General features: G+C 45.2%; 1 protein-coding gene across 6 annotated transcripts; it reads right to left on the bottom strand.

The window, feature by feature from the left end:
- Positions 1-22,120: 22,120 nt before the first annotated feature.
- Positions 22,121-49,002, bottom strand: LOC100933568 (protein FAM49A). 6 transcript variants are annotated; one of them, XM_031962235.1, is made up of 13 exons: positions 45,518-45,558; positions 45,132-45,269; positions 41,150-41,238; positions 35,918-35,998; positions 31,134-31,255; positions 30,840-30,945; positions 27,584-27,720; positions 26,732-26,809; positions 26,164-26,280; positions 25,405-25,484; positions 24,233-24,359; positions 24,005-24,075; positions 22,726-22,892 (listed from the first exon to the last, which is right to left on the bottom strand). In XM_031962235.1, exons 4-13 carry the CDS (start codon positions 35,985-35,987, stop codon positions 22,829-22,831), a joined length of 972 nt encoding a protein of 323 aa, XP_031818095.1. In that variant the 5' UTR covers positions 35,988-35,998; positions 41,150-41,238; positions 45,132-45,269; positions 45,518-45,558; the 3' UTR covers positions 22,726-22,828. The 6 variants fall into 6 exon arrangements, with proteins under 6 accessions (XP_031818092.1, XP_031818095.1, XP_031818094.1 ...); XM_031962234.1 differs by lacking the exons at positions 45,132-45,269; positions 45,518-45,558 and adding an exon at positions 48,844-49,002; XM_031962233.1 differs by having other exon boundaries at positions 45,132-45,604.
- Between the last annotated feature and the right edge of the window lie 5,167 nt (positions 49,003-54,169).

Raw genomic sequence — 54,169 nt, 5'->3', positions numbered from 1 at the left:
TAGTGGAAGAACTGGAAAGACTAGTTTTAATAATACTCTCTCAAAGCCAAACCCTCCCAGCTTTGGGCCTGAAAAACCTTTAGCAGCAGTTTATCAGTTCAGTGTCAGCTTTCTCAGGGAGGTGGGAGAGAGATCCTAGACTAGACGCTGGATTCAGGTTTGCATTGTTGATAGAATTGTGTGACTGTGGCTAAAACATACCATATTTTAGAAGGACTGCGATGGAGTTCAGACTGGGGTTTGATGTAGAGGGCCTACTTCAAACACAGCTCTACCACTTAGTGCTGACCCTTGGGCTTTGGTTTGCTCATTTGTCAAATGAAGGGGTCTGACTCGAGGACCTTTGGGGTCTTTCCCATCTCTAAATGTCAGCTTATGGTTTCTGGTGAAGGGGGACCCTAATCCATTCCACTTGGAATAGTTCTCACTGTTACATCCAGCCAATGTTGGCCTCTTCAACTCTCTTCCCCCTCTCCCCCTTTATTACTCATTTTGCCCTCTAGCTCCAAGCAAAGCAAGGTTAATTTTTCAACTTGCGTTTCAGATATTTAAATAAAGATCTTGTGTTCCCTCTCCTCTGATCCCCAACCCCCAAATCTTCCTGAGCAAATATTTCCCACTGTAATGCTTAGCCTCAAATAGGGGAAGTCACTTGTCTTCAAAGTCACTCAAGCTTGTAGAAGGCTGCTTCTACTATATCAAGCTCATTTATTAAGATGAAGCTTTGAGAGCAGTGTCTTTGCCTCAGATTCCCAGGATCAATCTTGCTTTCTAGAAAATCCCTTTTTAGCACTATGTTTCCTCCCTACCTAATTTGCTGGCTCCAGAAGCCACAGGGAAAGGAAGCAGTTTCACCAAATGAGAACAAAGTTGTTAGGAGTCAAAAACATAACATTTCCAAACTGGGAAAGACCTTAAGATAGCAGCTTTGGCCTGTTCCTGCAGAGTGGAATGAAGACGAAGAATGCTATTTAATACCATCTGTCTGTGAATCCCCAGACAAATGTAGCTCTTCCATCTGGGCTGCTAGAGTCTATGTGCCTATCATACCAGTCACTTTATCTAAATGGCTTTGGCCAAGAAGAAGGTCACTAATTACAATGGAATTAGAAAACCTTATGAGTACAGCTCTGTGCATGTCTCCATCAATTACAATCCCAAACACTCTGCCTGCCTTCCAAGTGGAGACAGCCTGCTTTGTTTAAACATGTAGCAGATACTTTGGCTCTGGAAAGAAAGCCCGGCTCCCTCCTTTTGTAACAATTTAATTGAGCTTCAGGGGTGGTATGTGGGAGAGCAGAGCTCCCAGTGTGTTAGGGCACTTGGGTTGACCCCGGGGAACCTTGGAATAATCACTTATGCTCCCGAAACTCAGTCCAAATGAAAAGGGAAGGGTGGGGAGTATGGAGGTTGAGAAATTTATCAGCCTTAAAACTGGAAAAAACTTTAGTGATTGTCTTAAATGTTTTTCAGAAAAGGAAACTGAGGCCAGAAAAGGGGAAGGGATTTGAGAGTACATGACAAATGGCAGAATTGACATATGAACCCAGCTCTTGGGATTTCAGATTTCCGACCCTTTCCCTATCTCATCTTTATCTTAGAAACATTCAAGTCCTGACTTTAAAATAACTCCTTGGACAAGAGGAAAAGAATACTCGTAAGGCAAGTAGTAAAGAAATGTAGTTTTCTTTTTTTGGGAGGGTATTATTGGGGAAGAACAGTCTTTGGGAGCTGGGGAGGTAGTGCATGGGAGGGGAATCTGTTCAGTAGTTGCTCCTATCCCTTTGGAATAACATTGGGTTGAGGGGGAAATGTGAATATCAGAAATGCAGCTGTCTTACCCCTTTCAGTTCAGTTTAACAGCTGGCTCATGGTACTGCTATCCTTAAGCTTCTACCTAAGAGAAAGATTCCCAAGCCAGAAGGTGAGAGTTCATCTAGTTTAGCCACCCTGAATGAAGCAGGCAGCAAGCTGGGATAGCATGTCAACGAGTGATGGGTACATGTGTGAAGACACATGGCAGCTGCAAGATACAAACCCAAAGTTACTCTGGATTAGTGTCAGGGAGCTGAAACCTTACTATTTGGTCTGGAGATTGGATTTGGCCTTTGGAAGCTGAGGTGGGGCCAGTGTCGTGCTGGGAGCCCTCCCATAGCGTCAGAATTTCATTAAGAAGCCTCAGCTGTTCTATGTCTGAGAATGAGAGGAAAGGGGGTGGGGCACTTGGAGCCTTTTCTCCCTTAGCCGTACTTAACTGGTTTTCACCGACATCCTCCTAGGCCTCATGATGGTGTGGCTGAGTCCCTGGGTACTCAAAGATTATACCAGGCTGAGAGAAATTAAAGCACAGGCGTGTTGATAGACTGGATAGCTTGTTTTTGAAGAGAAGACTCATTTTAAGAGAGCTTCATCACTAGGCATAAACCACCAGGGAATGAATTTTTTCTGGCCAATCAAAAAACTTAATAGGTGGGAAAGGGGGGGGGGGGGATGTCTGTGACCTGCCTCAGTGGAGGGAGTGGCCAAGTTGATAAAAATCTCCTTGAAGTGTTGAAGAACACAGCTGTTGGCCCTTTTAATGACTGAGTTCCCGGAAGCTTGTTGTAAAATTACCAATAATAATCTTAATGAAGATGACCTAAGGATGGTGAGAGCGGTGCAGGAAGCTATTGGAAGCTTGGGGAATGGGAAAGTTTAAAGCTTCAGGACCTTTCATCTGCTGCTCCCTGGGGCATGGATGGGAAAAGCAAAGTGGGTCCTGACAGGTGGGGGACAGCGCCCCCTCGGGAATGCTTAATTGTCTGAAGAAGTCCATCAGGAAACAAGATACAGATTTTCAGTGACCTGAAAGAGAGAATTCAGCCTGAGTGAGATCAGAATGCCTCCCTCATACATCATCCAGGCTCTTGCTGCTCCCGTTTTGTGATTGGCAGAACACTGCCTTGGGACAATCTTGCCAGGGTGTTACTCTCCCTCATACCCATTCCCCTCCCTTTTCCCTCTTTCCTCTTCCCCCTGAAGTTATGATTTCATTCGTACAGAAAAGACCTTTCAAGGAAACCACTGATGCAGATCAGCTACCTTAGTGCAAACTATTATCTTAGCTGCCTGGCATTACACTAAAAAGTCGTTTGCCCAGCTTTACAGCCAGCATGTCACACAGGACTTGAACCCAAGTCTTTGAAGTTAGCTGCTTATCCTATCCCCTGTTTTATAAGTAAAGAAATAGACAGAGAAAGAAGTATGATGTCATGGAAAGCACATTGGATTGGTCATCAGGAAGACCAAGTTTCAGTTTGAGCTTATTTCTTGGGTGAGCTTGTCCTATAATAATTCCTCTTATTTCTTATGCCCCTTACAATCTATAAAGCAGTTTGCTCGTGACAATCCTATGAAAAAGTTTGTTTTCGGGGCAGCTAGGTGGTGAAGCGGATAGAGTACCAGCCCTGGAGTCAGGAGGACCCGAGTTCAAATCTGGCTTCAGATATTTAACACTTCCTAACTGTGTGATCCTGGCAAGTCACTTTACCCCAATTGCCTTAGCAAAAAAAGAAATAAAGAAATCCTATATTCTCTATTCTGAGTTCAGTACTGGGTCCCTGAGGCCTCCGTTCACTCCTGCATGAGAGGCTTGGACTATTAGCTCTAAGACCCCTTCCTGCCCTAAAGTTTTATGGCTGATTTCAGATCATAAAATGTAAAGCTGGACTAGACTTGCCCACTGTCACCTAGCTAGTAACCAGACAAGTATTTATTAAGCACATGGGGTACAAATACGGCACATGATGAAACAATCAGTCCATTTGGTAAGCGGCAGAGCAAAGGCTTCAAACTCCGGTCTCCTGGTGCCCTGGGAAGTCCTTCAGAAAGTTTGTTTGAAGCCCAACTTGATGATAGCTAATTCTTCAAATTTCTGTTTTGCTTTATGATTTCCAGCCTGATCACTCAAGAAAGCACATTTCTAACATCTTTTTCTCTTTTCCTAAATACAGTAAAGTGGCTTAAACTTTGGTTTGAAAGGCATTCTGCCAAAGGAAGCCACCTCTCTGTCTAGCTTTTCACTAGATCTTATTGGAAAACTCATAGAAGAGTCCCTGGAGGTGGGAGAGTTGCCTCAGTGTCCTCTTGAGCAAGATTCTTATCTTTCAGGGCAAAAATGAACAAGTACTATTTCTTCTGTGAAGCTTTCCTCGATTTCCTCCACCTTTCCTGTTAACTGAGTTATACTTCAGTGTGAAAAAGATTATTTGAGGGCACAAGATCCTAAAGGCTGGAAAGACAGGAAGTGGAATGGAATGGAATGGTTGTAAGTGTGGGTTGATTCTGAGATTGCCTACGGTACATTGGACTTAAAAAACCACATTGGTCCTCCTTCACCTCTCTATGAATTTGAGTTTGTTTCCTAATCTAAAATGAGAATAATCATTGTTTTATTACCTACTTCACAGGATTGTTATGAGGAACTTGATCTGTAAATTCAAAGAATAGAGAGATGATGTTAATAACAATCCACAAAGTTCTGTATTGGTACTTCATTGCACTATGGAGGCGACTTCTTAAAAGTTGTCAGCTTAGCCCAAGTTCTATTGTGCTAAAAAAAAAAGGCTTTGAATATGATTCTGATAACAGTTGTTTTAAGCAGAAAGAGACTACCTATAGTAGGCTGACCGTGGTTACCCAAAAAACAAAGAAATACAAAATGGCCCTCAATCATGTAATATCTTATAATTAGGGTTAGGAGGTGCTAAGAATCATGCAGTTTTTAGACAGTTTATAAACATTAATTTACTGTTGCTTCTCTCAACATGAGATCCTTATCTAGTGGCCACTGGCTAGACATTCCCACAGAGGAAATGATTTTAATCAATCTTGACTTTGTTATATATAAGTAAAACTAGAAGACACAAGGGACTTACACCTGCCTTGAAGGGTGGCAAATAAAGGAGGTGATAGACCTGATTTTTATTATGAACGGAAAGCCAAGAAGAAGCAACATTGGAATACTTGGCCATCTCATACAATAAGTGCTTATGATGAGCATTTGATTTTCAAAAAAGCCACCATGAAGGTAATTGCCATTGTGCCATTAGGTGCCACTATCTAGTACAGAGGATGAAGAGAGAAAAATTTTCTAAAGAGCTTGAAAGATCTCCCAAATTAAATAAATGTCCAACTTTAACTTTCAATAACTTTAATGCAAAAATGAGCATGAGGATGCCAACAAAATGATTTTTGGAAAGATGGTTTGGGAATAAAAAATAAAGAGGTGGCAGCATATATATGTTATAGAATCCACATAGCTATGTTACATTCTTTAAGAAGAGAATGGGGAGGTACTAGACATAGTAAATGCCAAATAGCTTTTTAAAAATGGAATTTATAACATTTTTACAAACAGGAAATGATGGCTTACTATTTCTGAATCAATGGCTTTTGTTCACTCCTTGTGGTAGAATACTGATTAATATAAATAGCAAATTAAACAAAAATATCAAAGACAGCATTCAATTGAAGCCACTGCAATCTGACTTACTGGTTAAACTGCTGATGCCAGAAAATGGGAAATGGATAAGAATAAATATTGATATAGACCCCAGTTTCTTAAAACTGTGGGTTGCATCTTGTAGCAATGGGGAGATGCAAAATTATGATTTGTTATCAGTAAATTTTTGATTTGTATATTTTATATACTTGAAGTCACATCAAAATTTCTTGGGTAAAAAGGGGTCATGAGTAGAAAAACTATTGAAGCCACACTGAAAAGTACTAAACTTCCCATCCATGACAGTGAAGCCATTACATTTGAACATCACAGTCTTCACTGTGCCAATGGAGAAATAGAAATGTTCCTAAAAAAAACAAGACATTGTTGGTGAATGTGTGAGAAGAGAACAGGCTGTCTTTAGCAAGTGATAACTATCTCTATGGTCACAGAGTTAATGGTTCAGAAAATAATCCCCCCCTCCCTGAGGCAATTGGGATTAAGTGATTTGCCCAGGGTCACACAGCTAGGAACTGTTAAGTGTCAGGGTACAAATTTGAACTTGGTCCTCCTGACTTAGGGCTGGTGCTCTATCCACTGTGCCACCTAGCTGTCCCAAAATAATCTTTTTTTGTATTTTTGACTATAACAAAGGTTTTGATTCAGTAGTACAAAAAGCCAACTTTCTGGAAGATAAAGCTCTCTTAAGCAAGGTGTCTCTATGCATGTTAAAGTCATGCACTATTTCTTTAAACATGTTAGAGCAGAGAAAAAGGCTATTTGCTACTGTTGTGGATGATACCTAGTGTAGAGTTCAGATGAAAGAAAGATTTCCTATAGATGGTGAAGTCCTTCAAGCTTTCCTGTTTGCAGATGACTTTGTGCTAATTTCATCTAGCCCCAGAACATTGCAGAGCTTCCTGAATGAGGTCTGTAGTCACTTAAAAGTGACTTGGCCTAACCATTCATATAGAAAAACCAAGTTAATGAAGAACATTTATTGTCCAGACTAGAAATGCATTTGGAGGAACAGGCCATAAAGCTAGTCCAATAGTTCACGTGTTCTGGTGTAGTCATAGACGGACAATAGAATCGAGAAAAAGGTGAACTAACTGAAAAAGAAGTTTCCCCAAATTTGCCTTTGAAAAATCATGTGGTACTTTTAATGACCTCAAGCTTTTTCCCCAAATAAAGTTCCCTCTTAAGATCAGTATTATTCCATTGTTGAGGTATGGCAATGAATTCATGGGATGCTAAAGTGTTTATTTAAAGAAGTTGTTGCCCAAAAGGCAATGGAAGAGGCAAAGTTTATGTAAAACCTATCAACAGAAGATACATGGCCAGAAAAAGGTGGACAGATCATGGAGTGGGAGCAAGGGCTAACTAGTGGCCAGCCCATAAGCAACATCGGGAGAGAGGAAGGCGTCCCCTACATGGATAGAATAAACTGGAGGATTTATGGGAGGACAAGCACAGGTGGCGTCACACAGGATGAAAAAACATTACGCCCACAGGAATAAAATCACAAGTGTTAAAGCATAATAAAAAAAACTTTGGGGGAGTAGGGAATGATCACTCACTGTCTTCAAAAATCTCAAGTACTGTCTTGTGACAGTAGGCATAGGCTTGTCCTGTATAGCTTCAGAAAGCATGATGGGGCCTAAATGGTGTTGTTGGAAGAACACTGGTTTTTGGAGTCAGCTGGAACCTGCTATGAGTGCTATAAGTCGAACAGGTTTAATCAGGTAAACTACTTCCTCTAAATCCTATGGTCCCAAGTTTCTGAAAGGCAGGTTTTGACTCAATGTCAAAGGATTTTCAACAATCGCCTTTCTGAGAATGGGAAGGCCTTCCTCTGAAGACCATTCCTGGAGGTCTAAACTGGAATCAACTGTCTGCATATGAGGAAATGGACCCAGAGAGAAGAAGTACCTTCCCTAAAGTCCCAGGTAATAAGGAGATTCAGAATTCAACCCCAGCTCATATGACTGCAAATCTAGTGCTCTTTCCTCTTTATCAGAAGAGAATCAGAGTAGGTAGGAAGCAGCAAAGAAAGGGACCCACAGATTTCTTGTTTTAACAGTTTGGGTTGGTGGAGGAAGAAAAGGAGGTAGAGGCAAGGCCTCTGGGGGGAGACTTAACAGTCAGTGGGGACCGAGGCCAAAAAATGTAGCAGGTGAGGATTTAGTCCAGCTGTTGGGAGGGGTTTTCTGAGACATTTCCAGGTACAGAACCCAGCCCCAGCTCTCTCTGCTCAGACTTGCCTACCGGTGGGACTCAGCCAGTAGGGGAGGAAACTGAATCTGCAGGTGCTGGTAAACAGGCAAATTTCATCTTCCAGCCCTATCTGTGACTTCCTTTAGGTGGCAGTAAGATGCACGATAGGGCCTCCGCAAAAGGGCACTCCTTTTGGATACTGTTTGCCAGCCCCACCAGGGTAAACATACATTATACACTGACCTCAAGCGCTCTGCTCCCACACCTGAGATAGGGCATGGACTCAGGAACCCATATGCTTCAGAGCCACAGGACTTTGGATTGGTGACCAAATTTGGGAAACAGGTGGCGCTTTCTTTGCTCTTGCATCCTTGTCCTAACAGATTTGACAGTCATAGAATCATGAGATTTAAGCTAGAAGGAAGTCTTAGGAATTACCTAGTTAAGTGTTCTTCCCCTCCCCCCCAAGAGAAAAAAAGATTAGGTAAGGGCTTAAGCCATAGTTACATAGCTAGTAAGTGATCGAGCTGGAATTCCCAGCTAGATACTTGTACAGTAAATTTTCAGGTAGCATATTCCTCTAACTCCTTCCACCTAAAGAATCCTTGCTCCCTTTCCTTCCAGATCCCTGCCTCTCACCTCCTTCCATGTGATAGTTGTGATTAGTTGAAATCCTATGTGTCAGCCTCACAATTCAGTGCAATAGCAGTATGAATCTGCTGTGTGCTGAACATTGTGCAATTCCCAGAAAAGAGAAGGTTTAAAAGGAGAGCAAGACTCATGTTATTCATAGGATTCTGGGGTCAGATTTGGATTCAAGTTCCAGCTCTGCAATCCTTGCATGACCTCAGACAAATGACTGGACCAACTTGGACCTCAGTTTCCTCCTTGTAGAATGGGATAACTTTGGAGGTCAGTTCTAAGGCTGTGCTAATAACAATGCATCTGAGCTGAGACTGGAGGGACTGATAAGTAGGGAGGAAGGGAGAGGACCAAGGAAGGCTTCGGGGAAGAGAAGCTAATTCTGATTTGCAAACACTTTCACCATTATATGATCCTCTCAACAGCCAGCTGAGGGCAATAGTTGTCTCCATTTTTCCCCAGAGAAAGCTTCCAAAGGGCATCGGGTCCTCCAATGGTCTACCATAGAGTGAGTGGCAGGGCTCAAGATGCAAACCTGGAGTCCCTGGCGCCCATCCTAGTCTTCCCTCCAGTAGGGGATTATTTACTCTCCCCTGAAGCCTGAGAATTCATCTAATCCGACCCTTAGTTGTATAGATAGGGAAATAGGCTCTGAACCGACTCGCCCAAGCAAGCTGCCAAACTCGAGTCTGGTGGTCTTTCACCCACCATGATCCTAGAGCAGGTCTGCCAGTCTGGCATTAGAGCTTGACATCAAGTTGAACCCTAGCTGGCCTTTGGAGAGCCCCCTGGCAGCCTCCCACCACTGGCGGGCTTAGAGGAGGAAGCGCGGGAACTAGCCCTGGCCAGGGCGTGAGGTCAGAGGGCTTGGCGGCAAGCCGGGAGCCTCCCATTCAGGGGCTGGCTCAGTGCAGCTTGCTTTAGCCCCTCCCCAGCGGGTGCCTGGCTCCGGGCCCGGCCCACAACAACAAAGAGCTGCTTGGCCTCCCTCTGCCCCCTCCTCACCTCCCCGGGGGCTCCTCTGCCCGAGCGATGATGGGGCCCCACTCTGCTGCTAAGATGGGGCTGAGCCTGCCGGGAGGGTATAGGAACAAGCCCAATTTCACTCCCTTGGCAGCAACCCTGCGAGGAAGGGGAGACAAGGATCATTCCCACTTGGCAGGTGGAGGCAGGTGCAGCAGGAGAGTGCCTGCCTGTGGTCACCTAGCCGGACTGCATAGCATCGCAGGATCATGGGGTTTGGGGGACTTCGGGAGCCCTCTGAGCTCACCCCAATATTTTAATGATGGAGGATGAGATGAGGAAACAGACCCAGAGTCCAAGATCACAGCTGGTCAGTGTCTGAGTTAGGATTCCATTGGAATATAGATTTTTGAGCTGAAAGAACCCTAAGAGGTCATTTAGCCCAAATTTCTCATTTTTGCAAATCAGGAAACTGAGACCCAAAGAGCTTGAATGATTTGTCCACATCAGTCCACAACAAATATTAAGTCCCTGCTATGCCTGAGGTTGTGCTAGGCATTGGATATAGACACCTGTATAGGAATCTAGATGTTCTTTACTGAGTATCTAACCACCTTTCTTTTCTTAAAGCCTAGCTCTATGTGAATGGGGAAAGGTTCTGGGCCAAGAACTTTCCTTAGGATTGTAGCCAATCCCAGGGTCCAGCATCTTCTGAGGTACTACCAACAGCTGACCTTTCAACTCAGAAGATGCCTTTACTAGATGTGTATGTGATTGAGAAAGTCATTCGTCTGTTTTCTCACCTGTGAAGGAGGGTGGTTCTCACCAAGTGGACAGTTCTCTGGATGGGTACCTTATAGGCTATCTATTAGGCGGCCATCTGCAGAAAGGAGCTCCACTTTGTTCCCTCAAATCAGTTCCACAGTCTTTCAACCATAAGTCCCTATGATCTCCTCTCAGTTCTTGCCCTCTTTAATCTCTTAGGAGCCTTTGACCTTGTGGATCACCTGCTTGTCCTTGAAACTCCTCTCTCCTAGTTCTACTGACTATTCCTGGACACAAGTCTCCCACTGGGATTTCAGCCAGATCCTGCTAGTTAGCTATGGGTGCCCAGTGGAGGTACCTTGAGCCTTCTCTCAGACTCCCTTTATACCATTTCACTTGGTAATATCAGCTCCTATGAATTCAGTGATCATAGCTGTGCTGATGATTCTCAGATCCACTTATCCAGCCCTGACTTCTCCAGCTTACATCTCCAGCTACCTGTTGGATGACTGAAGCTTGATGTAGTGTACATATATTAAACTCATCTTGTCCAAAAGTAAACCAATCTTTGCCCTTCTCTCTCCAAATCTTCCCAGGGTTCCACCATCCTGCTCACCTGGGCTCTCAATCTGGATATCTTCCTCAGCTGAAACTTTCTCACTACTACCCATCCTCTCCCCTCTACCCATCCTCTCCCCCAATCCAATTTTTTGCCAAGGTCATTTTAAAAATGTAGATCTGGCCCATAATCTCCAGCATGAAATAGAAAGTTCCCTTAAATTTAAAGCCCTTCATAATTTAGTTCCTTCATGCCTCCTCCTTACACACACACCATTGACACCAATGTCCTTTTTGTTTCTTGAACATTTTCAACTCCAGAAAATACACTTGCTGTCCCCATGCCTAGAATGCAGTTCCTAGTCATGTTTCTTTCTGGTTTGTTTCCGGTCACAGCTAAGATTCCACCTTCTAAAGGAAACCTTTCCCAAGCCCCATTTATTTTAGTGTCTTCCCTCTATTGATTATATCTCATTTATCCAGTACATAGCTTTTTTTTTTTTTTCTTTTTTTGTGCATACTTGTGTTTGAATGTTGTCTCCAGCTTTAGACTGTTTTCCGAGGATAGAAACAGCCTGACCTTTGCTTTTGGGCACACATAGAAGAGGTACTTAATAAATGTTTCTTGATTGATCATCTATGTTGGAAGGAACCTCTAGCAAGGATTCTTAATCTGGAATCTGAGAACTTAATTTTTTTTTTTCCAAATAACCATTTCAGTATGATTTTGTGATCCTATGTAGTCTATGCAGTTAATTGTACGTATGACTCTGAGGGGAGGTTCTTAGCTTTCACATGAAGGCTCAGGAGTTCTTGATACAAAAATGGTTAAGAACTCTTTATGTCACTTGTGGAATAAATGGCTTTCTAGTCTCTGAATTGGGTTCAGAGGGTAGCTCCTAGTTGGGCAGCTGATAGGAATCAAGGCCTTAAAACTCAAAACAAGAAGAGGCATGAGTTACCTGAAGGCTAACCCCAACAGCTGCTTTTTATCTAAAAGGAGAAAGTCTCCTTTATGCAACTCCTAATCCAAGTTGATACACATTGGGTGTGGTTTTTCTGTACATGCTAAGTATACACATGGTGGAATAAAGGGAAAAGCCTTAGATTCAGAAAACCTGCATCTGAATCTTAGATCAACTTGTCTTTTGTCCAGGTTGTGATTTTGGACAAGCCATTTTCCTTCTCTGAGGCCATTTCCCCATCTGGGAAAAGAAAATAACATTACTTCTCTGGTCTCCTTCAGAGAGTGGTTGTAAACTATACTTGATCTTGGAATCAAGAGACTTGGGTTCACCAGTAGCCCAGACTCTTATTTTGTGACTTTGGCCAAGTGTGACCTCTCTAGTCCCTGCTCCCTCATCTATAAAATGGGGATAATGCTACTTGCTTTCCTTACTTTGTGCACTTTATGTGAGGAAATCCTCTGTAAACCTATCACATATACAATTCCTTCCTGCCCCCCAAAATCCATAAGCAGGGGTCTTTGAGAGAGCTGATTCAGGAGGTAGGAGTAGGGAATCAAAGGCCCTCAGACAAGAGATGCTTTGGTTTCATATGCAATCCCTAGCTTTTAGTTGTAAGACTCGGGAAATTTCCTGTTGTGACAACCGTTGATCTCACTTGTCCCAGTCTTCCCAGGGGCCTGAGGGCATCTCCAAGGTCAGCCCCTTACAGCAGGTCAGCTACCGCTTTACCTTGACTTGGCTATCTTCTTCTGTTGGAAGCAGGTAAGAACTGGCATTTCTGGGTCCTAATGGGCTCCTGTGGTGGCCCCTAAACCATAGAGCAGTAAACATTTGTTAAGTATGCTAAAGCTAGAGGTGCCCAAAAAAGAGCAAAAAGATAGGCCCCTACCCATAATTTAAGACATATCTAAACCAGGATATACAAATAAACTATGCATCTTAAGTAAATTGGAAATAATAAAGGGAAGATACTAGCATTAAGAGGGGTTTGGAAGAAGGCAGGTTTTTAGCTGGGAAAGCAGATATAGAGCTAGAGCATTCCACCTTTGGGGCAAAGTCAGCAAAGATGTCTAGAACCCTAAGTCTTCATCTGGAGTGTGTGTGCCTGCCCCGTCCAGGTGTGAGCTGGCCATTGGAGCAAATGGCTCTCTGATCCTCAAGAGAAGGATGATGGTCTTGATCTTTGGAATAGAAAATCAGGCTCCAGATACCAGTGAGTGAAAAGTTTTATTTCTGTATTTAAATGCATATGTAAACAGTAGCGGAATTGTTCTGGATTTGATAACCCTGTGATTTATAAGATTTTTCCTCCCTACTGCCCTGTGAAGCAGGAGTGCGAGGAAGGGGCTTATATATCCCCATCTCACAGGTGAAATAGGCGCAGAGATATAAGGGAACTGGCCATGGGTCACATAGCTGGGAGATCCACACACTGTAAATCCAAGACTGTTTCCACTAGCCCTTAGGGCTGCCAGCTCTTCTTTTGAGGGAGACAATGGGTTTTGAATCAGGAAGAGATTTGAGATGAACTGCTTTGAAGACTGGAGCCAGTCTTCCTGCCATTTTGTGTAGGATGCCACTGGTGGTTTGGGGAGGCAATTGGAGTTAAGTGACTTGTCCAAGGTCATATGTCTACAAAGTATCTGAGGCCAGATTTGAACTCAGCAGGTCTTCCTGACTCCAATGGCTGATGTTCTGTCAGTTGTGCCATCTAGCTGCTCCAAGTCTAAGGTCTTTATGTTCTTAAATACAAACAAACCAATTAGATTGAAAAATGCTTTTAAAAATGCCCTTTTCCTGAAATCTATCCATGGACCCTAGAGGGAGGAGACCATTGTGGGAGCCCCTATTCTCTGTGTGGCCAAAGCAAGTTGGAGCTGCTTAATGACTAGACAGCTACTGGGAAAGGGATGGAACTCTCCTTCTGAGGCTGAGCTCTGGACTCACTCAGCTCCTCCTCCACCCCTGGGCAAAGAGGTGGTGCTCCCCACCCTTCCCCACCCAATTTCGTTATCTTTTGTGGGGCTGGGGAAGCTGCTAGAGACCTGGGTTATATAATCCCAGTCTTGTATGATGCCCAGTGCCTCCAGCACAGCTCCTCACTGAGCCTCAAGTTTCCTAATCTGTAAAATTGGCCTAAAGGAATCCCCAGGTCCCAAAGGAAGGGACCTGGCAACTAGGTGGGGCAATGGATAGAGTGGCCAGCCTAGTTAGGAAGATCTAAGTTCAAGTCCAGCCTCAGACACTGACCATCTGGGTGACCCTAACCCTGTTTATCTCAGTTTCCTCATTTGTAAAATGAGTAGGGGAAGGAAATGGAAAATCACTGCCATATCTCTGCCAAGAAAACCCCAGTGAGGTCATAAAGAGTCAGACAATTGAAAAACGATTTACAAATAGGAGCGGTCTTAATTTTTTTCCTTTCTGGAGTCAAAGGATCTAGATTCATTTGCTACTACCCTGGCAAAAGTGTTTACATCTCTGGTCTTCAGTTTCTTCATTTGTAAAAGGAAGGAGTTGTTTGGGTGTGCCTCACACGACCCCGGTTTGGGGTTTTCTTGCCAAAGATATTGGAGTTGTCTATTTCCTTCTTCAGCGCATTTGACAGATGAGGAAACTGAACCAAGTTTAGGTAACTTGCCCAAGCTCATACAGCTAGGAAGTATCTGAGGCTGGATTTGAACTCAGGAAGCTGAGTTTTCCTGATTCAGGGACCCTCACCCTTCTAATTCACTCCCTAGCTATTACAGATCTCTGACCTCAAGAAATGGAGAGGGAGAATGAGCAATAGAAGTAGAATCACCAGCTGTGTGATTGGGCAAATCACTCCTGCTCTCTGGGTCTCAGTTTGTTCATCTGTAAAATGGTGTTGGACAAAGAAAAGTCCCTGCCAACGCTGAAACTCCTTTGAGGGTGGGTGGGGAGGCTCAGCTACAAAACTTTCCATACAAAGCTCTCGGCAGGGAGAAGAACCCGGATTTGACTCTGGGGCTCTCTCCCTCTCATCTCCCTTTTGCCCCTTGCTTCTCCATCTCTGAATGCTATGAAGCATCTGGACTGGCTTCCCTCAGTGGTCCGGGGCTAGCTCAGCTGTGTGGCTGGAGGGCTTGTGCCCCTGGGCTCCGGACAAAGCTCTCCAAAGGGAAATGGTTTCTGCAAGGGGAGCTTGAGTGCCACAGGCTCACTCTGCCCCCTGGTGGTCCCGAGCCACCTGTGCAGGTAGCACTCGGTCAACAATTCGCTCAGCTGTCCTAGGACCCCTTCCCACCGTCCACTCCGCACTTCTCCAGTCAGCTTCCCCTGCCCCCAATGGGAGGAACAAGTCAGTTTATTTAACCGGGGATTGGAATCAAAGAACTCAGGGTGTGAAAGCCGGAGGGCCCTTAAATGTCCAAACTGGGAAGGCCCTTAGAACCCAGGATGTCAGAGCTGGGAGGGCCCTTAGAACATGGGATGTCAGAGCTGGGAGGGCCCTTAGAACCCAGGATGTCAGAGCTGGGAGGGCCCTTAGAATACAGGATGTAAGGGATGGGAGGGTCCTTAGAAGGATGTCAGAGCTGGGAGAGCCCTTAGAACCCAGGATGTCAGAGCTGGGAGGGACCTTAGAACCCAGGATGTCAGAGCTGGGAGGGCCCTTAGAATACAGGATGTAAGGGATGGGAGGGCCCTTAGAAGGATGTCAGAGCTGGAAAGGTCAGAACCAGGAGGTCAGAGCTGGGAGGGCCCTTAGAGCCCAGGAGGTCAGAGCTGGGAGGGACCTTAGAACCCAGGATGTCAGAGCTGGGAGGGCCCTTAGAACCTTATCAAATTTGAATTAAAAAAAGAATAATAAATAATAAATTTGAATAATAAAAAGAGAAATGTCAGAAGTGGGAGGACTAGCAGGAAGGTATCTACAAATGCTTCTTGTGATTCTCATAATGGGGAGGAAAGTGCTGTTCTTATCCCCATTTTAGAGTTGAGGAAATAGAACAAGATGAAGTTACTTGTTCAAGATCAAACAGTTAGTGTCTGAGGATGGATTTAAATTTGAATCTATCTGTGCCAGTGCTCTACATACTGCACCACCAGGCTGCCTGTTTTTAGCACGAGGCTTTTGATTTAATCCCTTGGCTTTTAAAACCTTTCATAACTTGCCCACTTCCTACCCTAACAACCTTGTAATTTGTTCATGCTGGGTGGCTCAGTGAATTGTGCCCTTGGAAATGGAGTCAAGAAGACCTGAGTTCAAATTCAGACTTGGGCAGTTGCTAGTTGTGTGATCCCAGGCAAGTCATTTTACTAGTCTGCCTCAGTTTCCTTAGCTGTAAATTGGACATCATAATAGTACCTTCCTCCCAGGGTCGTGGAGAGGATCAATGAGAATATTTGTTAAGGGCTCTCCAAACAGAAAGCAAAGGCATGCTGGGATCCAGCCACACTGGCCTAGGTCTTGTTCCTTGCGAATTCACTATTTCCTTACTCTAATAGCTGTTCTCCATGCTTGGAATGGTCTCTTCCTGGTGTCTCTGGCTTCCTTCAAAACTCAGCTCAAAATGGCACCTTTTGCCAAAGAATTTTCCCACTTTCCCAGCGGCTTATGCCGTCTTCTCAGCAATTAGCCTCAATCTAATAATATCTGTCTCTTCCCCCCTCCCCTTTCCACAGACACATTTACACATATGTCTTGTTTGTACCTAATTATATATTAGAATGCCACCTCCTTGAGGATAGGGATGTTTTCCCCTCTCTTTGTTAAAAAAAAAAAAAAAAAGCAGTAACAGGACCAGTCCCCCCTCTTTCCTTCCAGATATGCCACAGAGACAGATTCTAATACAAAGTCTTAAGTCAGGAAGGAGGCTAGAACAAACAAGATAACAATTCTACCCTAAAAAGCTATTAGGAATATTCAGGGGGAAAAAAGAAAATTATTTTAAAACATCTACAAGCAAAGCCTCAAAAAACAAACAAACAAACCCACAGCTTAGACACAGATTCAACTAGAATTCCTGGAAGTGATGAAGCAAGAATTTTAAAGTTGGGTGGGTTTTTTGTTTATTTTGGAGGGGTTTCCATAAATGAAAAAGAATGCTTGAATAGGAAAAAAGGAAAAGAAATGAAAGCTATGGAAGAAAAAATTGGAAGAGGAATTCACATCTTGGCATAAGTATAAAACCTTGCCCTAGAACAAACTCCCTGAAAATTAGAATGGAACAAATAGAAGCCAATGACTTTTCAGTGAGACAGCAAGAAATATTTTAAAAGTTAAGAAACCAAAGGGAAAAAAATAAAGTATCTAAAAGCAAAAGCAACCTGGAAAACAGTTCAAGGAAAAAAATTTGAACATCATTGAAAGCCATGACCAGAAAAACCAAAAAGGCTAGGCATTGGATTTCAAGAAATATTTAAAGGATATTACATAAATGTCATAGAATTCAAGGGCAAGGTGGAAATAGAAAGAACCATTACTCACCTGAAAGAAAACTCAAAATGAAAACTTCTAGGAACATCAAAGTCAAAATCCAGAGCTTCCATCTAGATCAAAGTAAGAATATTATAAGCAGCCAGAAAAAGAATTCAAGTACTGAGGATCTACAGTCAGGATCACACAGAGTTTAATAGCTGCCACTATTTAAAAAAAAAAAAAAAAAAAAAAAAAAAGGAACAAAGTTTGAAATACAATATTCCCAAAGGCAAAAGATATAAACTTACAGAAAAGAATAACTTATTCAGCAAAGTTAAATATACTCTTAGAAGGGGAAAAATAAATCTTTGATGAAATAAAGGACTTCCAAACATTCCTGATGAAAAAACCAGAGGTACGTGGATTTTTAGAAGTGCAAACACAGGAGTCATAAGAGACTAAACAAGTATAAACTTCTTGCATTCTCACATGGGGAGAAGAAACCTATGTTATCGCTGGCTTTTACTATCATCAGAGTCATAGAGGGGGACTAATTAGAGGGTCTGGGAGAGGACAGTTAGAGGAAATAATGTCACATAATTGGGATGGGCAGGTAGAAGTCTGTACCAAAAAGAAAGAACTGGATGGGGGGAATGGGAGGAGTTGAAACTTGAACTTCTCATCTAAATTGGTCAAAGGAAGAAAGGATGCTTACAGGTACACACGGGTGGGTACACAAATATATTTCATTCAATAGGGAAATAGGAGGGAATGGAGAAAAGGAAAGGGAAAGAAGTTTTTTAAGCTTTTGGTAAGGCAATCAAGGTTAATGGCTTCTCAGGGTCACACAGCTAGGAAGTGTCAAATATCTGAGGTCCAATTTGAACTCAGGTTCTCTGGATTATTGCTCTTATCTATTGTACCACTTAGCTCTCTGGGGGAAAATCGAAGAAGGGATTAGTCCCAAGCAAATTCTAAGGATGTATAAAAATATAACTCTTTGTCCTGGAAAATAATTAGAAACTAAAGGAGTACCCATCAAATGGGGAATGGCTAAACAAATTGTGTATAAATGTGATGCAATACTGTTGTAAGAAATGACAAAGAGGTTGGTTTCAGAGAAATCTTGGAAAACTAGTATGAATTGGTACAGAATGAGGTGAGTAGGATTAGGAGAATGACAACATTATTGTAAAAAAACAAACAAAAAATTATGAAAGACTTGGGAACCCTCATCAACAAAATGGCCAACCATGATTCCAAGGATCATTGTTAATGAAATTAAAGATTTTGCACTACATGAGGTGGACTCAGAACACAGAATGAGACTTTTTTTTTTTTTTAACATGATCAATGTGGACATTTATTATTTCATGATGCATATTTGTTACAGTTTGCTTTCTTTCTCAATGGGGGAAGAGTAGCAAAGGGAGAGAGAGAAAACAGACTTTTACTAATTAAAAAAATTTTAGTTAGCAGACCAATTCTGAACCTAGGAGATTTCAGTGGAAAGACTAAAGAAAGCAATTCCAGGCAAGTGCCCAAGAGGGAATCATTTGCAGTGAAAGGAAGAAATGGAGGGAGGGAACCTTTCCTTTTAGTCTCCTTCCCCTTCTTCTAAAGGTTGACTTTGTGTACTTCAGAGGAGCAAAAGAATTTAGATTTCCTAGTAATATCCCTGGAGTAGTTGACTGTAGTATGTCCATTGGGAGAAAAATGAGGTGAAAATAAGAAACAGCAGATTCAAGGACCCTAAAAGGGGCCAAGAAGAAAACTACCTTATTATATACCACCTCGTACCCAACAGATCTGCAAGGTTGACAAACATTGGAAGGATGATGTGGGAAAAACAAGTGTACCCATACCTTGTTGGTGACTTTCTGGAAAGCAATTTGAAACTGTGCCACCAAAGCTGTTAAATTAAGCATATCTTTTGTCTTATTGGCACTGACACTAGTCTATATCTCAATGAGATCAAAGGAAGAGAAACAAAATGCCCATATGTATATGTATATGTATGTATATATATGTATATATATGACAAATTTGTGTGTGTGTGTGTGGTGGCAAAGTATTGGAAACTGAAGGGGTTTCCATCAATTGGGGAACAATTGCACAAGTTACAGTATATGAATGTGTTGGAATACTATTGTGTTAAGAAATTATTAAGGGTACAGTTTCAAAAAAACCTGACTGGCACAAAATGAAACAAACAGAATCAGGCAAACAATTTATACAATAATGCTATTGTAAAGAAAAAAAAATTTTTTAAAGCCTTAGTAACTCTATCAATACAATGACTAACCACAATTCCAGAATTCTCAAAATGAAATATATCCCTGACCTCCTCATAGATACCCGATGGGCTCATAGTACACATTGAAGCAAATCTTTTTCTGGATATGACTAATGTGGGATTTATTTTTCTTGATTATATATGTTTGTGACAAACTTTGCTTACCTTTCTTTTTAAAAATATTTTGATCTTTAAAAAATTTTTTTTTCAATGGGGGAAACAAATTGGAAGAGAGAAATTTCATGCTAAAAATTTTTAGAAAGACAACATCTGGGAAAACTAGAAAGCAGTTGGGTAGAAAATAAAACTATTCAGCTAAAAATAAAAACAAAAGCAACCTAGCCTGTGGTTAAAGAGAACTTTATGAATACCCTTCAGAGTGGAGAAAAGGCTTTTCAGCAGTCAAAAGCTAAGAGCTGACCCTTTGCTCCAAGTACTTTTTAACCTTGAACCCATTTTCTGGGCTTAGGGAAGAGTGTCACAGACAGGGGGGTGTTTTGTACCAATTATTTATGATATCATCTTAGTAAATATAGCTTTCTCAAAGTGGATTAAGTCTAGCTGAATAATTGATATCATGGCTATGGGAGAAAGAAGAGTATCTGTGGGGACTTATGAGCATTATAAAGATATTTCCCTAGTCATCTACTTGAATATTGAGGAGGAAAGTTGAAGTCACCCTCTGGGGACTTGGACCTCCAAAACTAGTGGAGCTTGGGAGAGTCAGAGCCTCTCTTGCCTTTGTATCCCCAAGATAGTACCCCTAAGTATAGTGTCTAGCACAAAGCTGACTGATAGATTTACATTAATAAATGTATACTGAATGAAATTGAATCTTACATTTATCCAATCCTACCCCCTCATTTGGTAGATAAAGAAACTGGGGTGACAGAGAAGTAATTGATCTAAACACAAGGCAGACTTGAAACTTAAGCTCACACACATCCTTTGACTCCCAGTATGGCATTGTTACCACCACACCACATGAGGGGGTCTAGATTTTTCTCAGATTTTAAGGGAAGGTTGGTGAGATTTAGACAAGAAAAATATGACATACTATTTCCCCGAGCTACCCCAATCACCAATCCCCTCTGCACTCCCCACCCCCCAACTCCCAGATAAAACAAAATCCAGGATCTAGGCCTAGTTAGAAGAGGAGAACCCACTGGTTGGCTCTGTGACTTTGGCAGTCTGCTTCAACCATCTGAGCCTTAACATACTCATCTGTAAAATGAGGTTAATATTCTTCCTATCTCCCTCCCATGGTAGAGGGTGCATGAGACGGGGGAAGCTGAATCTATGAAAATTTTTTTTTTTTTTTTTCATTTTTTTTTTTAATTTACAGGATATATACATGGGTAACTTTACAGCATTAACAATTGCCAAACCTCTTGTTCCAATTTTTCACCTCTAACCCCCCCCCACCCCCTCCCCTAGATGGCAGGATGACCATTAGATGTTAAATATATTAAAATATAACTTAGATACACAATAAGTATACATGACCAAAACATTATTTTGCTGTACAAAAAGAATCAGACTCTGAATTATTGTACAATTAGCTTGTGAAGGAAATCAAAAATGCAGGTGTGCATAAATATAGGGATTGGGAATTCAATGTAATGGTTTTTAGTCATCTCCCAGAGTTCTTTTTCTGGGTATAGTTAGTTCAGTTCATTACTGCTCCATTAGAAATGATTTGGTTGATCTTGTTGCTGAGGATGGCCTGATCCATCAGGACTAGTCCTCATCTAGTATTGTTGTTGAAGTATATAATGATCTCCTGGTCCTGCTCATTTCACTCAGCATCAGTTCGTGTAAGTCTCTCCAGGCCTTTCTGAAATCATCCTGTTGGTCATTTCTTACAGAACAGTAATATTCCATAATTTTCATATACCACAATTTTGAATCTATGAAAATTGCTACAAGAAATGATACCTGACTGAGAAGGAAAAACAGCACCATCTTATTCATCACACTGTCTCTAAACTGAGCTGCTTTTTAACTATTTCTCATTGGGGAATAGTGGCAGAGGAGAAAGTGGTCAGGGGGAGGAAATCACTGAATAATATTCAGGGTTGTTTTTCTTTTTCAAACGGTGTTTTTAAATGTGCATAGAAAGCAGAAAAAGCTATAAATAGGACAGGAACCTCTCACAGTTAAAATGAAGGCAATTAAGAATCTTTATACTGATGAGCAGCCAAGTAAGTGTCTGGGATAATACTGGAGGTGAGAAAAAAAGTAAAGATTTTCTTCACAGTGGAAAATAAAACCAAATTTAGTTAAGTAGTGGCTACTGATCAATGCATTTTCTGCATCACCACCAGTCTTTCCTCATTTACATTTATGTCTTCCTTTAACTTGGGTTAGAAGAACAACATCTATAAGAAAAATGTGGCTATTTATCAAGACATGTTATTCTTTTAATTAAGAAATCATTGGAGAAAGAGGGGCCGTGAAAAGAAAAAGCAAGTGGATCATTTCCTTGAAGTACTACCTGGAGGAACATTACTGTGAGGACTGTGAAGCACGGTTTCCTTGATGGCAGCCATTTCGAGGTAAAGCATAATAAATGTTTGTGCAATGTAGGAAGGAATGTATGAACGAATATGGGAGAGCAACTGACCTGGAACTTGGCTTATAACCCCAACCTTAATGAATCACCTTGAACACAAAGGGTGTTCACCCCTTTGCTCTTTGGGAACAATCCTTTTCTTCCTCAGGGACTGTTTCTCAACCCACTGGACGGTCCCTCTGTGTGTCATAGCTGTTGGAAAATGTGTTTGAAAAGGCTACCCCCATTCCATAGGAGCAGATTAAATGTCATTTTATTTCACACAAAAATGTACAAAACAACAGGTGAGTGATTTTAATAGTTTATATTAAAAATCTAAAAGATGTAGCTGAACCATTTCCCCTGGAGTCCAGGTAGGAGTTTTTAAAGACAAGGCTGGTTATCGGTAGGCTGACCCCATCTAGGACTCTCTTACCTTATTTACATGAACATCTCTTGGTCTTAATAAGGAAGACTTTTTTCCCTCCCACACACACTTCAACTCAAGCCCAGACTAGAGTCCCAAAGCCTCAAGGCCAGAGTCTTGCTAGGTCCACTGCCCAGGCCCTGGACAGTACCAGTCCAAATGTGAGAGAGCACCCAGGCCTTTTATAACGTGGAAATCACCATCATGGGTCCAGGAGAACTGGGAAAGGCCAAGCGGAGGCTGGCAGACACCTTCCCTCAGTTTCCTGGAAAAGCAGGCAAAAACTAGTCATATCATCTTCATGGGGGAAAGGGGTGGGGGCCGGCTGTCCACCCCTGGAGTTCAATGGGATCAGGACTGGGGGAGACAGGCAGGAGGGGAGGCGGTCAAGAGAAGCTGGAGGTGGTGGTGGTGGTGAACTGCTTTTGTGTTGGCTTTTTAAAACTTTTCCCTTTATAAAATGAGAAATATGGTCATGGTTTTTTATATTCACATTATGGCAACATTTTAACTCAGCTGAAGGTCAAGATGAAGTCTGCGGCTTTGGATCCCGGACCGTTCCCCAGAAGTGCCTCACTGCAGCAGGGCTCGCACCTGTTTGGAGGTGGTGTCATCGTTCAGGTGCCTGGTGGTATACCTGAGGGAAGACCACAGAGTCTGAGACGGTCATTCTCCAGAGGGGGAAACTGAGGCCCAAAGAGGTGAAGCACCTTGCCCAACACCATGCGAGAGGGAGGTCTCAGAACTGACCTCTGAACTCATGTCCTCCTGTCATCAGTCCCTAGACTCTGATATCAATTCTACACAATTAGGGGGTCTGGTGGGTAGAATGCCGGGAATCAGGAAGATCTGAGTTCAAGTCTCCCCTCGGGCACCTGCCAACTGTGTGATCTGGGGCAAGTTACTTGGCCTCTGCCTCAGTTTCCCAAGATGAGGACAGTAGTAGTCCCTACCTCCCAGGGTGGTTCTGAGGATCAAATGAGGTATCCTGGCCTGGTACACAGCAGGAGCTCTATAAATGCTTATTCCTTCGTGTCCCCTTTGTCCCCCACAGCCTGCAGGCAGGAGTCTGTGTGGTACTGCCTTTGCCTCTCCTCCATGGTCTTTTTCTGGGGCTTCTCCTCTAAGAGTCTAGTGGCCATATGTTTCTGGTCCAGCCTCACGGGACCTTTGGCAAAACAGCTTTTCTACCAGCCTCAGTTTCCTTCTCTGCTAGGTTGGGAAAAGCCCTCCAAGAGCTGGGAGGGACCTTAAGGTGAATCTCTCATTTTTTACAGACAGAAGAAATTCAGCCCCAGAAGGGGAGCGGACTTGCCTGTCGTCGCCCAGTGGCAGAGCCAGGACCTGCTCCTGGTTCTTAGTCCACAACTCATTCCATTGTCTCCTACGGCCTCCCCGGAATCCCTACTCCCCATTCACCAGATCTCTATTCCCTCTCTTGGGGGAGAGGAGAAGAGGGACTACTCTGTCCTGCCCCTTCTTTACTGTTTTATTCAATACCTTTGCGGTAAACAGATTATGTCTTCTAGATGACTAGAAAAAAACAAAAAAACAAACCCACTGGTGGGAGCCCATTGGCTACAATGAGCACATGGGAATTAATGAAGAGCCTTATGCTGGAGCAGTGATTTGCAGGCACCTAAAGGTACGTTGTAGGGGAAGGAAGAGGTGCCTCAAGTGTCACGACCTGCGGGGAGCGCCTGAGAATTCCCTTTCCCTGCCCCATCTGCCTGCCAGGCCAGGACTCACCGGAGTGCGTTCAGCAGCCCCTCGGTGCTGTTGGAAGGTTGGTCCTTTAGAACTTTGATGCAGCCCTTCATCTGAGGAGGAAAGCGATGACCCCATCAGGCCCCGGTGGCGGAGACCACACTAACCACTCCGAGCTCCCCTCGGGTTCTCAGGCCGCGGCCCCTGCTCCCAACATCCCCTGGGGCCCCCATCCCCGCCCCCTTTGGGATCTCGGGCCAGGGGGCTCACATCAATTTTGGATGTCTTGGCAAAGGCCCCCACTGGGTGCACGTGGTCGTAGAGGATGATGACGCCCACCATGACGCGCATACAGAAGAGCAGAGTCTCCGTGTTGGTGAAGCGGCTCCTGTACTCCCTGTGCCCCGAGAGACGAGGGCCAGTGACTCGGGAGCCCTGGCCTGACCCTGATCTCCCAGCTCTTAGGTTCTCCCGTGTCCTGTGTTCTAATGTCTCTGAACTCTAAAATCCGTTCTCTTAGTCCCTTCTCTGTCTTAACAGTCTTGGTGCTATGAGAGTAATAACATTATGATATTGTATATAACAATTTTAATAGGAAGAAGAGCTTTTACACGCTGCTTTCAGGTTTGCAAAACACATTCCTATCTCGCTGGGCCACCACAGCAGCTATATAAGGTAGGTTATTGTTATCCTCTTCTTTTAGAAGGAGAGAACCCTGAGGACGATACACTTAATATCACACAGCTCGGGTGATCCAACACTGTACCTCCTGGTCCAGAGTCTAAGGTTCCTTATAGCTCTAATGTTCTTCCTTTTTTTTTTTATTAAAGCTTTTTATTTTCAAAACATATGCATGGATAATTTTTCAACATCAGCCCTTGTAAAACCTTGTGTTTCAATCTTTCCTCCCTTCTCCCATGACCTCCCTAGAGGGCAAACAGTCCAATATATGTTAAACATGGTAAAAATATATATTAAATCCAATTTATCCATTTAATCCAATTAAATCCAAATCTACAATTCTCTTGCTGCTCAAGAAAAATCAAATCAAAAAGGGAAAAAATTGAGAAAGAAAACAAAATGCAAGCAAACAACAATAAGAGTGAGAATGCTATGTTTTGAGCCACACTCAGTTCCCCCAGCCCTCTCTCTGGGTGTAGATGGCTCTCGTCATCACAAGAGCATCAGAACTGGTATGGCTCTAGTTTTCAAGGTTTCTGCCAGTCCTTGACCTCCATATTCTGAAGTCTTTTTAATGTTCTAGGTTCTAAGGTCCCACTCAGCTCAGATAGTCTGAAATTTAGGGAGCCTCGAGGGTCAAATTTGGGGGTGGGAGCCCTGCTAAAGACCTTCTCCATCTTGGCCCCTGGAGGGCCTCGCCCATGGCAGGCTGGCCAGGGGTGGAGAAGAGGGGAGGGAGATCGGGTGCTGGCTCTACTCACGGCGTCTCCAGCATCACTCGGCAGACACAGGCCATGGTGCTCAGGCAGTCTGTAGTGTCCTCAATGGGGAGCGTCTTGTTCTGGAAAGAGAGGAGGGGATCCTGCCATGCTCCTGACTTGGGTCCCCCCATTCCCCACTACACCGCTGCCCCCTGCCCAGGCCGGGTCTTCCAAGGTAGCTCCCTTTCAGTAGAAGCCCATCCCTCCTCGGAAGGGAGGCAGTTAATCCACTGGGTCCTGAGCACCCAGAGCGCCCACCCTACTGTGAGTACCCAGCAGTTAGTGCGGGACCTGGCACAGCTCACACTTCAATGAAGCCTGGATGACTTGACCTCAGAGGAGCTTTCTCGCCAGCCTTTCTGCCTTTACTCACAGTGCTCCCACATCACTCTAAGAGCCACAAAATCTGGCTGCTCTGGCCCACTATAGATTTTGTCCTGTAACCTCAAGTGGACTCCTCCTACTCACTCCTCCCAGAGAGGGGAGGCTGTCGCTGCCTCATTGGAAGGAGAAAAAGGATGGGGAAGGTGTGTGGCGTGTGTGTGTATGTGTGTGTGTGTGTGTGTGTGTGTGTGTGTGTGTGTGTGTGTGTGCAAACACTATTCAAAAAGGGACAGTTAGGGGGAGATCTCTCAGCCCCCCAGGGACCCCCACGCCTACTCTGGGACCTGTAGTCTTGCCCAGGGGCCTGCCTGCTCCAGAGACTTTGTCTTGACAGAGACTGCAGATCTCTCCCAGCTGCCCCAATGGAGCCCTTACCTCAGAGACGAACTTGGTGGTTGCATTGCTTAGGGTCTTGAGCATGGGGGTGGCTTCTGCATAGAAGAGGGACATTCGGTTGGCCATTTCGTTGTTGACTTCGCTTTCAGCGTCCAGCTGCAAAAAGGGAACGGTGTCAGGTACAGGTCAACCATGAAACTGGCCCAAGGGTGAGAAACCACCCAGATCCCCCACCTCCACACCCCCCCATCCTCAGCGGCCCTGGCTGAGAAAGGAACCAAGGATGGACCGAGTGACTTAGAATCACAAAACATTAGAGCTGAGAGGGGTCTTAGACTAGCAAAGAATGTCAGAACTGGGAGGGCCTTGGAACATAGAATGTCAGCAAGCTGGAGCCTGGAGCCTGGAGCCCATCCAGTCCAACTCCCTCATCTTTCAGATGAGAACACCAAGCCCAGGGAGGGAAACTGACTTATCCAAAGTCACCCTGGCACAGCGACAAAGCTAAGAGCGGAGTCAGCATGGTCTCCTCTGAGTTTCCTAGCAGCTCGACAGCTGCCTGAAGACTCATTCCGGCACTTCCTTCCGTCCTCACCCACTGTCTCACCTGTAAGTTATTGATACGGTTTCGGCTGATGGTTCTTCTGTAGTAACTGAAGTCATTCTGAATGGCGGGGTTCGTCATCTGAAAGAAAAAGGAGACCTTAGTGCTACTGGAGCCCTGGTCCTGCCTCTCCTAGACTCACGACTGCTTTTCTCCTGAGGAATTTTTACAAGACCCTGGGTATGTACTATCTAAAACAGGTGTACAAAGCAAACATTTATTGATAATCTATTGCAATTTCGCAACTCCTACATTTAATTATGTGGCCCCATGTGGAGTCACAAACCACAGTTTAAGAAGCTGGGCCCTAAAGTACCATTTTACTCAGACAAAACACTCAACAGGCTTGGGACCACAGTGGAGGAGGGCAGTGAAGACCTTATATGAGGTCAGTGGGTCAGAGTCCAATTTTCAAGGTGAAAAATAAGCAGAAACACTGTGTGTGTCCAACAGGTAGATGGGCACAGCCAGGAAGCTTGCCTCTAGGATTATATTAGAGGGACTTTCTTAAGCTAGGAGGGATTTTCAAACATAGGTGACAAACAAACATCAGAGCTGGGAGGGCCCTTAGAGCCCAGAATATCAGAGCCTGGAGGGCCCTTAGAACCCAGGATGTCAGAGCCGGGAGGGCCATTAGGACCCAGGAGGTCAGGGCTGGGAGGGCCCTTAGAACCCAGGAGGTCAGGGCCGGGAGGGCCCTTAGAACAGAGAATGTCAGAGCTGGGAGGGCCCTTAAAACACAGGATGTCATTTCTTAAGAGAAAATGGGTCTCAAACGGAAAAAGTTGAAGAAGCCCTGGTCTGGAAAACTCTGTCTCTCCTTCTCTTCCTCATCTTCCCCCATGGTCAGGTTACCTTGAGCTCATCGAAACTGAGCGTGAAGTGGAGGATTTCAGCAAACTGCTTGGCGAGGGCTTGCTCTCTCTCTAGGTGCTGCGTTGGGGCGTAAGGGGGGCTGGTGAGGGCTTCTAGGAGGCTCCTTAGGGCGTTCTCTGGAGAGGTGGGAGCATGGGGAGAAAGGAGCACATACTGGGTCAGGGCCTGACAGCCCCAAGGCATCGTTTCCCTCTCCCAACTCCCCACCCCAGGGGAACCTGGGAGGGTTCCTAGACAGCCTGAGCAGGAATCCTTCGGGCTATCCGCCTCAACTGGGGTGGTCAGAACCCTGGGCCTGGGCCGATGGACTTTCCCTTTGAGGACTGTGCTTGCTTTTATATAGATTAGTTACCATTTATATGGTGTTTTAAGGTTTGCAAAATATTTTACATATGTCATATTATTGGATCCTTACAACTCTGGAAAATAAATGCTCTTATTAGCCCCATTTTATAGATGAGGAAACTGAAGCTGACTTGCCCAGCATCATACAGCCATAAGTGTCTAAGGCCATATTTGAAATTTAGACTCGAGGTCTAACACTCTATCCACCGTACCATCTAGCTGCCCATGACATATATGTAGAAAGTGCTAATATGCAACATTAGGTGAATTTTTTTAGAAAGGCAGGGTGGCAATCATGATCTTAGACAAAGCAAAAACAAAAATAGACTAAAAGGCATAATCAGGGGAACTATATTTTGCAAACTAAAGACAATGAAGTGATATTAAAAAATTACAGCAACTTTCTCTAATAAAGACCTTATTTCTGAAATATATACTAGAATTGAGTCAAATTAATAAAAATAAGAGCCATTCCCCAATTGATAGTCAAAGGATATGTATGAACAGGCGTTTTTCAGAAGAAAAAAAATCAAAGCTATCTATAGTCACATGAAAAAATGCTCTAAATCACTATTAGAGAAAGGCAGATTAAAAGTAGTAAAGATACTACTTCATATCTATCAGAAATGACAAATACTGGAGGGGATGAGGGGAAACAAGCACACGAATGCTATTGGTAAAGTTGTCAACCAGTCCAACCATTCTGGAGAACAACTTGGAACTATGCCCAAAGGTTATAAAACTCAGCAATACCACCGCTATATCCATATCCCCAAAGAGATCAAAGAAAAAGGAAAATGACATATATGTACAAAGGATATTTATACTAGTTCTTTGTGTGTGGGTGGTGAATTGGAAGTGGAGGAGATGGCCATCAGTTGGGAGGATGGATGAACAAATTGTGATGGATGATTGCGGTGTTATACTATTGTGCTATAAGAAATTAGAAGCAGGATGGTTTCAGAAAAACCTTGGGAAGACTTATATGAACTGATGCAAAATGAAGTGAGAAGAGCAAGGAGATCATTGGTCACAATAACAGCAATGTGCAAACGATAATCAACCGTAAGAGGCTTAGCTACTGTGACCAATGCAATGATCTCAGACAATTCCAAAAGACTCATGATGCAAAATGAAAGAATTGATGAATTCTGAGTGCAAAAAAGAAGTGATTTATTTGTATTGCTTTTGTGGAGAAATATGGCCAATAGGAAAATATGTTTTGCATAATTTCACACGTACAACGGATATTATATGGCTTGCCTTCTCAATGGGGTGGGAGGATAAGAATTTGGAACAAAGAGAAAAATATAAAAAAAAATTTAAAAGAAAAGGAAAAAAAAATGTGATAAGTACAGTAGAGAAGTGAGAATGAAGTATCTGTGAGGTTGGAGAGGGTTAGGGGGAAAGCTTCTCAGTCCCAAACAAAAGAAGAGAAGATGAGGTCAGAAGAATTGATGTAGGTATGGAAGCTGGTGGAGGCCAGACAGGCACGGGAGCGTGACAAATCAATCAGAGCAAGGTGGCAAGGGCAGCGACGAGTGAGAGCGGTGGGAGAAGGGAGGCTGTGGTGGGAATGGAGTTTCCGAGGCCTCAGTCTTGGAGGTGACCCAAGTCTGAAAGCTGAATGCTGAAATGGGGCAGAGCAGGAGGATAAAGAGGCTGGGGAATTGGTACTTCAGATTGTTCAGTGAGTTGTCCAGACAAATCTTGAAATCCCAAGTATAATGATAGGGGAAAGGGCGGAGAGTCATTGAGAAAATTATCTGGACAAAGGGCGGCCGCCAGAGCGAGATGCTAAAGGAGGGCTTTGAAAGGAGAAAGGTTTGAAGGAGAAATGGAAGTGGACAAATGGCCTGTTCATTTGACCCTAATGGGGGGGGGTGCCATGGTAGGAGGAGTGGTCTCTTACAGGGTGGAATATGATTAGAGAAAAAACAGGTTTCCATCAGAGGAAAATCAGCCTGAACACCGCGTCGGTCCCTAAAACACATCTCAGGCTTTTCTGTCCATATACTTTCTTTCACTCATTCTGTTCTTCAAATGGAGGTGACAAGGTAGATCCACAGAGCTGAAGTGAGGAAGAACTGAGTTCAAATTGTGCCTCAGACACTCACTAGCTATGTAATCCTGGTCAAGTTGCTTAACCTGTTTGCCTCAGTTTCTTCAACCATCAAATGGGGAATCATAAGAGCATCTGCCTGCCAGGGTTGTTGTGAAAAATCAAATTAGATAAAATTTCTAAAGCACTTTGCAGACCTTAAGGCAACATGTAAATGCTATTATTAAAAGGAGTGTCCTTCCCCTATGCTCCATCTGTGCTCATAGAAATTCTCTTTATCCATTGAGGCTCATGTCAAAAGCCACATTCTCAGGAACCATTTTCCCGCGCTCTCCCCTAAAAGGTTGGGGCTCATAGATCTCATAGATCTTCCCTTAGAGGTTATTGGGGACTTTAGGAACAACCCCTTCACTGCACAGGTGATGAATCTAAGGCTTGGAGTGGGGAGGCAGCCTTTGCCTAAAGCCACACGCTGGGAACCGACAGAGCTGGGGGTGAAGGAGCCCCTGGTCTTGGGGAGTTTGGGGTCGTGACGTCCCCTCCCCCTGGCCGCCCGGAGCAGTGGCTTGCCTCTTTTGTGACCTTGATCACATTCAAGTGTGGCTGTGTCTTTCTGGGACTCCCAGCCCCTCCCCAGCCCACAGCATCGCACCCAGGAGGAACTCACGGCTTGGGTGCTCAGGGCAATTTAGCTCATCTGCCAGGTGCCGGCTGTGTGTGAGGGATGGCTGTGGCTCGGAGGAACTGGCAGGGCCCGGGAGCCGGGCCAGGGCAGCTTGGAGAGGGGCTCGATATTGGGGGCAGCCTCCGGGCTGGGGGACCCCTTACCGAGTCGAAGGGAGAATTCGTAGAAGCGCTTGAGCTTGACCACTAGCGGGCACACTGCGTTCCAGGCCTTCTCCTGAAGCGGGAGATCAGTTGGATTTTGGATGGCCTGTGGATAGAAAGGGAGAGCCTGAGGCCAGCCCGCATCCAGTCGGAACCTCCCACCAGGGGAGGAAGCTGGCGTCCCTCTCCATCAGCCTCTGGGTACATCCTGAACGATGAAGCCATTTTCCTCTCCAGGCTTTGCCTCCAGCCCTCGGACCCAAGGCCGGCTGCGGGGAGCCCTGGGACCCCTACCTCCCGAATCTCCTGCCCTGCGCCGGTGTAGGACTGCAGCTCTGCCAAAATGCCCTGGGCCTCCTCCAGCACGGCGCTGACCTGGTTCCATACGGCCGTCTCAGCTTCTGTGGGCTGCGCATCTGTGCGGACCAGGCAAAAGGAGCCGCTTAGTCCCTGGCCCCGGACTCGGGGGCCAGGCCAGTCAGTCACTGGGCCCCTGAGCCTCCTTCTTGCTCTCACCACCCTCCTGGCCAAGCCTCCCCGCCCCCCCGCGGTTGGGAAGCAGTTCTGGGAGCCCGGCAGCTCACCCCCGCCCAGAGCTGAGCCCACCCTTATCTCCCAAGAACGGGGGCAGTGCCTCCTCTGAGGCTTCCTGCCGAAAAGTGAGGGAGCTGCTTCTACCAGACCCCTCCTCGGCCCTCATCCCCTCCCTCCCTGCTGTGGCCTGCAGCATCACCTGTGGCTGAAAAGGAGACAGGAAACCTCATAAATGGAACAGACCGGGTCACGTGGAAGGAACTTACAGGCTTTGGATGAGCCTTCTGCTCTCGACCTGCCCTCGGGTGGTCTGAGCTCTGTCTGCCTCCATCCCCTCACCCAGCTCCTGAGCAGCTCCCCTTCCTTCCCCCCTCCCCCTGCACTGCTCCTTCACAGCACTTCCTGCCCAGCGCTGGCTCCCCGCTGTGGAGCAGGCCTGGAGGCCTGAGGAAATGGGCGTCCGTCTGCCTCTGAGGCTCCCACAGAGTATTAAGTGAAGAATGAAGGGATCCAGAACCTCCCCACAGGAACTCAGGGTTCCCTATGGAAGGGTAGCGGCTTCCTCGGCTAATCTTCCTCAATGGTAGTGCTGGGCAGCAGGAAGGATACAGCCCTGGGGGTCTGGGTTCTAGTCCCAGCTCTGACAAGCTTCTTGGTCTGCCATAAACCTTTCCCCATCTGGTCTTCATTTTCTTATTTGCAAAAAGAAGCTTAAACTAGATGGTCTCTAAGGTCTTTCCTAGCTGTGACTTTGTATGTTTTAACCTCTCTCCTAGCTCTGACCTCCTGGGTTCTAAGGCCCTCCCAGCTCTGACCTCCTGGGTTCTAAGCTACCCCCCCCCCCCCCCCCCTGACCTCCCGGGTTCTAAGGGCCCTCCCAGCTCTGACCTCCTGGGTTCTAAGGGCCCTCCCAGCTCTGACCTCTTGGGTTCTAAGGGCCCTCCCAGCTCTGACACCCTGAGTTCTAAGGGCCCTCCCAGCTCTGACCTCCCGGGTTCTAAGGGCCCTCCCAGCTCTGATCTCCTGGGTTCTAAGGGCCCTCCCAGCTCTGACATCCTGGGTTCTAAGGGCCCTCCCAGCTCTGATCTCCTGGGTTCTAAGGGCCCTCCCAGCTCTGATCTCCTGGGTTCTAAGAGCCCTCCTAGCTCTGACACCCTGAGTTCTAAGGGCCCTCCCAGCTCTGACATCCTGGGTTCTAAAGGCCCTCCTAGCTCTGACATTCTATGTTCTAAAGGCCTTCCAAAGTCTAACATCCTACACCCTAGAAGCTTGGCTCCCAATTAGATAGAGACAATCCTGGTCTGTATCTAGAAAATCTAGATCTGGGTCTAGAAAATCTAGCAGATCTAGATCTGGAGCTAGAGTCAGGAAGGGAAAAGAGTCCCAGGGAATAGGAGAGTCCTTGCAACACTCAAGAGGACCACAGTGACTAAGTCACTTTCTCTTTCTGGGCCTCAGTTTCTCCATCTGAAAAAGGATAGAATAGTCCCTGCTCACTCACAAGGTATTGGAAGACTCTTAAAGCCAGCCCTATGAAACAGGGGTTTGGAAATTTGGGAATTGCAAGAAAGGATGACCCTATTAAATGGCCACAAAGAGCTTTGCAAATCTTAAAAGTGCCATAGGAGTAAGTGCTGTGCTCCTTTGTTTTTATTCAGAGACTGGGGCCAGCTGCCACTCTGGACAGCAGTGCCCTTGACCAGCTGGTAGCTGTTGCCTTAGTGGGAGCAAAAAGGCCACCCCAGGGTCCCTCCCCATGGCTCCTGGGGCGCTGAGGAGCCTGTTGGCAAAGTGGCCCTGACCAGGCTGGCTCTGCTGGCATTGCGGAGGCCTGAGGCGGTGGCAATGTTTCTGTCCCTCTGCCCGCTCACCGGGGTGGTGGCTGATGCCCTGCGCACTCTCCCTGGCCCCGGGAGGGCGGTGGGCATCGGCAGATGGAAGCAGTGAGAGGCGAGGGCTTCCCCCTTTCCTTCTCCCCTTCTTCCCTGTGGCCCTCCTGTAGACCCCAAAGCCCCACCACGAGCAGGGGAAATGGGATGGCTCTGGCCCAAAGCCTGGAGAGGGAAGCTAGGGGAGACCAGAGTCCTATCCTTGCCACTGACTGTGGATCTGCCTTCCCCTCACTGTGCCTCAGCTCGGACTCTGTTAAATAGGGACAAACCCATTGTATTTTCTGTCTCACAGGGTTATGGGGAAGAGAGTGATTTTTATAAATCTTAAAAGGACTAAAGAAATGGGACTTTTTTTTTTTTGGTTAATGATTCACTTCTTTTCTGGATTGATAGATCATTTTGCAAAGGTAAATATTGAAAACTATCTTTGCATATATTTGGAAAAATAAAATAATATTGAAAAATAAATTAAAGGAGCAGCTAGATGGCACAGTGGATAGAGCCCTGGCTCTTGAGTCAGGAGGACCCAAATTCAAATGCTACCTCACACACTTAACACTTACAAGCTGTGTGATCCTAGACAAGTCCCTTAACCCCAATTGCCTTGCCAAAAAAAATCCTAAACAAAACCAAAATAAAAGTCAATTTTTTTTAAAAGAAAGAAATCTGTGTGAATTTATGGAAATAATTCCCTTCTGTGACTTAGTTTTCTCATCTGTCTTACCTACCTTTTGGTGTTAAGAAATAAAGAGGGAAGGGAAGGAGCCAGGGTCCCTGGGGTCTAGCCCAGCTCTGCCTCTGACTCAGTGGAGGTCCCTGGGCAGGTAGATCCTGGTCTGGTTCTCAATCTACTGTTAAAAAATGCGAGGTCTGGACTAGAAGGTTCTGTTAAGGTCCTCTATTGATTGTGGGTTTTTGGTCTTCATTCACTGTGACACATCGGGCAGATTCCTTCCCCTCTTTGGTCTTCTGTGTCCAGTTCTGGCCAATGCTGAGGTCAGACCAAGGTACTTTTTCTAGCATATGGGCTCTATCAAACCCTGATGCTCTCAGTCCCTAAGAAAGAGCCCAAGGCTTTGTCTTTATTCAGCAAAACCAGAGCTGTGGTTGGTAGCAAAGCACAGCCTTGATTTGTCTGGACTGACATTTACTCTTGAGACCTTTTTGGGAAGGTTTGTATGTCTAGTGGACTCATTCTCAATTTTTTTATATTTATATATATTTTTTATATAAATATTTATATAAATGTTAATATTTTATATAAATTTATATAAAAATTTATGCAATTTTAAATGCACAAAATAAAATGCTTAGAAAATGGCTTTGGGACCTTCCCCAGAATCAGATCCATCCCTCAAGGATGAAGACCTGCTGCCACCAAGAATACCCATTTCCCCGGAGGTCCTGCAGAGTCTTGGGCAAGGATTCAGGTAATCCTGGCTCTGAGATGCTCTGGCCACATGACCTTAGGTCAGTCCCTTTCAGCCTCCTCCTCTATGGAACAAGGGATTTGGTCTGCATGATGCCTTCTGCCCCTAACTCTATGATACTGCGAGCCTTCAAGGCCTCCCAAGGAGGAGAGATGGAGCAGGCTGACAGGGGTGGGAACCTCTCTGCAGGACTCGGTGATGTCAGCTGCTTTCTTTGTTCCCAGTTCCTTTTTTCTTCTTCCTCTTTCTCTCCTGCCCACTTTGAGCCCCTTCCTGATTCTCCCCATACACACACAAAACTGTGGCTCTCAGGGACTTTGACTAGCCTCTGGTTTGGGGAAGAGAGAGAATCAGAAAGAGGAGGAGGAAGAGATCTGCCCTTCATGTTGTTATCATTGTGGGAATGGGGGATGAGGATGGATTGTGTTCCTCCAGTTCTTTCATCAGCTAAAATCCAGAGTCTCCCCATCCCCCCTTAGCATTCCAGTATTATAAAGACCTGGTGGCTGAGGATCCAAGGTACTGGGGTCCAAGCCCCTCTCCTCCCCAAAGTCCTCAGCAACTTTGTTCAAAATAAGAGAGGCAGCATTTTAACTGAAATATAGAAAAAAGGTAGGAGGCAGCTAAGTGGCTCAGCGGGCCAGGGGGAAGGATGACCTGAGTTCAAATCACTTAGCTGTGTGATCCTGAACAAGTCACTTAACCCTATTTACCTGTAAAATGAGCTGGAGAAGGAAATGACAAGCCAATGTAGTATCTTTACTAGGAAAATCCCAAATGGGGTCATGAAGAGTTGGGTAAAAAAGAAACTTTCCTAAATTATTAGCACAAAGTTAACTAACTGTCAGTAACCAGTGGTACTATGGAAAGACCAAAGAGGCCTGAGTTCGAATTCTAGACTTACTACTTAGAGGATGCTGGGCAAATTCCTCACTCTCTCTTGCTTTCCTCCTCTGTAAAATGGGGGTAGGGGTGAGACAACTCTAGATGGAGGATCCTAGGACCTGTCAGAATTGAGTGCTCCGGAGGTTGCAGACTGTCTTCCCTACAAGATCTTGGATCAGCCTCCCAACAACCCTATGAGGTCCTCAGAAACAGGGACTGGCTCCGGGCGGAGCTGATCCTGGCAGGGGACGGCAATACCCCCAGAGCCTCTGGCCCTGCCGTGCAGCTGGGATTCCTCTCCTCCTCCCTCCCCCACCGAGGGACCTCTCAAACTTACTTTCAAAATCCAGGAAAAAGTGGGGACAGTTTTCGAAATCTTTGCCCAATACCTTTATGAGGTTGCCCATGGCCCAAACACCTGAGGGATAGAAACAGAACGGAGTGGGACACAGCCATGGTCAATGCTGCCCTCTTCTTCCTCCCTGGCCCGCCGTGCTCCCCACTCCCACACTCCACTCCCCACTTCAGCCACACTGGCTCTACCATATAAACACCAAGGATACAACTCCAAGCCCTGGACAGGAGACGAGTTGTAATTGTATCCTAGCATATTCATAAACTTTCTGTGTAATCCCAGCCTCAGTTTCCCCATGGAAACCGGTTTTTAGATTTTCATAATCTAGGTTCAGCAGTTCAAGGTTTGAGGAAAAGAGCCTCGGAACCAGAAAGGGATTAGGGCTGGTTCTGCCACTGATCATTCACCATATGATGGTGAGCAAATCTTTTCCCATCTATAGAATGGGACAGCTGGACTAGAGAGAGGGTCCTTCCAGCTCTGACATTCTGTGACCCTAATCTCAACATGAACTTAAATTTCTACATTTATTAAACACCTACTAAGGCCCCTCCCAGCTCTGACCTCTTGAATTCCTAAGGGCCCTCCCAGCTCTGACAAGGGAGGAGAGTAGGACAGGGTCATCTCTAAGGTCCATCATCTCTGAAATCTGAATCTCTGCTGATGAACTGAGGCAAGTCACTTTGGTTACTCAGCTTTCCCATTATAAAATGGAAGGGCTGGACCAGAAGACCCAGAGATTCCCTTCCAATGATAAATCCTATAGATCTCTGACTTACGTGCTTTGGCCTCCTGTACCCGCCTGCCGGGCCCTTTGGGGGTCACCCCCCAGGACTTCTGTGTCCCCAAGAACCAACCTGCCCTGCCCTGGGCTGGGGAGGGGAGGGAGTGGCTCCCAGTACCAGTTGCCCCGCTGGGAAGGGAAGCTGAGTGCCCAGGGAGTCGCTGGGCATTTCCTGTGTGACTGTCTCTTCCCCCTTCCCTCCAGCGGCTGGTCCCTCCCTCCCCACTTCCTCCTGGCCAAATTAGATGGTTCCTCCAGCTCTGACTGTGAGCCCCTTCTTCCTCAGACCCCCTGGGCTGTTCTTGCTTCCCTTGGCTCTCAGACACCTGGGGCCAAGGAGATTTGGGGAGAAAGCTCTCAGGAGGGAGAGAGCAGTGGGCCCTTGGGGTTTCCTTCCAGCTACCCAGTGAGGGCTGGAAGGGATGGGGAAGGGGGCTGAGAGAGGGACTTTGCTCTCTCTGCTGCAAGCGCCTCCTGAGTCCTTTTAATAGGAAACAGGTTTTTGCATTTTCATAATCCAGGTTCAGCAGTTCAAGGTTCCAGGAAAAGAGCTTCAGAACCAGAAAGGGATTAGGGCTGGTTCTGCCACTGATCATTCACCATATGATGGTGAGAAAATCTTTTCCCATCTATAGAACGGGACAGCTGGGCTAGAGAGATGGTCCTTCCAGCTCTGACATTCTATGACCCTAATCTCAACATGAACTTAAATTTCTACATTTATTAAATACCTACTATGTGCAAAGTACAAAGAACATAAACTCTTCAGTGTCATCATATTGACCAAACAACTTCAGTGACTCCCTATGGCTTCTAGGAGAGAATCAGTTTGGTGTTTAAAACATTCGTCATCTTGCCCCACCTGTCTTTCTAGACTTATTTCCATCCCTTTTTCTCACTCCCTCTCCATCATAACAGCAATGCAGCCTATTTGCTGTTCCAAGAATACAATGTTGCATTTCCCAAGCCTTTGTATAGGCTGACTCCCAGACTTGGAGGGTTTGGGCTTCTCTCTTCCATCTCTTGGAACTCCCACTTCCATCCAAAACCCAGTCTTGGTTCAGGATACCAGATCTTTTCTTGATCCATCTCCAGCCCACTCTTCAGTTTCTTTATTTATAAATATAAATATATATTTATATGTATATATAACTTATATAGATATTCTTTTTATATATTTTGGTCAACTCATTTATCTCTGTTTACCTCAATTTACTAAGCTGTAAAATGATGAAAGAGAAGGAAATGTTAAATCACTATCCTTGCCAAGAAAATCCCAAATAGGGTCACAAAGAGTCTGATATAACTCAACAGTAAATACTTGTTGATTTGAATTGAACTGAAAAATAATTTTAAAAAATCATCCCTGTCTTCAAGAAGCTTCTGCTTTACCTTCTTGATTTTCCTAGCATCGCAGAAGCAGCAGTTTAGTGGTAGGAGCCTTGGACTAGGAGTCTTAGAGACTTAGAAAACAGTCCTGTTCTGCTTCCTCAGTTTCCTCATATGTCATGAGGGATAATAATAATTTCTGTACTCTCTCTATCTCTTGGGGCTGTTGTGGGAAAATGAGTTTTTTCAGTAGTAAATCATTACTACTGGAGGTGGCAAATCACTGCAAATGAGAGTTGATTACTATTCATGGCAATTACTTCTTCTCATAACAACACCTAGGTTGCTATTTCCCCCTCTCAGGTGTGAGACTCTGGATAGCAAAATTGTAAGAGAGAGTGTGTGTGTGTGTGTGTGTGTACCTGCATGTGCCCCTGTCCACAGTATCATCAGAAGCTGTTGGTAATAAGAAATGGCTGGAGGATCTGGGAACAGAAATATGTCCACCTTTAATTGACTACATCTGCATGAAGACATGATAGAGAAAATATGTTGAATCCTGGTCTGGTTTCCTTCTGTCTCCTCTCATGCTAGTGGGTTACCTTTCCAGGAAGCAACAGACTCCTGGATCACTAGGGATTGTGGAACCACTAGATCTCCAAGATCACTGTGGATTGTAAAATTGGAGGCAAACAGAACTGAATATTTCCCACAGACCTTTTCTATCTCCTGCTTGGTTTAGGGAATGATTTAAAAAAAAACAATTATTAGGGGGCATCCAGATGGCACAGTAGATAGAGCATGGGCCCTGAAGTCAGGAGGACCTGAGTTCAAATCTGGTCTCATTCACTTAACACTTCCTAGCTGTGTGACCTTGGATAAGTGACTTAACCCCAATTGCCTCAGGGGAAAAAAAGCAATTATTAGATAACTACCATGTGCCAAGCATTGTGGTAAAGGCTTTATAAATATTGTGTCATTTGATCCTCATAGCTCTGGGAGGTAGGTGCTATTATTATCCCCTTTTTACAACTGAGGAAACTGAGGTAAACAATTAAATGACTGTAAGTTTCTGAGTTCAGATTTTAGTGTAGATTTTTTTTCTCTTTGGACTATCCTTTCCTTTCTTGCTCTCCTTGGAGATTTAGCCCGCCAGACTCGGTTATGGCAATTAGCTTGCTTTTTAGCCAAGGACAATATGATGACTCGCGGGTTCACCATGGTTCCTTCCTCTATTCTATGAAGTTTCTATCAGACCAAAAGTGACTAATACAATCACAATAACCACAGGCCCCTCGTTAGGAAAATTCCTAACATTTTGGACAGAAGCCTGATTTTCTCCCCTCATTTAAATTTTTAAATTTTGGGGTATACTTTCTACTTGCTTTTGAATCCTAGACTTGCCACTTACTCGCTGTGTGACTGTGGACCAAGACCATCTTCTCTGGATTTCAGAAACTTTCCCTCTAGAAAATGAAGGATTGGACTTCTGCCTGCTCTGATATCAAGGGATCCCAATCCCAAATCTTGATTTTTCTTTCTCAAGCCTAGGCAGTTTGAGGACCAGCTCTGCCATTTACTGTTTGTGTAAATCACATCTTCTCACTGAAATTCAATCTCCTCAGTTATAAAATGGAGGGAGAATAATCCCTTCCCGGTCTCCCTCACAGGATTGTTGTGAAAAACTAAGTAGTGAATGGGTAAAGGATCTAGAATAGGGTCTTATACTTGACTTTGTGAACTTAAAAAAAGTATTTGAATTACTATATTTCAAAAGATTTGGCTTCCTTTGTAATGCCATTTTTAAAATTTTGTACACTTAAAAATTCTGAGAAGTGGGGGCGGCCAGGTGGTGCAGTAGATAGAGCAGTGGCCATGGAGCCAGGAGGCTGAGTTCAAATCCAGTGTCAGACATTTACTATCTGTGTGACTAGTAATTGTGTTATATAATTCCAAGTCCCTCAGAATATAAATAAATAAATTTTATTTTTAAAAAATTTCTCAGAAGGGATTCATTCATAGGTTCCCTCAGAAGGCTGAAGGGGTCCATGGCACTCCAACACAAGATTGATATCCCCTGAGTTAGAACAAGGAGAGGTTTAGGGGTCACTCAAGTTCTCATTTTGTAGATGAAGACGACTAAAATGACTCGCTAATGAAGCATTGGCTAATAAGTGACAAAGAAACTCAGGTCTTCTCACTCCAAGTCCAGGGTTCTTTCCATCGTACCACACTACCCCTCATAAATGAGAGTTTTAGAGGAGGCTAATTCTGTCCCTTTCTCCATCTCTGCAGATAAGGGAAGGGGAATAGGCTTTATTCATTCCCTCATCTTGCCTAGTTCCTTCTTATGTAGATTCTTAGACCCCTCTCAGGGTCCCTCTTAGACGATTCTAATATTTGTGTTTTTGGAAACAATTTAGGTTACATCCTTGTCCAGGTTAACCTAGCTAGTAAATGCCTGAGGCTGGATTGAACTCTCCAATGTGCTGACCACTGAGTCATCCAGACGCCCTTCCTGTCATTCCTAATCAGTCAATATTCCCTCCTCATTGATTTCCAGCTTCCCCCCTTACCTGACTACTCTCTGCCCTTCCCACCCAGGCTCACCGCTTGACTTTGTGGGCTTTCCCGTTCCTGGTTAGTTCTTCCTCCGGGCCAGTCTCCTCCATGTCTCCTGGCTGGGCTCTCCTAGTTCATCTCTGAACTTTCCCCTGGCTAATCTCCTCTCTTAGGCAGTCCTCCCTCTGAGCCAGTGTATCTCCTGGCTTTTCTCTGCCTCCTGGCCAGTCTCTGACCCTCCTGGCCAGTCCCTGCCTCCTAATCTGTTTCTCTTCCTAGCTGGTCCCTTTCCCCTTGGCTGCCCCTCTCCCTGACCCTGCTCCTGGAGGGTCTCTGCCCCTCTTAGCTAATCACCCCTTCCTGCCACTTTGTCCCCTGTTCCTGGTACATCAGGGCTCCAGTGTATGTTAAGACATCAGATTATTTGTTGTTTTCTTGTATCCCGATTCCTACTTCCCTCCCTGGAAAGACAGAGGCTGCCTTGGGCCCCTCCTTCCCCGTAGTCCGGCTCTGCCGCCTGCTCCTCATTCAGACCTTACCTCAATGAAAGACACTTCACAGAGACACTTCAGAGACAGAGAATCCAGCTGTATTCCCAGCATCCACCACTTCCTCAGTTGGCAGGGGGCTGGGGAAAGAGCAGAGCAGCAAGACATCACGACAGGTCATCCCGCTTATATGTGCCCACACGCAGACACCCATACGATACCCACATATATATGCACGTGTATAATGTGTGTAAAAGTAATTACATACTTATTTGTATACACATGCATGGTGTCCCAAAAATCTTAATGCACTTTGAAAGCTATCAAATAGCTCAAATTCTTAAAGCCTAAAACTGCACTAAGACTTTTGGGACATTTATTGATATTTATAGAGATTTATCGACCTGCATATATACCTACATGCACAATACATATATGTACATTCGCATGTGTACACACATATATAATTTCTAAAGCTCTCTCACCTTTACTAAGCACTGGCCTCCAGGCTTGTACAGTTAGGAAGTAATAGAGGCAAGATTAAGATCTGTCATATTCCGTGGGAGCTAAAAGCCTGCTGGCCAGAGGACCCACGCTGGGAAGGGGGATGGGGAGTGTTTCCAGACCCGAGGCATTCCCCCATCCATCTGCCAGGGCCAGGTGTTCTGGGGATCTCACATGGCAAAAGCTGGGGGAATACTTGTCAGAGATATTGAGGCGGGGATCCCTGCTCGGGGATGGGCTGGATTAGACAGCCTCTGAGGTCCCGAGATTCGGATTCTAGTGCCAGCTCTGTCACTGAGTCAATATCTAATTTTTTTAAGGAGGGTAGGAATCTGTGTCACATACAGTGCCAGAATAGGCTTCATTGGCTTTTTTTTTCCTTAGGAAAAGGAGATGGATATAGCAAGAGGACACCACTAATATAAAACCAAAAGACAGAGGCAAAATTTTAAAAGACAAAGAAAAAGAGTAAGTTGGAGAGTAAAATGTTGCCGAAAGACCCCTCCAGCTCTGAAGTTCTTAGAGTCCCAAGGTCTGGTCTTTCTGACCAATTCCCCTACTTGGCTTCCAGAGGTTCAGAATCTTACTGGAATGTGCATTCTCCACCTGCACCAGTCTTGGGACTTAGCAGATGGGCTTTATGAGTAAAAGCGGAAGGAAGCATTGATTATTAACAACAACAATAATACTTATTATTAATATCAATTAATATCAATTATTATATGAAATAGTATGGTATAATAGATGACTAATTATTATATATACTATACTATATACAATATAACATAATATTTATTGATGTATATTAATATAATCTATAATAAATATTAATATGTAATAAGTATGTATACATATATATTTATTTAAGATATCATCTCAATTGATCCTTACATAATGCTTGAGAGGCAATTGCTTCCCATTTTTCAGATAAGGAAAGTGAGACAGTGACTTGCCCATGATCATTCAGTTAGTAAATGTCTGTGGCTGGATTTGCACTCAAGTCTTCATGACTCCTGACCCAGCAATCTATCCTCTGTGTCCTTCACTTGGCTAAGTCCTGCAGTGAGCAGCCCTTGGCTTCGGGACCTCTCAGAAATTGGTCAGGCTGTTCTGGGCTAAAAGTCTTTCCAGCTCGGTAGGACCTGACTAGACTTGGGTTCTCCTTGCAGAACAAGAGAATCCAGGATCATCTCCATACCATAATGAAGTATCAGAGGAGGAGGAGAATGACTTTTTTTTTTTTAATGCTAGAAAAAGCCAGAGCCCGTGCTCTAAACTGGGACCCAAAGCCTCAGTTTTTCTCCTCTGTAAAATGGATTTAATAAATGATTCTCTTTCTCAATGTAGAGGAACTTCTTTGGCCAATGAAATTGGCCTTCTTCCCATCACCCACATACATCCTGAACCTTCCCTTGTCTTCCCTCCTTTGGAAGAGATATTTCCTCTTCCAAAACTACTTTTGGTATGTACCAAGGGAATTGAAAAGGTGCTCTGGGCTATGGGAATACTACAGCCTGCAGGGCTGGGGTGTGGAACTGGGGAACATTCACAGAGAGGGGGAGATCTGAACCTTGAAAATAGAAAGGTTTTTAACTGCTCCGCCCCAGATTGTCACTCAGCTAAGCTTTCTTGGCTCTTCATCTCCCACCCCAGATTTAGGTTGGGAAGGGTCAGCCTTGGTGGGGAGCAGAAACGGGGAGATGAAAGGTACTTCCCTGGAGGGAGGGGGCTAAAGGGTCACAGGCAGATTCCTGAAGAATTCTGCCTTTTTCCTCAACTTTACAAATCCTCTCCAAGTAGCCTCTACCTTATGGGATACACAGACACCTAAGTGGTCCATGCTGATAGATTTCAGGGTGAGATCTGTGAATGTGGCTGGGAAAAAATGACATCTTTATTTTTACAAATCTCTAACTGAAATTTCCTTCAATGATTTAAACATGTGATTCTAAGAAGGACCCTCAAATGCTTAAGAATCTCTGTTCTACACACAGTTTTACAAAAATGAAAGCTGAAAATTCTCTTTACATGTTTTTGAAGGAAAATACTATTAACAAAACAATCCTTGCTCTAAATCTGATTTCTTCTCCACAAGGTTCTTATCTCCATCCCTTCTTATCTGTACCTGTGGGCAGCATCCTATCTCAGGTCCTTATCACCTAGCACCTCGATGTGGGATATTGACCTGAACATGTTCTGGAGAGGGTCGCCAGGATGGATCAGATAATATTTATGGTTGGAAGGGGGTTTTAAGGCTCTAGAGCAAATCACATTGCTGTTAAGAAGAGCCAGAATTCCACCCAAGCCCTTGGATTTCAGATCTACCCCATTCTATTGATGAAGGGACTGGAAAAGAGGTCACAGGAGAATCAGTTTAAGGAACCAAAGATGTTCTAAGTAGATGAAAGGGCTTGTGGTGGAGAAGGTGAGGGAGGGGGCCATGTGATGGATCTGAGTCAGTCATAGAAGGAACTTTGCCTGGTTTTCCTGTTTCTTTCCTCTCCTTTTTCCTGGTTTTCTTCAAGACCCAGATAAAATCCCACCTTCTATAAGAAGCTTTCCCTCTATGATTCTCTCCTATTTCTCTTCCCCATTAGATGAGGCAGGGATTGTCTTTTTTCTCTCTTCATCTCCCTACCACTTAGCTTGGTGTCTGGCACACAGCAGGTGCTTAATAAATGCTTACTAACTGATCCTAGGGAGGGGGAAACCTCCCTATGCATATAAGTGTTCATATAACAAACACTGATTTCCTATTGCACACAAAGTCTTATGCTGGGCTCTGACATAGTGAGGACTGAGAAGTTAAGACCAGATTCTCTCTTTTTGGAAGCTGATATTCTAATAACAATGAAATAATTCCTTTGTGCATTGAGACTTACAAAGCAGTTTTCCCACAACAGCTTTGTGAGTGATAATATAAGTTTAATTATTCCCATATTAAAGGTGAAGAATGGGAAAATAATTAATGCTCCAGATGGGGTCTGGCTAGGACAGAGGACTAGAGGTGTTTCATTTCCCTGGTCTGAGATACTATGTCTCTATTAATGTAGCCCACTGCATTTAATTACCAATTTTATCTGCTGTGTTACACTGTTGACTACAGGACACTAGGACTCTCAGATCTTTCTCTCAGGATGTGTCTAGCCACATCTCTCTGAGTCTCTGCTTGGTGGTTGATTTTTTTAACCTACAAGTGGACTTTACAATTGTACATTTCTTCTCCCTGCTTCTTGCTGTTGCCTACTGAGCATTTCTAGACCTGACTCAGTCATCTTTCAATGAGTTAGCTACCTTTCCCAGTTTAACATTCTCTGAAAATTTGACGTCATTTATACTTTTATCCAAGTCACCGGTAAAAACGTTGATTAACACAAGGCAAGGGACACATTGTAGTACTACATTAGAAACATCCCTCTGGCTCATGAAAGCATTTTTTAAAATAAATCTTAATGCATAATATGAATGTGAGTTGTTATCCATTAATTACTGTTTCTTTTGCTAGCCATTCACCCAGCTTCCAATTCACCTAATTAGACTATCATCTGTTTCCCATCTGCTCCATGTTGTCCACAAAGGTACCATCATGAGAGATTTTTGTCAAATGACATTGAAATCCACATACACTCTATCTAATGTTATTCTCTCATCAATCATTCCACAAATCCTGTAAAAAAAAAAAAGGAGTGTGGTTATTTGGGGATGACCTTTTCCTGATGAAGACTCTTAGCGATCACTATTTCCCTTTCCAAAGATTCACAAACAATCCTTTTAATATTATATCCTAGAATCTTATTGTAACCTCCCTCAGATTTGCTTAGAGCAGTTCATCAGGATCACTCCTTTGGCACTATCACAATCTGCTTCCTATCATACTTATCTGTGTGTATGCCATACTGCAATACCCCACCTCACCCCTATTTCTTTCTTTTCTTTTCTTTTCTTTTCCTTTCTTTCTTTCTTTCTTTCTTTCTTTCTTTCTTTCTTTCTTTCTTTCTTTCTTTCTTTCTTTCTTTCTTTCTTTCTTTCTTTCTTTCTTTCTTTCTTTCTTTCTTTCTTTCCTTTCTTTCTTTCTTTCTTTCTTTCTTTTCTTTCTTTTCTTTTCTTTCTTTCTTTCTTTCTTTCTTTCTTTCTTTCTTTCTTTCTTTCTTTCTTTCTTTCTTTCATCAACAAAGTCAGTTTAAGGAAGGAAAAGAGGAAAGGGAATAAAGATTTATATGGCTCCTACTATATGCCAGACACTATGCTACATGCTTTACAGACATTGCCCTATACAATCTTTGCAACAACCCTGCAAGATAGATGCTATTATTCCTATTTTACAGTTGAGAAAACTGAGGCAGAGATTAAATGATTTACCCAAGATCACACAGTTGATTAGTTTCTGAGGTTAGAGACTTCTGACTGTTACAGTGGGAAATTATCAGTTTGGAGAAGGGGACATAAATAAGGAAGGGCAGGGTTTCTAATACTGGATAATTAGAAACAAACCTTTTGTACTGATCAAATGAAGGAAGCTCAAAGATTATTCAGTCTAATCCTTACCTCTTCTCCCCCCACTTTTTTCTAATTGATTAGGATATTGAGGTCCAGCAAGAGGAAGAAATGTGTTCAACATTGCACAGGATTTGAACCAGGTCACTTGACATCCAATCTTGAACCCTTTCCTCTCTAATCCAATTGTGTTGGTTCATTGTCAGGGTAGAGGAGGGTCCTTATTTTGGGTCACTGGGGTCAGAGGTTCCTTCTATTCACTAGGAAAGGGGAACAGTGTGAAGACAATCTTGGATAATGAATATAGACCTGGAAGGGAACTTAAGAGTCTACCTGGTTCACCTCTCTCATTTTTTCCAGAGAGACTATGAAATTGAGAATATTTACCCTTGAGTCAAATCAGTGGAAGATGGGGTAGTTTGAGGATAGGGTCCCTAAAGGAGGAGGACCTTGGTGTCTGAGATGGGGCAAGTCTTCAGTTGCCCTGAAGTATGGAGCAAAGTTGTTAGAGGATGCCAGAGGGAACTCAGGGCTCCCAAGAGGCATTTGGTCTCAGAGCCCATCCTTGGAGCTAACCTAGATTGGCTGGGTGGAAGCCCTGCCAGTCTTTCATTTTGCCAGCCTCTCCCTAGAGCTCTGCCTCCATCACTGTTCTGTGGGGGCACAAGGCAGCAGTGATGGTCTCTGACTCCTCCCCATCACCTGTGGAGACAAGACCACCCCCTCCAGACAGGAGACAACCTCCTGGAGGAGGTTAGCTGAAAGGCAGCTTCTCCTTCAGCCACCTAATAAAAATGAGAAGAACTTACTCTTTTCTAATGCATTTGAAGATTTAAAAATCCTCTTCTGGTGAGACATCATGTAATGGTCAGAACCTTGGACTTAGAGTCATAGATTTACAATTTTAAGAGTCCTTAGATATCATCTAGTCCATCCTCTCATTTTATATAGGAGAAAACTGAGACCCAGAGAGGTCATGGGATGTGCTCAAGGTCATACCAATAGTAAGTAGCAGGATTGAGATAACCCAGGAAGATCTAATGATTTCCAGAACTTCTTTTTAGTACATTTTGTTGCTCTTTCAAGAGACTGGGGTTCAAATCTTGTCTCTGATACTTCCAAGCTGGGTGAACTTGCAGGAGGTATTGGTTTTAGCATTGGTTTACTTATCTATAAAATGGGATAATACTGTTTTATGCTATTCTCCCCCTTCAAGGCTATTGTGGGGAAAAAATACTTGATAAATCTTAAAGTGCAAAAGAAATTTCTTTTTTTCTTTTCTTTTTTTTTTTTAACATCCCCTGGGGGTGCAGGATCAGACACCACACCAAGGGAATCAGCAATCTGTAAAGACAATCTTCAAAAGCAGGAATGCAATGACAGTTGACTCCACCTGGGGGTGTTGGGTGGAGGTGGGGACAGGATGGCTCCTGTGGAATTTGGGCACCTCCCACCCCTCAGTCACTCGACCCAGCTCTGGCCCTCTCCTACTCCCAGGAAAGACCTTGCCTGAGCCCAAACACAGCTAGATGGGTAGGTAAGTAAGTAGGCAGATGGCTTCTAAGCCAAGGGAATTGGAGCTGAAATGTCAGCGCAGAGCAGGCAGTGGGGTGAGGACACAGCCTTAGATGGCAGAGAGAAGGGAGAACTAGTCCCAATACTGGAGATAAGCCCCAAGAACCCCTGGGGATGACTGCTTTGGGGAGACATGATTGAGGACCCCTTCTCTGTGCCTCTGGAGCAGGACTCAACCTCTATCCACCTTTATCCTTTCCCATTCCACCTTCCAATCTGTATCCCTCCATCACTGCATCCCTTATCCCTCCACCCTCCATCCATCATCCCTCTATTCTTCATCCCTCCACCCTTCATTCTTCCATTCCTCATCCTTTCATTCATGCATCCTCATTTTCTTCATCCCTTCTCTCTAACTTCTCCATCCCTCCACCCCTTTCTATCCCTCTCCTTCATCCTTCCATCCCTCATCCTTATGTGCCTTCAGTCCTCCATCCCTCCACCCCTTTCTATCCCTCTCCTTCATCCTTCCATCCCTCATTCCTCCATTCCTCCACAGCTCTATCCTCCACCCTCACCCCTCTCCCTTTTATCCATCCTTTATCCCTCCACCCTTCCATCTTCCATCCTTCCATCCCTCCACCCCTGCCTGCCTCTGGACACTCAGGAGCTCTTCATGCACCTTCAGTCACCTTCAGGACCTGCAGTAGAGCCAAGCTTCTTTTGGCTTGGGGCAGAAAGCATGGCTGGTTACCGTTCCCAGCGAATCTGAGCCAAGCCCTTCCAAGTAAGTGCTAAGAGTTGTCTCAGGGAGCTAAATATAGCGGAGGGACCAGTGGGTGGGCGGATAGGTGGATGGGTGGGCGGATAGATGGATGCACGCACGGAGGGAGCGACGGACGGACGGATGGATGGAGGGAGACCTGGGTGCACGGAGGGAGACCTGGGTGCACGGAGGGAGAGATGCACGGACGGACGGACGGACGGAGGGACGGAGGGAGAGGCGGACTGCTATAGATCATGAATGGAAAAACTCGATGCTGAGTCCCAGAGATGCCGCGGCATGTGTCTCTCTCTAGAACAGAGAAGCGATTCCCCGCAGCTCCGGGCCCCCAACGGCCCCACTTCTCCCCCAGCCCCAGGCGCTGGGCGCCGGCAGAGCCCCCTCTCCCCCTCCCCGGCTCCCGCCCCGCTTCCGTCCCCACCTCCCCAGCGAAAGGTGAGCTCCTCACCGCGATGCACCGGGGGCGGGCAGCTCCCAGGAGCGGGCGGGGAAGGCGGAGGCTGGCAGCCGCTCTCCTCCAGCCCCTCTGCAGATCCTGCTAGGAGTGTCCGGGAATGGCAGCGCGGCGCGAGGGAGAGCCCGTGTGCGCGCGTGTGTGCGCGCGCGGGCTGAGCGAGCGCCGCCCGCCCCCCGCCCCCCGCCCCCCCGCTCCCTCCTCCTCGCCCCGCTGCCGGCGGCCTCGGCGCGCAGCTGCTGCGCTCCTGGAAGACGCCTCACAAAGCCCCCCATAGACCGCGGCTCCCCGGCGCCGGCTGCTTAACTCTCGCTGTGCCGAGAGCGCCCCGGGCGGGGGGGGGGGGCTCCGGGGGTCCCGGCCCCGGCCTGCGTGAGCGAGGGAAGCTGTGCACCTCGGGCTCTGCGGCAGAGGGTCCCTCCCGCCCGATCCGAACGGCTCGCCCTCGCTGGGAGGGCTTAACCCAGGCTACAGAAAGGCCCAACCTCCACAGCTCTAGGGGGGAAGGGGCGGCTATTTTCTTAACATTGAGGGATTTGGCCGGGGCCGTTACTGGGCCCGAGTCACGTGGCTAGCGAGCCTCCGAGGCAGAATTTGAATTCAGGACTTCCTGCCTCCGCCTAGCCTCCGTCTTTTGCCCCGGCACGGATTTTCTGGAGGAGATGCCTCTGGTGTCAGATTCTGAGTCTGCAGGGGCCGTGTTCCCACAAGCCACGGGCAGCCTCCAACTCCCGCCGCAGAGGCGCGGCCCCGCGGCCCGGGCTTCGGGCCGGCGCGGCCGGCGGGAGAGGCCCTTCCTGGGCCTCAGTCCTTCGAGACCACCCGGGTCTCGCGTTCTCTCTTCCAGCCCTAAAGCTACGGTTCCAGGTGGGGACGCTGAAGCCCCCAATCGCGGCTCCTCCGTCACCAGCTAACACCTTGGGCGGCCCAAGGAATCTCTCAGCCCCTTCCCAGCGACTGGCCGGAGGAAAGTTGTCATTGGCCAGCCCCTTCTGCCAATCGCCGCTCTACTAGTTTTGTTGCCATGGAGACATCCAATCAGAGAGGCTTCTGGCCGTCTACATCAATGCTGAAACCAATCACCGCTCATCCCTGGCTCCCTCAGCTGCTATCCCTAAGGAGGAGGAGGGGCGGGGGGGAAGAGTTAGGGCATGAGGGGCCAGAGAGAGCAGCGCGTGAAGTTGGGCTCAGAATCCCGCATCCAGCGGGACCAAGAGGCAGGGCCCGAGAGAACGTGCCCAGCGCGTCCCAGCTTCCCTGCCACCTCCCTCCCACGAGGGGAAAGCTCCTCTGTGGGCGGCGGGCTTAACCCCCTCCCCACACGGCCCCTCTCTTTGCGGACCCCCCAATCCACACCAGCCTTCTACGAGCCCTGGGGGGCGGCCGAGGCTACACCCCCCTGCCAGCTCTTGCTTCCTTTAACACTGCTCTGGGCTCTCCTCCTGCACAGGACTTCCGAGGGCCCCGGGCGCCATCCCGCACACATACATATAAATACACACGAATCACACAGCACACATACATGTACAGACACATACATGTATGCATACAACCTGGTTCACCCCCCACATAGCTATACATGCACACACACATATGCACCTGGTCCAACCCACTCATTCATTCATACATACATGCATGCACAATATGCAATCTACACATACATTTATACACAATACACACATGGTCCAATCCACACACATACATGTATGTAACACACATGTATGTACACGTATGTACGTCCGTGTGTATGTTACTGAGACCCAGATACAAAAGTGGCCACTCCCACAGCGGAGAGGAGAGATGACCCCAAGGCCCCAGCTCCTTCCACTACGGCTTTCACTCGCCCAAGCCCCAGGACCAGAGGATCAGTGGGAAGGACCTCAGAGGCCATCTTGTCTGAGCTCCCATTTTACAGATGAGCAGCTGCGGCCCAGATGTTTTTATCTCTGCATTTTAATCTGTTTGGGCCACTCATCTGGCCCAGAGGACACAGAAGGGATTGGACTAGAAGACAGGCAACACTTACGTAGCATTTTAAAGTTTGCAAGCGCTTTGCACTTTGATCTTATTTGATTCTCACAACTCTGGAAGGTAGGTGCTGTATTATCCCATTTTACAGCTGAGGAAACTGAGGGGAAGAGAGGTAAGCGATTCCCCCAGGCTGCCCGGTTAATGAGCACCTTTCTGACTCCAGGTCAGTGTTCTCTCCGCTGAGCCATCCAGCTAAGAGGAACTCACCAAGGGAGTATGAGGACAGAGCCAAGCTGAGAGTTAGGAAGGCCCGAGTTCAAGTTCTGACACATCCTGGTTGTGTGAGTCCCAACAACTCCCTTCACCTCCCAGTGCCCTGGGCTAGAACCCTTGTCAGTCAGCTTTGTCTGGGACGGTTTTCTTCTGCAGAGCTCTCTGCTCTGACAAAATCACAGGTTCAGATTAAAAAGCAACGACTGCCTCCTAGCTAGTGGGAGCTCTTCTGTTTCCTGCGCTCCCCCAGTGACTGCAAGGACTATCAGAGTTTTCTAAATTCGGCCCCCTGGGGCAAAGACCAAGATGCTCTGCCCTAGTTATGGCTCGGATGATGTAAGCAAGCATCACATGGGAGGGACACGCATGGATGGATCCCAGAGCTAGAGCTGGAAGGGAGGGAAGAGCCATCCAGTTCAACCTCCGTAGTTGTACAGATGAAGAAACTGAGGCACAGAGAAGCAAGCTTGCCCAAGATCATACAGATGCTAAACACTGGAAGCAGGATTTGAGCCCAGATTCTCTTTTCACATTTTTTTAAAAAATCTTTTCTTTTTTCTTTTTCCTCCCTGAGACAATTGGGGTTAAGTGACTTGGTCAGGGTCACCCAGCTAGGAAAGGGTTAAGTGTTGCACCACCTAGATGCCCCTAAGTTTTTAATTAAAAGAAATCCCTACCTTCTCTCCCTCCCGCCTCCAGTCCAACTGGAAAAAAAGAAAAAGAAAACACCTTCTAACAAATATGCATAGTCAAGCAAAATAAATCATCACATTGGTCATGTCTGAAAAAACATACCTCAATCTGCATTTCATCTCCATCAGCCTTCTGTTTGGAGATGGATAGCTTGTTTCATCACAAGAGTGGCTGGTCCCTGTGACGATTAGAATTCCTAAGTCTTTCAGTCTCGTTTGTCTCATTTCCAATAGCCTGGGGGTGGAAAACACCATCCACATCCAGAGAGAGAATTACTGAGACCCCTTGTGGATCAAAGCATACTATTTTTACCTTTTTTGTTTGTTTGCTTTTTCTGTCTTGTGTTTTTTTTTTTTTTTCCCCTTTTGGTCTAATTTTTCTTGCACAATATGACAGATATGGAAATATGTTTACTAGAATGGTACATGTATAACCTATTTAGGATTGTTTGTGATCTTGGGGAGGGGGTGGGGTAAGGGAGTGAGGGAGAAAATGTTTGGAACAGTCTTATAAGAATGAATTTGAAAACCATTTTTACATGAATTTGAAAAAACAAAATATTACCAAGTAAAAAAAAAAACAAAAACCAAAACCAAAGTTGTTTATCTCAAACTATTGTCATTGCATGAATTGTCCTCCTGATTCTGCTTACATCACTTTTCATCCCTTCACAGAAGTCTTCCCAAGCTTCTCTGAAACCATCCCTTCATCATTTCTCTAACACAATCTATCCCATCCCATTCATATACCCTAACTTGTTCAACTATTCCGCAGAAGCTGGATAGCCTCTCCCTCTCTTTCCATTATATTTTCATGGCTCCCAGTGGGAAGACTCATACTCTGCATTGTAAATGGAAAGAGAATCTATAGAAATGGAAATCCTAGATTCCTTGGGATTACCAAGTTTTTGGAATGTAATTCTGCTATTTGCCTTCTCTTCCTAATTAAAATGGCATCTTTCAGAGCAGAGCTCCCTAAGCAACCATGTTTTAGAGATGCCCCCAGCTAGTATCTCTGAAAAAGCTTTGTCTATGAGCACATAATCAGAGATTTAAAATTATTTGCTAAAGTGAAAGTATCCTTCCCTGAAGAGCATTTCTCCTTCCCCCTAAGAACCTCCTATAATCTGATATAATCCAACAAACATTTGTTTTGCTCAGAGCCCTGAGCTAGGACTGTGAAGATCATTTCCTACTCCATGTGCCAATCAAACTGGTCTATTCCCTTTTCCCATTCCATAGCATCCCATCTCCAATTGCCATGCCTTTGCTTGGGCACTCCATCTGGAATGCACTCTCACCTCAGACATTATTCACTGTGTGATCCTGAGCAAGTTCCTCCTGTCAGCCTCATTTTTCTCATCTGTAAAATTGGGGAGATTATAGCATCTGCCTCTGAGGGCTGACTTGACCATCAAATGGGATGATGCATGAAAGGTGCCTTATAAACCTTAAATCATAATATAAATATTAACTGTTATTGTTATTATACAATTATTATATTATATAATATAAATATTAACTGTAAAATTAGTTTCCTTGAAAGTTCACCTCAGGTACCATTTTTTACAATGGCCTTTCCCCATCTCCTCATTGTTAGAGTACTGCCTTCTAATCTCAATCATATTTCTTTATTTACTTATTCATAGTTTAGCCTTTGATATCTGTGTGTATCAGTGACTTCCTTCCAGTAGAGTTCAAACCCTTGAAGGCAGTTTTGTATCCCTCAGATCCAACATATTCCCTGGTCCACAGACATTTTATTTGTTGAATGGTTGAATGAATGAAGGTGTAATACAATACAGGGTAAAATGTGAGAGGAATGGAGGACAGGAAAAAATGCTCCAGAAAAGTTTGAGAAGGATGAGAATACTCCGAGCTGGGGGAGAGGTGGGAACTGAGCAAAGTTTCATGGAAGAAGTGATAGTGAATCTGAGCATGGAAAGAGAAGAAGAATTTTCTCAGGTCGGGATGAGGCGAGAGAATGCCTTCCAGGCATGGGAAAATGCTGTCCAGGCCCAGGACTATGTTTGGAAGCAGGAATCCACAGGGGCCAAGCAGGGAATAGCCAGTCATCCCGATTGCACTGGCGTGTATGAGGGATATGATGAGAGATGAGGTTGGAAGAAAGGACGGAAGCAGACTTAGGGTAACTACAAGTGGTTCCTCAGGCTTAGGAGTATATATTTTATCACATACACTCTGCTGGACCAAGGCACTGAGGAAGGAGGAGATGGCTCAGACAGAGAGGAGAGAGTGTCACTCCTAGTCACTGAAGACAAAACCTCATTATCCTCAACTCCTCAGTTCTGTCTGTCTCTCTGTCTCTCTCTCTTTTTCTCCTCTCATTCTCTCCTTCTGTGTGTCTCTCCCTCCCTCCCTTC

This window comes from Sarcophilus harrisii, chromosome 3, assembly GCF_902635505.1.
Source record: "Sarcophilus harrisii chromosome 3, mSarHar1.11, whole genome shotgun sequence".
Lineage (NCBI taxonomy): Eukaryota > Metazoa > Chordata > Mammalia > Dasyuromorphia > Dasyuridae > Sarcophilus > Sarcophilus harrisii.
The sequence above is the reverse complement of the archived record's forward strand: the minus strand, read 5'-3'. Positions and strand labels throughout refer to the sequence as shown.

What these genes read in the sequence shown, in the direction of transcription:
- LOC100933568 (XM_031962234.1), bottom strand. Translation starts at nt 35,987, where the DNA reads ATGGGCAACCTCATAAAGGTATTGGGCAAAGATTTCGAAAACTGTCCC. An exon ending in CAGGGCAGGAGATTCGGGAG is followed by an intron (nt 30,946 to 31,133) that starts GTAGGGGTCCCA and finishes TTCTATCCACAG; the next exon opens with GCCATCCAAAATCCAACTGA. An exon ending in CCAAGACATCCAAAATTGAT is followed by an intron (nt 24,076 to 24,232) that starts GTGAGCCCCCTG and finishes TTTCCTCCTCAG; the next exon opens with ATGAAGGGCTGCATCAAAGT.